This window comes from Salmo salar, chromosome 20 (assembly GCF_965601325.2).
Source record: "Salmo salar chromosome 20, fSalSal1, whole genome shotgun sequence".
Lineage (NCBI taxonomy): Eukaryota > Metazoa > Chordata > Actinopteri > Salmoniformes > Salmonidae > Salmo > Salmo salar.
Window position 1 is genome coordinate 14,098,908 of NC_138310.1, and position 62,124 is coordinate 14,161,031.

At 43.5% G+C, this 62,124-nt stretch overlaps 2 protein-coding genes across 3 annotated transcripts in view; one reads left to right on the forward strand and one right to left on the reverse strand.

The window, feature by feature from the left end:
- The window catches only part of LOC106580099 (ankyrin repeat domain-containing protein 13A), a 10,480-nt gene extending 4,934 nt beyond the window's left edge, over positions 1-5,546 (forward strand). For both annotated transcript variants that reach the window (XM_014160764.3, XM_082966208.1), the window contains exons 11-15: positions 274-431; positions 747-896; positions 1,126-1,295; positions 1,570-1,634; positions 1,750-5,546. In XM_014160764.3, coding sequence (XP_014016239.1) covers positions 274-431; positions 747-896; positions 1,126-1,295; positions 1,570-1,634; positions 1,750-1,954 — 748 coding nt within the window. In that variant the 3' untranslated portion in view covers positions 1,955-5,546. The remainder of the gene's footprint in view (positions 1-273; positions 432-746; positions 897-1,125; positions 1,296-1,569; positions 1,635-1,749) is intronic.
- Positions 5,547-30,055: 24,509 nt separating this feature from the next.
- slc6a4b (solute carrier family 6 member 4b) lies at positions 30,056-45,638 on the reverse strand. Its single transcript, XM_014161088.3, has 13 exons — positions 45,288-45,638; positions 41,859-41,993; positions 41,297-41,516; positions 40,782-40,920; positions 40,300-40,434; positions 36,964-37,067; positions 35,217-35,344; positions 34,912-35,024; positions 34,632-34,763; positions 34,282-34,381; positions 33,931-34,031; positions 32,400-32,567; positions 30,056-32,190 (listed from the first exon to the last, which is right to left on the reverse strand). Exons 1-13 carry the CDS (start codon positions 45,508-45,510, stop codon positions 32,107-32,109), a joined length of 1,782 nt encoding a protein of 593 aa, XP_014016563.1. The 5' UTR covers positions 45,511-45,638; the 3' UTR covers positions 30,056-32,106.
- Between the last annotated feature and the right edge of the window lie 16,486 nt (positions 45,639-62,124).

Here is a 62,124-nt window from a genome sequence, read left to right on the forward strand (position 1 = left end):
TTTGCAGTGTGCATAATCTACAAATCGCCATATCTACAAATCACTACTCATGATGGGATCAAGATTAGCGATTCTGCGCTTCCTCAAACTGATCCCTCAAACACGATGAGAGTGTTTTCTGGTTCATATTCATTAGGCACCAAACAGAAGAAATCGGGACTGAAACAGGAGGGACTACCGTAACTTGTCCAATAAGAAATTCTTATTTTCATTTTCCGTTGCAAACTGTTTTGCTACGGTGTACAATAATGAATACCACCCTGATGTGTTCAGGTTCAAGGGTACATTGTGGATGAGCGAGGAACACCCCCTCTCCCTGGTGGAGCAGGTCACCCCCATCATCGATCTCATGGCCCGGACCAGCACCCACTTCGCCCGGCTGCGGGATTTTGTCACCCTCAAGTTCCCTCCAGGGTTCCCTGTAAAAATAGGTACAATCACACCTCTGGAACAGCGTGACGAAATGAGAATGTTTCCACAAAATGCTTGTGCCAATCAGCTCATTCAAGCACAACTGTATCAAGCGTCTCAGAGGAGGTCTGCTGATCAAGGATCAGTCCACCCTCTCCATATAACCTTATTCCTTGTGAACTAAAAGGCAAAACGGACCCCAAATCAGCACTCCTACTCTGAGACGCTTTATACATACACATATAAGGTATCGCAATGAAAAGCCCACCATAGAGGTGTTTGCTTATAGATAATGGGATCCGTGGAGTGACCCGTCTTTGTTTCCTCTCACACAGAGATTCCCCTATTCCATGTGCTCAACGCCCGCATTTCATTTGGCAGTGTCAACAAATGCAGTACGGGCGAACCCTTGGAGACACCCCCCTCCGCTGCCACACCCGAGGTGGAGCAGGTGAGGGAGGAGGGAGGCTGCGACGAAGCTTCAGGTAGGCAGAGCACGCCCATGCCGCTGACCAGGGTGTCTAAACATTCGTCCCCGTGGGGTCTGAACAAAACAAATCGCACATTTAGTCATTTTTCAAATGTATTTCTTCAGTTGCATCTAACAGATGAACAACCAATATTAATGTTTCTATCCATATCGCTTTTGGTCGAAATGTCAATATTAACAGCCACCCAGTAACATCATTCTGTATGACTGTTCCCTCCACCCAGTTCCCCCTCTATTCCAGGTGTGCCCGTCGGTGTTCGAGGTGCCCTCACACTACCGCCACCGAGGAGTGGGTGGCAGCCGCCACACGCCAGTGTCAAATCATGACGAGGAGCTACTGCAGTATGCCATCCACCAGAGTCTGCTGGAGTCCGGTGGTGGAGCCCTGGGACAGGTCCTAGATGCCACACACACACACACACCCCTCCTACTCATCTGTTTCACTCCCTATCTGGTCCTCTTGCGCACACGGCCATCCGCCTTAGTGTTCGTCGGTCTGTTCAGGAAGCTGCAATGTTGTAAAACTTCCAGATAGAATGGATTGCGTGGAAACAATATTGTCTGACATAAGGAATAGGGAACTCTGTCCGTTACATTTATGCAAGTTTTATCTGTGACGTGCCAAGAGTTTCACCTCGCTAACTCCACCTTTTTGTTTTGTCCTCTAGGAAGTGACCTGGGGGGATGCCAATGGTGACCTCACAGACCCCATACTCAGTAGCCAGAGTGACGGGTACATCAAGTATTCATGCATATCATTATCTACACTTTTCACTTTTGTCCAAAGTGACTTCCAGTTAGCACATACATTATATTCAGACTATATCCATATCCCTCTGTTGTTCCAGAAGCATCCCAGAGGGGGTGCTGGTGGACTTGGGAGACACCACGTCGAGTCAGGCGAGCTCGGGCACCTCGGCCTCCAGCCCCGACACTGACCTCCGCATGGCCATGGAGCTGTCGGCCCAGGCCCAGGCCGAGGAGGAGAGGAGGAGGAAGGAGGAAGAGGAGGAGCTGGAGAGGATATTGCAGCTCTCGCTCACAGAGAAGTAAAAAAAGGAAAATAGGAGGGGAAAAAATTATAATTAAGGCCATGCCTTGCCATAACTGCATTAACTTTTCGTTGATCAAGAAGCAGCCACCACCACTCCCCCAATCCGCCCCCTCCCACCTTCCTCCTTCACTACAATCTGCCCTGACCCCGGAAAAACATCCATGTAACATATGTCAAACAAAACCATCTGTATTTAATACTTTAATACCTATTTTTGGTTAAAAAAGCAACAAAAAACAGATATATTGCTATATTTGTATTTCTATATAACACTTAGGCTCTGTCTTAAAAGTGTAGAAGCTGTCAAATCCTTGATTCCTCCCGTCCTTTTAAAACAGAGCCAAAGCCACTCCGCTCTCCCGAAGAGGTATCCAGGTATTCTTTGATATTATTTTGGGAAGGATTTCCATTGGAGTGTAAGGGTTCCAACAAGTGATTGTGTTTGTTGGGTGTTGCGAAGATGGGGTTAAACTTGTGACTGGTAGCTGCTTTAGTTGTGGCTCTGGATGTTTGTTGTTTTAGAGCCCTGGGTCATGTTCATTAGGCACCAAATGGAAGGGAGCAGAATGAAACCGGGAGGGGCTACCTGCACATTTTCAGTTTCCTGTTGCAAAAAGTTTTAACATGTTTTATTTTTTTATTAAGATGACCCTGGAAATGGCATTCCAGTCACACAGCCATTCGAAAGATTGAATATCTCAGGGTTCCATTGTTCTACAGTCCATCTGAAACTAGTGAAAGTGCAGTATGTTAGTTTATTGTGGACACATCGAACATGGTTTTCTGGTCATCAATATGGATTTTTTTTCTACTTTGAACAGAATATCATCAAACAATATGACTTGCTGGTGCTTCCAACCCTTTTTCTTCTTGTGCTGCAAGAATTCATGTTTTGGATTCGTGTCGTCATTGACGCAATGTTAAAATGAAAGTGAACTACATGATCATTCAAACAGGTTTTGACTTGCCCCAGATACCAGGTTTTATTCAATTGGGATAAGGGCTTGTTATGTAAGAGGGGTTGATCTTGTTGGCCATGGTCACTGGGCACCATCAAGCATCAGAACCTCAACAAAGCAATAGCAGAAGCCGCTGTGCCTACCTGTGGATGACAAAGGAGCATACACACGGTTCAGTGGTGCTCGCAAACAAAACAAGGTCGAAACATTGATTATCGTAGGCTATCCATTGTCTAACACTTTTTCCTTTCTTAAATGTCAAAGAATCTGTCCATTAGACTTCAAACTCAACAGGGTTCTAAGGACTCCTGTTAGGGCTGTCTTTTTTTATCTTGAAACTACAGAGACCTGTGAACTGGGTGACGTGTGAGATCTGCTCCATGTAGCATCATCATTTTGTACTGAAGGGAGCGATCCCTTCTAACGTTCCCAATCCCAAATGGAGCTTACCTACAGTGCCTTCAGAAAGTATTCATACCCCTTAACTTTTTCCACATTTTTAGTTACAGCCTTATTCTAAAATTGATTAAATTGTTATTTTCCCCTCATCAATCTACACACAATAACACAATGCAGGTGCTTCTACACCTGCATTGCTTGCTGTTTGGGGTTTTAGGCTGGGTTTCCGTACAGCACTTTGAGATATCAGCTGATGTAAGAAGGGCTATATAAATAAATTTGATTTGAACACATAATGACAAAGTAAAAACAGTTATTTATGAATAAAGTATTCAGACCCTTTACTCAGTACTTCGTTGAAGCACCTTTTGGCAGCGATTACAGCCTCGTGTCTTCTTGGGTATGACGCTACAAGCTTGGCACACCTGTATTTGGGAAGTTTCTCCTATTCTTCTCTGCAGATCCTCTCAAGATTTGTCAGGTTGGATGGGGAGCATTGTTGCACAGCTATTGTCAGGACTCTCCAGAGATGTTCAATCGGGCTCTGGCTGGGCCACTCAATGACATTCAGAGACTTGCCCCGAAGCCACTCCTGTGTTGTCTTGGCTGTGTGCTTAGGGTTGTTGTCCTGTTGGAAGGTGAACCTTCGCCCCCAGTCTGAGGTCCTGAGCGCTCTGGCGCAGGTTTTCATCAAGGATTTCTCTGTACTTTGTTTCGTTCATCTTTCCCTTGATCCTGACTAGTCTCCCAGTCCCTGCCGCTGAAAAACATCCCCACAGCATGATGCTGTCACCACAATGCTTCAGCATAGGGATGGTGCCACGTTTCCTCCAGACGTGACGCTTGGCATTCAGGCCAAAGAGTTCAATCTTGGTTTCATCAGACCAGAGAATCTTGTTTCTCATGGTCTGAGAGTCTTTAGGTGCCATTTAGCAAACTCCAAGCGGGCTGTCGTGTCCCTTTTACTGAGGAGTGGCTTCCGTCTGGCCACTCTACCATAACGGCCTGATTTGTGGAGTGCTGCAGAGATGGTTGTCCTTCTGGAAGGTTATCCCATCTCCACAGAGGAACTCTAGAGCTCTGTCAGAGTGACTAATCTTGGTGGTTCCAAACTTCTTCCATTGAAGAATGATGGAGGCCACTGTGTTCTTGGGGACCTTCAATGCTGCAGACATTTTTTTGGTTCCCTTCCCAGATCTGTGCCTCGACACAATCCTGTCTTGGAGCTCTGCGGACAAATTCTTTGACCTCATGGTTTGGTTTTTGCTCTGACATGCACTGTCAACTGTGGGACCTTATATAGACGTGTGTGCCTTTCCAAATCATGTCCAATCAATTGAATTTACCACAGGTGGACTTCAATCAAGTTGTAGAAATATCTCAAGGATGATCAATGGAAACAGGATGCTTGAGTCTCATACCAAAGGGTCTGAATACTTTTATGTAAATAAGGTATTTCTAATTTCAAAAAATCTGTTTTTGCTTTGTCATGATGGGGTATTGTGTGTAGATTGCTGAGTTTTTTTGTTGTATTTAATCCATTTTAGAATAAGGCTGTAACGTAACAAAATGTGGGAAAAGTCAAGGGGTCTGAATACTTTCTGAAGGCACTGTATGCTCTTGTGCAGACCTGAGAAGATTTGATAGGTGTACGCGATATGGTAATGCATTTAACTTGCCCTCTGATGGGCTAGGGGAATAAGAAAATAAAAAAATCGTATTGCCAATTATATCTCCACAAGTGCGTAGTAGGGTGTATATTCCATTTGGGCTTGGGCCACAGACATGATTTGGTTGGGAGGATCAGTGTTCTACTGTTACCCAGGCCAGACCTACTAAAGACGGCAGAGAACATTTGAAATGTCTCATCTTTAAAGTTGTGATCAAGGGGCTTAAAAAAATGTTTCCCGTCCAGTGGTGTTGCTGGATATAATGAATTAACCAATGTAGTTAATTACACTGATAACCAACAGCACTTTGGACATGTTACTGATGCGTCTTTTCGTCTGTTTTCTGGGGGCTAGAGCTCAAAACGGCTAATGGTCAAGTTGCCAAGCAGAACATTCTCTAAAGTACCAGAGTTCACTTTGATTAGATTTCTGGGGAACAGTCATTTTACTGCTTTATTTGCTGGCAGGTAAGCTTTTTTTTTTAAGAATTCAAGAAAGCATTTGTTAACTGTGATGTTGGTTTCAAATTGTTTTCTTTCTTAAATAAATGCACTTTATTTCAATTTGGGTGAACTATGGCTTATTCTTTTACAAGTAGCTGTTTCCTAGCCTGCTTCTTTCTAAGAATAACAGCAGATGGCGCAAACCCATTCCTTTTTCTGATCATAACACAATCCTTAATTTGTTTTTCAGACACAAATCTGTCCTGATCATTGACCGTTGAATGACCCCTGAATTGCTGTATATTTCAGATTTTACCATTTTTACAGCACTGGATTAATTGGTCACACCAATGCCCTTTGCATTGTTTCATCAATAATCATTGGCATATATGGTTAGATTATCACATAGATCTATGAATGGATGGTATGTTTTGTTAGGCTAAATATAGTCACCGCCTTCATTCAAATCCTGACATCTGCTCTGTGCGTACCACACTGACCAATTAGAGCATCTGAACTGTTTACCGTAATCCAATTGGATGCTATGAGAATATTATGGTGGATATACACGGGCACCATATTGTGTAAGAGGAATCAACTCTGAAAATGGAATCTCAAATTCTATTAGCCCTCTCCATGAACTGAGAGCGATTATTCATAATCAGATACCTGTCATCTTTCCAAATGTCACATTTAAAAAAAAAAAAAAAAAAATTAGACACAAAATGAGCAACAGGGAAATGGTTTTGGTGTCTTCAACTATTTCTATTCATTATTGATTTTATTACAATTTGACATTTTAGTCGAGGGATCTGGTTTGAGGTAGGTTTTCATTTTAGATGCTTGTAGTAATGCTGTCACCTTGTGTTATTGATCTTTTCTAATCTTGACAGCATGTGAGTGAATACCAATTGTGAATCTCTTTGAAAGCAACAGCTACGTCATGGTGCCATACATGTTTTAAGCACCATGCAACCAGTCTCACTTCAATGTCTCCTGTAACACTTTTTAAAAAGGAAAAACAGGAAACCACAAAATATATAGGCATTTGAACACTAACAAGGTGATTACACACTGATGTAGCTTCCAAATGGTGAATAAGTACTGTGGAAAACTGCACAATTTACCTTGTTTACCTTTTTGGCAGCTATGAGAAGTCCTTTTTTCAATTATCCATTTACCGTAATTTCCGGACTATTAAGCGCAACTGAATATAAGCCGCACCCACTGAATTAAAAAAAATATATATATTATTTTGAACATAAATAAGCCGCACATGTCTATAAGCCGCAGGTGCCTACCGGTATATTGAAACAAATGAACTTTACACAGGCTTTAACGAAACACGGCTTGTAACAAAAATAAATAGGCTTTAACGAAACACGGCTTGTAATAAAATTAGCAGTAAGCTTTAGTCGTCTTTTTGCACTGAGTCAATTCCTCACGCTGCTGTTTCCAACGTCTTATCATCGACTCATTAAGACCAAGCTCCCGTGCAGCAGCTCTATTTCCTTTTCCAACAGCCAGATCAATCGCCTTCAACTTGACAGCTGCATCATATGCATTTCTCCGTGTCTTTGCCATGATGAGGGTGACAAAATGACTACCATAATCAGAATGATGGAAGTTTGAGAGCGCTCGATTTAATCTAAACGGTAAACAAAAAAGTTGTTTGACCTTAACCTGTTCGGCAATTTCATTGGTCTAATGAAAGCTTCATGCCGCCAAAAAACTGAGCACGTCACAGAATGTGTTTTTTTGGAGAAAACAAAATTTGAAAGCGGGAAAAATCCATATATTAGCCGCGTCATTGTTTAAGCCGCGAGGTTCAAAGCCTGGGAAAAAAGTTGCGGCTTATAGTCTGGAATTTACGGTAAGTGTATTTTCTAGCCAACTGTTACCTGATTTAAGGTATGCGTGCTAACTTGTCTAACTAACAATGATGATCAATGAGAAGCGGTCCCATTTTGTAAGATACCTTAATGCTCTGTCACAGCTTGGTGTTTGGGGTTCTTTTTCACATGCATTAATTCTTTAACTCTCAAGCCACCAGATGGCCCATCTCTAATATGCTTCTCTACTGCTCCAAGTTATCATTATTCTCCCAATTGGGAAATTGGTTGTGCAGTCGGGGTTCAAAAAACCCTTTTTTTTTTAAAAACCGTGACGACCATCGATATACACACATGAAACAATGAGATGGATAAAAAAGGAGTAATCATTGTGCAAAGATGCAGCAATAGATAGACATTTCATGGGCAGATTCAGAAAGTGAATGGCCTGTAGGATAAAAGAGTTATTGTATATGTTGCTATTGAGTTTGAGAAGTCTATCATGACCTGAAGGGAGAAGTGCAAAATGGTCAAGGAGGTGGTGACCAGGACAGTCTGATACCGTTAGTTCTCCTCACCATTCGCTTTCTGAACATCACTGAACTGTGCCTGTTGCATCCCGATGACCTCGCTGGCCACCTTAACCACCCTGTACAACCTATTTCTGTTGCAAACATTAAGATTGTCCAAACCAGGCCACCATCGAGAACATCAATACGGATTCAATAAAACTCCTGTAAAACAGTGTCATCATTGTCTTGCTGACGTTAAGAGTTAATCTTTCAATTTTTTATATATATTTTTTTTACAGATGGCATCTGTGTTCTCCTCAAACATCAACTTGTCCAGCACTGTTCCCAGGTACTTGTAGGTACTGACCAGCTCAAAATCATGTCCCATGACCATAGTGGGTGTGGGGTTCAGTGGCTGCCTTCAAGAGTCAATGGCCATACCTTTAGTTTTGGAGACATTCAGTTGGAGGAAGCAGTTCTCACACCATGACACAGTCATCTACCACAGGCCCATGCCCAGACTCTCCATCCTGTAGTAGACTGATGAGTGGTGGGTTTCGGCTCTCCAGGTGCTTGTAGAGGAAGTTGAGTAGGGTTAGAGTGACGTCCTCCATCCCTCGCTTGGCCCTGTAAGCAAACTACAGGGAGTCCAGGGAAAACTCAACCTGACGCAGTACATCCTTCTTGATTAACTTCTCAAAATGATTTAATCACCAAGGATGTCAGTGCCACTAAAGTCATTTATCACCTTGGGGAATTTGCTTTTTGCCACAGGAACAACAGTAGCATGCTTCCAGATTTTTAGGCACCTTCTGCAGCTCAAGTCATGTGCAGAGTTGTTCTGCACATGACTTAAGTACCTGTCCACCAATGTTGTTTGGTCCTGCGCTCTTTTTAACTTTGGTCTGTCTGAATCGGCTGGTGACACTGGATGCTAAATTCCATTTTGGGAGTAGCAATTGTCCTCATACGCATCTCAGTAATTCCTCCACTAAAGTTCTGATTGTCAGATCTGAGATAAAACCATTTAGCTCATCAGCCAGTCCTTTGTTTGAGTTAAAACCATCAACCTGTATCATCTTGTTTCCCTTGTCTTGTAGCCCAACCACAGTTCTCATTCCATTCCAGGCAGCCCTCAGATTGTTGCTACTACACAATAAGCCCTTCAAGGGATAAGTAGTACAAATTTTGCTAGGATTGCTGTATTTTCACAGAAGGAGATGTAACTGCAGTTCATCTATATTGGCGCTATAGAGACTCAGAGTCTGGGATTAAAAAGTTTAAACCCAGAATATAGTAAATATGCAAAATATAATTATAAAGATGACCTAATGTAGAGGAATAAAGTTCAGACAACTTTTAGATTTCTAAATATATATCCCTGGGAAGGTTAGTATTTGAATCAAATCCAATCTCCATCTGGTGGTTTGAATAGAGGGCCAACAATGGGGGCATGTGTTGATCCCTCCCTCGGGCTCTTGGCACATGCCCAAATTGCTTGGGACATGAGCAGAACTCCTACTCTGAGAAGCTTTATGAATATGGGCCTGGGTCCAGTTTTCCACCACTTTAACATGAAAGAAGGGACCAGATCCAACAAAGCACTCTGTTTCCATGACTTTGGATTAAGGGGATGAGTTCACTCAACCACCTTAACCTGTTTTTTAATGAATGTAAGAACGAATGTAAATCTGATGCTCATTGATGAGTGGTGCACATGTGAAAAGAGGCTTAGTTGAATGGCATGCCCCCAAAAATTACTGTTTGTCTGTTGCCCTCTCATTCACATTTACACTGATGCTTCAGTCCATGTCTCAAACCTGAATAACTGTTAACATTTTTAAACATTTATAAGCAGTTAATAAGCATTTAAAATATGTAAAGCATTTAGAGTGGATTATTGAAGAGTTATAATACACTGAACAAAAATATAAACGCAGCATGTAAAGTGTTGGTCCCATGTTTCATGACCTGAATAAAAGATCCCAGAAATGTTCCATGTGTACAAAAAGCTTATTTCTCTCACATTTTGTGCACAAATTTGTTTACATCCCTGTTAGTGAGCATTTCTCATTTGCCAAGATAATCCATCCACCTGATAGGTGCGGCATATCAAGAAGCTGATTAAACAGCATGATCATTACACAGGTGCACCTTCTGCTCTAAAATGTGCAGATTTGTCACACAACACGATGTCACCGATGTCTAAAGTCTTGATGTAGCGTGCAATAGGCATGCTTACTGCAGGAATGTCCACCAGAGCTGTTGCCAGAGAATGGAATGTACATTTTTCTACCATAAGCCGCCTCCAACATTGTTTAAAAGAATTTGGCAGTACGTCCAACCAGCCTCACAACCGCAGACCACTTGTAACCACGCCAGCCCAGGACCTCCACATCTGGCTTCTTCACCTGCGGGATCGTATGAGACCAGCCACCCGGACAGCTGATGAAATTGTGGGTTTGAACAACCAAAGAATTTCTGCACAAACTGTCAGAAACCATCTCAGGGAAGATCATCTGCGTGCTCATCGTCCTCACCAGGGTCTTGACCTGACTGCAGTTCTGCGTTGTAACTGACTTCATCGGGCAAATGCTTGCCTTCGATGGCCACTGGCACGCTGAAGAAGTGTGCTCTTCATGGATGAATCCCAGTTTCAACTGTACTGGGCAAATGGCAAACAGCGTGTATGGTGTTGTGTGGGCGTGAAACAACTGACGCCGGAGACAAGAAGCAGGTACGGGGAGTTGACATTTAATTAGGAACAGACAAAGAGCAAGACAGAAACAGTGTCAGCCCACGGATATACAATGACAAATGATAATCAATGCGGCAGCGGGGAACAGAGCTGGGGAACTGACAAATATAGGGGAGGTAATAAACAGGTGATTGAGTCCAATAATCGCTGATGCGCGTGACAGGGGGAAGGCAGGTGTGCGTAATGATGGTGGCAGGAGTGTGCAATGCTGGGGAGCCTGGCGCCCTCGAGCTCCAGGGGGAAAGAGCGGGAGCAGGTGTGACAGTACCCCCCCCCCCCACGGGCGCCACCCGGTGTCCCTCCTGGGCGAGCCTGGCGCTGGACAAGCCGGCTGGGCGTGAGAGCCTGGCGAGCCGGCTGAGGCATAGGAGCCTGACGATCCGGCTGAGGTCTGAAGGCCTGTCGATCCAGCTGAGGCGGGGGAGCCCGATGATCCGGCGGAGGCGTAGCAGCCTGACAAGCCGGCTGGGCGTAAAAACCTGACGATCCAGCTGAGGCCTGACGTGGGATGTGCGCCTTCCGAGCCAACCGGTGCACGAAACCTCTCGAGCCAGCTAGGGTGTGTCAGCCCGATGAGCTGGCTTAGGCACCCCCAGTTCAATCAGTGTTGTGCCCCGGACCCGACGTCACCACCATCCGGAACGTCAGCACTCCCAGATGCTTTGTATGATGGCTGCTGCATTCTGTAATGACCGACGCCAGAAATGAGAAACGGGTACTGGGAGTTGACATTTAATTAGGAACAGTCAAAGAGCAAGACAGAAACAGCGTCAGCCCACGGATACACAATGACAAACGACAATCAATGCAGCAACGGGGAACAGAGCTGGGGAACTGACAAATATAGGGGAGGTAATAAACAGGTGATTGAGTCCAGGTGAGTCCAATAATCGCTGATGCGCGTGACGGGGGGAAGGCAGGTGTGCGTAATGATGGTGGTAGGTGTGCGCAATGCTGGGGAGCCTGGCATCCTCGATCGCCAGGGGGGAAGAGCGGGAGCAGGCGTGACAGTGCGAGCGGTTTGCTGATCTCAACGTTGTGAACAGAGTGCCACATGGTGGGGTTATGGTATGGGCAGGCATAAGCTACGGACAACGAACAATTGCATTTATCAATGGCAATTGGAATGCACTAAAATACCGTGATGAGATCGTGAGGCCCGTTGTCATGCCATTCATCCGCCATTATCACCTCATGTTTCAGCATGATAATGCACGGCCCGATGTCGCAAGGATCTGTACACAATTCCTGGAAGTTGAAAATGTCCCAGTTCTTCCATGGCCTGCATACTCACCAGACATGTCACCCATTGAGCATGTTTGGGATGCTCTGGATCGAAGTGTATGACAGCGTGTTCCAGTTCCCGCCAATATCCAGCAACTTCGCACAGCCATTGAAGAGAAGTGGTACAACATTCCACAGGCCACAATCAACAGCCTGATGAAGGGGATGTGTCGCGCTGCATGAGTCAAATGGTAGTTACATCAGATACTGACTGGTTTTCTGATCCACGCCCTACCTTTTTTTTAAGGTATCTGTGACTAACAGATGCATATCTGTATTCCCAGTCATGTGAAATCCATAGATTAAGGCCTAATGAATATATTTCAATTGACTGATTTCCTTATATGAACTGTAACTCAGTCAAATCTTTAAAATTGTTACATGTTGAGTTTATACTTTTGTTCAGTGTAGATAAAGTGTTACCCAATTATTTGGGTCATTTACACACAGCATGCCTGGAGAAATGTGAGTCTTTAAGTAAAGGAAGCTAATGTTTATGTCACTCAACACCCACACACAGTATTTAATTCACTTAATGAATTTTGCCAAAATAAAAACCAAAATAAACAATGACTTATGTTTGTTTCCCTTTTAACAGCAGAACCTACAGTACCTTCAGAAAGTATCCATACCCCTTGACTTACTACACATTTGTTGTGTTACAGCCTGAATTCAAAATGGATTCAATATTTTTTTCTGTCACCCATCTACACACAATACCCCATAATGAGAAACTGAAAATATATTTTTAGAAATGTTAGCTAATTTATTGAAAATTAAATACAGAAATATCTAATTTACTTAAGTATTCACACCATTTTGCTACGACACTCCAAATTGAGTTCAGGGGCATCCAATTTTCTTTGATCATCCTTGAGATGTCACTACAACTTGATTGGAGTCCACCTGTGGCCAATTCTATTGTTTGGACATTTGTATTTGTATGTATTATGGATCTGCTGCCTTACTCTTCCTGGGGTCCAGCAAAATTAAGTCAGTTATACATTTTAAAACATAACAATACATTCTCATAACAGATTTCACAACACATTAAGTGTCATGTCTCTCTTGGTCGAGGATCCAAGACCTCAGATCAGCTTGGCAAATGGCTGACAGATAGCCAGACCCCCTCTCTCTCACAGGAGAGGGGGGCTGGGCCGGTTGTATGACATCTCACGCCAATCGTAAATCTTATGCAGCAAAGAACCCTCTCCTGCTCTTCAGTACCAACCAAAGGAATGCCTTTGTCCCCCAGGAAACTTTTGCCACCAAAACTATAACGTCCAAAAAAGTGAATATTGGAACAATATTTCTAAGATAGGAATGTTAAGAATGGTTAGTGGGGATGTAAAGAATGGGTGTCATGCCATATTGCTTTTCATTGTGTGATGTTATTAAAAAAACTTAACCCTTTGGCTGTTAAGTTTCCATCCATTATGATGTTAATACAATACGAATAATGATTAACCTATTTTTGTTAAGATAGGAATGTGATTTTAGTTTTCTAACGAGATCAAAGTTTTCATGTCCCTTGCACATTAACTAAGCCACACCCGAATGAAGTCAGAAGAACGTGTCAGTGTGATGGAACCGCTCTTTTCGACCAGAGTGTTTAAAAGGACTCGTTAAGAATTAACATGTGGACCAAAAGACATGAGACCATGGTCCACACGTTGAAATGGTTCGAAACTTTGAACTGAGACCAGCAGATGTGAAGCCGTGGCCACACGTTGAAATGGTTGGAAACTGAAACTCAACACGGGGTGAAGAAACACTCACTAAACCAAAACATTGAGTCTGCAGCTGTGCATGTAAAGGGATCTAGAACTTTGACTAAAGACACAAGGTGGGAAGGAAGAAAATCCCATCTCAGACAATCACAGAGTATCTGTTCTATTTGAACACTCCACAATAAGACCAAAACTAAGAAGGACATTGTGACCTCTGGTGGACAACCAGAGCCTTACACCCATCGAGCCATTCCCCATTGAAGGATCGATTGGTTTCAATAGAGAGACGACAGATAAAGACAGCTACACGTAAATACATTGCATTTCTTACCAAACGACGGCTCGTGTGCAAGGTATATGGTTACTGTGAGCGTAGTTACCAAATGTACGATAAATGTCCCCGCCCCCTTCTCCCTATCTCTCTATTTTCCCCACCCCCTTTTACATCTTTGTGTAATAAGCCATCATATCTTGTCAGTCCACTAGGGACTTTTGTCTCATGTACAGTAGAAGTTGGAAGTTTACATACACCTTAGTCAAATACATTTAAACTAAGTTTTTCACAATTCCTGATATTTAATCCTAGTAAAAATTCCCTGTCTTAGGTCAGTTAGGATCACCATTTTATTTTAAGAATGTGAAATGTCAGAATAATAGTAGAGAGAATGATTTATTTCAGCATTTATTTCTTTCATCACATTCCCAGTGGGTCAGAAGTTTACATACACTCAATTAGTATTTAGTAGCATTGCCTTTAAATTGTTTAACTTGGGTCAAACGGTTCGGGTAGCCTTCCACAAGCTTCCCACAATAAGTTGGGTGAATTTTGGCCCATTCTTCCTGACAGAGCTGGTGTAACTGAGTCAGGTTTGTAGGCCTCCTTGCTCGCACACGCTTTTTCAGTTCTGCCCACACATTTTCTATGGGATTAAGGTCAGGGCTTTGTAAAGGCCACTCAAATACCTTGACTTTGTTGTCCTTAAGCCATTTTGCCATAATTTTGGAAGTATGCTTGGGGTCATTGTCCATTTGGAAGACCCATTTGCGACCAAGCTTTAACTTCCTGACTGATGTCTAGAGATGTTGCTTCAATATATCCACATATTTGTCCTTCGTCATGATGCCATCTATTTTTTGAATTGCACCAGTCCCTCCTGCAGCAAAGCACCCCCACAACATGATGCTGCCACCCCCGTGCTTCACGGTTGGAATGGTGTTCTTCGGCTTGCAAGCCTCCCCCTTTTTCCTCCAAACATAACGATGGTCATTATGGCCAAACAGTTCTATTTTTGTTTAATCAGACCAGAGGACATTTCTCCAAAAAGTACGATCTTTGTCCCCATGGGCAGTTGCAAACCGTAGTCTGGCTATTTTATGGCGGTTTTGGATCAGTGGCTTCTTCCTTGCTGAGCGGCCTTTCAGGTTATTTCGATATAGGACTTGATTTACTCTGGATATAGATACTTTTGTACCTGTTTCCTCCAGCATCTTAACAAGGTCCTTTGCTGTTGTTCTGGAATTGATTTGCACTTTTCGCACCAAAGTACGTTCATCTCTAGAAGACAGAACGAGTCACCTTCCTGAGCGGTATGACGGCTGCGTGGTCCCATGGTGTTTATACTTGTGTACTATTGTTTGTACAGATGAACGTGGTACCTTCTTGCATTTGGAAATTGCTCCCAAGGATGAACCAGACATGTGGAGGTCTACCTTTTTTTCTGAGGTCTTGGCTGATTTCTTTTGATTTTCCCATGATGTCACACAAAGAGGCACCTAGTTTGAAGGTAGGCCTTGAAATACATCCACAGGTACACCTCCAATTGGCTCAAATGATGTCAACTAGCCTATCAGAATCTTCTGAAGCCATGACATCATTTTCTGTAATTTTTCAAGCTGTTAATTGAAAGGATTGTTGTCCCGCTAGCGGGACAACTTCCGGTGAAACTGGAGGGCCCGCAATTCAAATAAATAATCATAAACACTGTGGATTTTAAACATTTAGGTACATATAAGTGTCTTATATCGTCTGAAAGCTTAAATTCTTGTTAATATAACTGCACTGTCCGATTTACAGTAGCTATTACAGCAAAAACATGCCATGTGATTGTTTGAGGACGGCACCCCGCATTAAAATATTTTTCCACTGGCACAGGTTTCATACATTCACATATAACGATTAAATATTCACTTACTTTTAGAAAATCTTCCTCTGATTTGTCATTCTAAGGGTCCCAGCTATAACATGAACGTCGTTTTGTTAGATAAAATCCTTCTTTATATCCCAAAAAGTCTGTTTAGTTGGCGCCATCGATTTGAGTAATCCACTCGTTCAACTTGCAGAGAAAGGAATCCGAAAATCATACCCCTAAACTTTGTTTCAACAAGTCAAAATACGTTTCTATTTACTCCTCAGATACCCTAAAATGTAATCAAACTAAAATATTTATTTCAGAAAGAAGTATGTTCAATAGGAAACCGATTTTAGCAGGTGCGTAATGTCTTCATGGCGCGCGCAAACACAAATTTCCAAGACTGTGACCGTCTACTAAACTGTTATTTCTTATTCGTTTTTGAAGTTACAAGCCTGAAACCTTGAACATAGACTGCTGACACCCTGTGGAAGCCATAGGAATTGCATCCAGGGAGATCATTTTCAATATGACCTTTCTCTTGCATATCTAAGAGGATGGTCTCTCAAAAAAAATGTAATTCCGGTTGGTTTGTCTTTGGATTTTATCCTACCATATCTATTGTGTTATATTCTCCTACATTATTTTAACATTTCTACAAACTTCAAAGTGTTTTCTTTCCAAAGGTACCAATTATATGCATATCCTGGCTTCAGGGCCTGAGCTACAGGCAGTTTACTTTGGGCACGTCATGCAGGCAGGAAGTGGAGAAAAAAGGCGCCTAGCCCTAAGGCACAGTCAACTTAGTGTATTGAAACTTCTGACCCACTGGAATTGTGATCCAGTGAATTGTAAGTCAAATCATCTGTCTGTAAACAATTGTAGGAAAAATGACTTGTGTCATGCACAAAGTAGATGTCCTTACCGACTTGCCAAAACTCTAGCTTGTTAACAAGAAATTTGTGGAGTGGTTGAAAAACGAGTTTTAATGACTCCAACCTTAGTGTATGTAAACTTCCAACTGTAAGTGTGTGTGTGTATTCTGTGTTTATATTTATTTAGTTAGTAAATAAATAATTAAATCAATTTGTGAAGAACTGAATAATCAGAAAAGGCTGGTGTTCTTGCAGATTCAAGAAGTCTGATGTTCAGAATGAGACTGATACGAGGTAATGATTAATAAGTGACTGTTATTGATATATCTTATATATATCATCTTTAGTTTAATTCGGGAGATGGTAACTCGTTAAACAACTTATTCCGTGGTGCCACAAATCTAGGCCCCCACAATCTTTTTATCATCAATTTCTCTCAATCAATCATCAGTCATTTATGTAAGTGCTGCGCTTGTTGAATGTCCTTCCCTATAAGCATGCTTAAAGTCTGTTGTCAATATGTTTACTGTAAAATAGCATTGTATCTGGTCAAGGCACACCTGTCGATTTAAGGTCCCACAGTTGACAGTACATGTCAGAGCTGAAAATATACCATGAAGTCCAAAGAACTGTCCGTAGATCTCTGAGATAGAATTGTGATGAGGCATATATCCTCGGAAGGGTATAAACACTTTTGTGTTAAAAGTTTCTGAGAACACAGCGGTCTCCATCATAGGGAAATTGAAAAAATATGGAACTACCCAGACTCTGCCTAGAGCTGGCCATCTGACCAAACTGAGCAACTGGGCAAGAAGGACCTTTGTTAGTGTCATGCCCTGATCTGTTTTACCTGTCTTGTGCTTGTCTCCACCCCCCACCAGGTGTCTCCCATTTGTCCCCATTATCCCCTGTGTATTTATACCAGTGTTTTCTGTTTGTCTGTTGCCAGTTCGTCTTGTCCCGTCAAGTGTTACCAGGGTGTTTTCCCGTTTGAGTCTTTCTAGTTGCTGTTTTCTAGTCTTCCCGGTTCTGACCATTCTGCCTGGCCTGACCTGACCCCGTTCTGTACCTCTTTGACTCTGCCCTGGATTACTGACCTCTGCCTGCCCTCGACCTGTCCCCTCATAAATATTATGAGAACTGTACAATCCGCCTCCTGTGTCTGCATCTGGGTCATATCCTGAGTCCTCATAGTCCTGGAGGTGACCAAGAACCCAATTGCTCTCTACAGTAATTCAACAATCTTGGCTTTATGGGATAGTGGCCAGACAAAAGCCACTCTTGAGAAAAAGGCACATGACATCACGCCTGGAGTTTGCAAAAAGGCATGTGAAAGACTGAGATCAAAAGGCAAAAGATTCTGTGGTCTGATGAGTCAAAAATGTAAGTCTGGCCTGAATGCAAAATGCTATATCTGGAGAAAACCAGGTACAGCTCATCACCCGTCTAACACCACCCCTAACGTGAAGCATGGTGCTGGCAGCATCATGCTATGGGGATGTTTTTCAGAGGCAGGGACTGGGAGATTGGTAAGGATAGAGGGAACAATGTATGGAGCCAAATACAGGCAAATCCTTGATGAGAACCTGCTTCAGAATACAAAACGATCTTAGACTGGGGTGTAGATTTACATTCCAACAGGACAATGACCCCAAGCATACAGCTAAAGCAATGCTGGAATGGCTTCAGAATAGCAATGTGAAAGTCCTTGAGTAGCCCAGGCAAAACTCAGACTTGAATCTTATTGGAAATCTGTGGAAAGACTTCTTGATTGCTGTTCAATGCTGCTCCCCATCTAATTTAACAGAGTTTAACAGAAAATCTGCAAGGAAGAATGGAAGAAAATCCCTAATCCAGATGTGCAAAGCTTATACAGACATAGCCAAGATGACTCACAGCTGTAATCGCCGCCAAAGGTGCTTCTACAAAGCATTGACTCAGGGATGTGAATACTTATGTAAATTAGATTTCTGTATTTATTTTCCACTAAATTGGCAAAAATGTCTAAAAACATGTTTTCACTTTGTGATCATGGGGTATTGTGTGCAGATGGGTGCGGGGGAAAAATCATATCCATTTTGAATTCAGGCTGTAACAATAAAATGTGGAATAAGTCAAGGGGTATGAATACTTTCTGAAGGTGCAACTAATCATCCAATATCTCAGGGTAACTAAGCAAATATCTTCAAATAAATACAACAATGTTATGAAATAAAAGATAAATAACATGAACAATTATTTAACAGCAGCAGGAATATTACATCACATAAAAAATATATATAAAATCGTATCAAATAATATGGTCTAACCGAGACACACAATCCAGTGGTATGAACTTTATTAGGCTAAACAAAACCAAAAAATTCAAATGAATAAAAGGTTTATACAAATGATGGACCCTGTCCCTTATATCTTATATTTCAGTTTATCACATCACATGCTGACTAGACCGGGCATGCGTGTGCGTCCTCGTTCGCATGTTGATTTTGTCCATCCACACCAGGTGCTATCAGGACACACAGGTTGAAATATGACCAAGTTCTATTTTAGTGCCTGAATACGCTTGTTGACTCACGTGAGCAGTTTGGATAAATCGATTGAACAACATGTAAATGGCTTTCGCAACGCTCACTCACGCAACGCGGGTGGTGTGGTCAGCATGTCAGACAGATACAGAAGTCTATGCGTATGGCTTTTTGATTGTTGAATCCCTTGGTTGTTGTTTCCCCTGGATCCAGTCGGACAGGAGTACCTCCTGTCCGACTGGACATGACGTTGCTGCACTGCTTCACCAATGATGCAATGGTTTATATACACAAACTGCCATGACAATCGTCACCACCAGGGAATTTGTGTGACCGGACCTTCTCATATAGTACTTGAGTACCCCTGGGCAACAGTAACCCGCATAAAAACCTTACCCAAATGTTGATTCTGTAGGACCACAAAAGGACCGAACCCTGCAGGATTTTGATATTCCTGCAGAATATGGCAATTCCTGTACGACCAAGTAAATTCTAGGTCGAATCCTGCAGGACCGAACCCTGCGAGATTTTGATATTCCTGCAGGATATCGCAATTCCTGCAGGACCAAGTACATTTCTGCAGGAATCATGTAGGAACAAAACCTGCAGGATATGGCAATTTCAAGTTAACTATAAGATTTGAGATACAGTATGTTGTGATAACAGAGAAAATAGACTTTCAAAATATAGTGCAATATCAGACATTTCAACTCAGCAAATGAGAAATGTAATAAATGACAATGTCCACATGCAATAAATATAGTGTGTCATGCCGTGTGTGTAGGTGGCAGGGAAGTCAGGCACAGGAGAATCAAACCTGGTATAAATGGAATAGTTTAATAACGTAAAACAAAACCTCCAAAACCAAAGTATATAATAAAATAAACATGGGTACAAGAACCCGTCGCGCACCAATCGAATATCACGAGCATAACAACAAACAATCTCTGACAAGGACATGAGGGGAAATAGAGGGTTAAATACACAACATGTAATGAATGGGATTGGAACCAGGTGTGTAGGAAGACAAGACAAAACCAATGGAAAATGAAAAATGGATCAATGTTGGCTAGAAGGCCGGTGCCGTCGACCGCCGAGCACCGCCCGAACAAGGAGAGGCATCGACTTCGGCAGAAGTCATGACAGTACCCCCCCCGATGTGCGGCTCCAGCAGCGCGTTGACACCGGCCTCGGGGACGACCCGGAGGACGAGGAGCAGGGCGATCCGGATGGAGACGGTGGAACTCTCGCAGCAGGGAAGGATCTAACACGTCCTCCACCGGAACCCAGTATCTCTCCTCCAGACTGTACCTCTCCCAGTCCACGAGGTACTGAAGGCCCCTCACCTCGAATCCAGAATGGATCGAACGGAGTACGCCGGGGCCCCTTCGATGTCCAGAGGGTGTGGAGGAACCTCCCGCACCTCAGCCTCCTGGAGCGGGCCAGCCACCACCGGCCTGAGGAGAGACACATGGAACGAGGGGTTAATGCAGTAATTGGGGGAAGCTGTAACCTATAACATACCTCGTTCACTCTCCTCAGGACTTTAAACGGCCCCACAAACCGCGGACCCAGCTTCTGGCAGGGCAGGCGGAGGGGCAGGTTTCAGGTCGAGAGCCAAATCCTGTCACCCGGTGCGAACACTCACTGCGGTGACGGTCTGCGCCAACTTTCTGGTGCAGTACGGCGCGCTGAAGGTGGACGTGGGCAGTGTCCCATGTTTCCTCCACGCGCCGGAACCAGTCGTCCACCGCAGGAGCCTCGGGCTGATACCCCAATACATACTGAAAGGGAGAAAGGTTAGTGGAGGAGTGGCAGAGCGAGTTCTGGGCCATCTCTGCCCAGGGCACGAACGCCGCCCACTCCCCCGGCCGGTCCTGGCAATAAGACCTCAGAAACCTACCCACATCCTGGTTAACTCTCTCCACCTGCCCGTTACTCTCGGGGTGAAAACCTGAGGTAAGGCTGACCGAGACCCCCAGACGTTCCATGAACGCCTTCCAGACCCTTGACGTGAACTGGGGACCCCGATCAGACACTATATCCTCAGGCACCCTGTAGTGCCGGAAGACGTGTGTAAACAGGGCCTCAGCAGTTTGTAGGGCCGTAGGGAGACCGGGCAAAGGGAGGAGATGACAAGACTTAGAAAAACGATCCACAACGACAAGGATCGTGGTGTTACCCTTTGAAGGTGGAAGATCGGTTAGGAAATCCACCGACAGGTGCGACCATGGTCGTTGTGGAACGGGTAAGGGTTGTAACTGACCTCTGGGCAGATGTCTAGGAGTCTTGCACTGGGCGCACACTGAGCAGGAGGAAACAAACCCTCACATCCTTAGCTAAAGTGGGCCACCAGTACCTCCCACTAAGACAGCACACCGTCTGATCAATCCCAGGATGACCAGAGGGTGACGTGTGGGCCCAATAGATCAGTCGGTCGCGGACAGCAGACGGAACGTACAGACGCCCAGCTGGACACTGAGGGGGAACGGGCTCTGCACATGACGCCCACTCAATGTCCGCGTCCAGCTCCCACACTACCGGCGCCACCAAACAAGAGGCTGGGAGTATGGGAGTGGGATCCATGGACCGCTCCTCTGTGTCATACAGCCGGGACAGTGCATCTGCCTGAACGTTCTGGGAGCCTGGTCTGTTAGAGAGGGTAAACACAAAACAGGTGAAAAACATGGCCCACCTTGCCTGACGAGGATTCATTCTCCTCGCCGCCCAGATGTACTCCAGATTGCGGTGGTCAGTCCAGATGAGAAAGGGGTGTTTAGCCCCCTCAAGCCAATGTCTCCACGCCTTCAAAGCCTTGACGACAGCCAACAGCTCCCGGTTCCCCACATCATAGTTTCGCTCCGCCGGGCTGAGCTTCTTAGAGAAGAGGCATAGGGGTGGAACTTCGGTGGCGTACCCAAGCGCTGAGAGAGCACAGTTCCTATCCCAGCCTCGGACGCGTCCACCTCCACTATGAACGCCAAAGAGGGATCCGGATGAGCCAACACAGGAGCCGAGGTAAACAGAGCCTTCAGGTGCCTAAAAGCCCCGTCCGCCTCAGCCGACCACTGCAAGCGCACCGGGCCCCCCTTCAGCAGTGAGGTAATGGGAGCAGCTAACTGACCAAAACCCCGGATAAACATCCAGTAGTAGTTGGCAAACCCTAAGAATCGCTGCACCTCCTTAACCGTGGTGGGAGTCGGCCAATTACGCACGGCTGCAATGCGGGCACTCTACCATCTCCACTCCTGACGTAGAAATGCAATGCCCTAGGAAGGAGACGGACTGTTGGAAGAACAGGCATTTCTCAGCCTTGACGTATAGGTCATGCGCCAACAGGCGACCAAGCACTCTGCGCACCAGGGACACATGCTCGGCGCGTGTAGCGGAGTATATCAGAATGTCATCGATATACACCACTACCCCCTGCCTGCCCATGCAGGTCCCTGAAAATCTCGTCTACAAAGGATTGGAAGACTGATGGAGCATTCATCAACCCGTACGGCATGACGAGGTACTCATAATGCCCTGAGGTGGTACTAAATGCCGTTTTCCACTCGTCTCCCTCTCGGATACGCACCAGGTTGTACTACGCACTCTTGAGATCCAGTTTGGTGAAGAAGCGCACCCCGCGCATTGACTCAATCACCGTGGTGATAAGAGGTAGCGGGTAACTGTACCTCACCGTGATTTGATTGAGACCTCTATAATCAATGCACGGGCGCAGACCTCCATCCTTCTTCTTCACAAAAAAGAAACTCGAGGAGACGGGTGAAGTGGAGGACCGAATGTACCCCTGACGCAGGGATTCGGAGACATATATCTCCATAGCCACCGTCTCCGCTTGCGACAGGGGATACACATGACTCCTGGGAAGTGCAGCGTCTACCATAAGATTTATCGCACAATCCCCCCGTCGATGGGGTGGTAATTGAGTCGTCTTCTTTTTACAGAAGGCGAGAGCCAAATCGGCATATTCTGGTCTGGACTCGCCACCGTAGTAGCACCAACGGAAACCCCTAAACACCTACCTGAGCACTCTCGCGACCACCCCGTGAGAGCCCTCTGTGGCCAAGAAACAGTGGGGTTATGACAAGCTAACCAGGGTAGGCCCAGCACCACGGGATACGCAGGAGAGTCAATAAGGAAAAGACTAATCTTTTCCGTGTGACCCCCCTGCGTCACCATACTCAAAGGAGCGGTGGCCTCCCTGATAAACCCTGACCCTAATGGCCGACTATCCAAGGCGTGAACGGGGAAAGGCACATCCACGGGTACAATGGGGGTCCCTAAACTATGAGCCAACACTTTATCAATGAAATTCCCAGCCACGCCTGAATCTACTAGCGCCTTATGCTGGGAACGCAGGGAAAATTCAGGAAAAGTGACAGACACAAATATATGTGCAACAGAGGGCTCTGGGTGAGAATGGTGCTGGCTCACCTGGGGTGACGCCAGAGCGCCCTGCCTGTTGCCTCGATTCCCAGAGGAACCAACATGGCACCGACCAGCAGTGTGACCTCTGCGGCCACAGATGGTGCACAAGCGGGAACCTCCTCCGGTCTCCCTGCGCACCGCCCCTCCCAGCTCATGGGTATCGGAGAAGGGGTGCGGGAAGATGGAACCACCAGACCCCGATCTGGACGTATGCGAGCAGCCAGCAGGTTGTCCAGCCGGATGGACAGATCCACCAGCTGGTCAAAGGTGAGGGTGGTGTCTCTACAGGCCAGCTCCCGATGGGCGTCCTCGCGCAGACTGCAATGGTAATGGTCGATCAGGGCCCTGTGGTTCCATCCCGCGCCGGCAGCCAGGGTCCTAAACTTCAGGGCAAACTCCTGGGCGCTCCTCGTCTCCTGCCTCAGATGGTAGAGACTCTCACCCACCGTTCTGCCCTCGGGTGGGTGGTCAAAGACTGCCCGGAAACGGCGGGTGAACTCCTCAAAATGGTCCAACGCCGCATCTCCCTCTCCACACACGGCGATGGCCCACTCCAGGCCTTTCCCCATGAGGCACGAGACGAGGGCGAAACCCTTCTCACGGTCCGATGGAGCTGGCCAGATAAAGTTACAACACTCCGTATGCTCCTGGACGCGCTCCTCCACCTCCATGTCCGGGGTACCTTCTCCTGCTGACTTCATATTTTGATTCTGTCATGCCGTGTGTGTAGGTGGCAGGGAAGTCAGGCGCAGGAGAATCAAACTTGGTATAAATGGAGTAGTTTAATAACGTAAAACAAAACCTCCAAAACCAAAGTACATAATAAAATTAATGTGGGTACAAGAACCCATCGCGCACCAATCGAATATCACGAGCATAACAACGAACAATCTCTGACAAGGACATGAGGGGAAACAGAGGGTTAAATACACAACATGTAATGAATGGGATTGGAACCAGGTGTGTAGGAAGACAAGACAAAACCAATGGAAAATGAAAAATGGATCAATGATGGCTAGAAGACCGGTGACGTCAACCGCCGAGCACCACCCGAACAAGGAGAGGCATCGTCTTCGGCAGAAGTCGTGACATAGTGTGCTATTTTTATTTGATAGATACCAACACAATTGATAATGGTTTCAGTAGGCCGACAGTTCAGTCAATGTAATAATGCATTTATATTTGGGTGTTCCCGAGTGGCGCAGCAATCTACGGCACTGCATCTCAGTGCTAGAGGCGTCACTACAGACACTACAGATTCCAGGCTGTATCACAACTGGTTGTGATTGGGAGACCCATAGGGCGGCGCACAATTAGCCCAGCGTCTTCCGGGTTAGGATTTGGCCAGTGTAGGCCGTCATTGTAAATAACAATTTGTTCTAAACTGACTTGCCTAGTTAAATAAAGGTTCAATTCAAAATATAAATATCATGCTGCCAGTTTAAGAAACACCTTCATTCATTCATACTCTGAATGAATAAATATAATGTAAAGAAAGTTGTATACAGTTAACTATTATTTTTTTCACATTTGTTGGCAAGTTTGTAGCCCCTTAACATTTCTTCAACAAACCTTTTGCTAGCTTGGTTTGATTCGGTGCTGAATGTAGTAGTGAGTATTCTCGGGATGTGTTGGTAGATGGTGAACACTTCCACTATTTGTCCTGGTACACCTTGAGTGCCATGAAAGAGTTTACAAGTCTCCCATTACTACTTTCAAAGATGAATGCATTTTGAGCCCACAAATGTCCCCAGATTCAGACAGATGTACAGTACCAGTCAACAGTTTGGACACACCTACTCATTCAAGGGTTTTTCTTTGTTTTTTACTATTTTCTACATTGTAGAATAATAGTGAAGATATCAAAACTATGAAATAACACATATGGAATCATAGAGTAAACAAAATATATTCTTAAAAGTAGCCACCTTTAATGATAGCTTTGCATTCTCTCAACCAGCTTCAGCCAATAATGCTTTTCCAACAGTCTTGAAGGAGTTCCCACATATGCTGAGCACTTGCTGGCTGTTTTTCCTTCAGTCTTCGGTCCAAATAATCCCAAACCATCTCAATTGGGTTGAGGTCGGGTGATTGTGGAGACCAGGTCATCTGATGCAGCACTCCATCACTCTCCTTCTTGGTCAAATATCCCTTACACAGCCTAGAGGTGTGTTAGGTCACTGTCCTGTTGAAAAACAAATGATAGTCCTATTAAGCTCAAACCAAATGGTATGGCGTATCGCTGCAGAATGCTGTTTTAGCCATGCTGGTTAAGTGTGCCTTGAACTCTAAATAAATCACAGACAGTGTCACCAGGAAAGCACCATCACACCTCCTCACACATGAATCACACATGCAGAGATCATCCATTCACCTACTCTGCGTCTCACAAAGACACGGCGGTTGGAACCAAAAATCCCAAATTAGGACTCATCAGACCAAAGGACAGACTTCCACTGGTCTAATGTCCATTGTTCATGTTTCTTGGCCCAAGCAAGTCTCTTCTTCTTATTGGTGTCCTTTAGTAGTGGTTTCTTTGCAGCAATTTGACCATGAAGGCCTGATTCACCCAGTCTCTTGAAAAGTTGATCTTAAGATTTGTCTGTTACTTTAACTCTGTGAACCGTTTATTTGGGCTGCAATTTCTCAGGCTGGTAACTCTAATGAACGTATCTTCTGCAGCAGAGGTAACTCTGGGTATTCGTTTCCTGTGGCGGTCCTCATGAGAGCTAGTTTCATCATAGCACTTGATGGTTTTTGCGACTGCACTTGAAGAAATGTAAAAGTTCTTGAAATTTTCCGCATTGACTGACCTGTAATGATGGACTGTCATTTCTCTTTGCTTATTTGAGCTGTTCTTGCCATAATATGGACGTGGTCTTTTTCCAAATAGGGCTATCTTCTGTATTCCACCCCTGCCTTGTCACAAAACAACTGATTGGCTCAAATGGATTAAGTAGGAAAGAAAATCCACAAATTAACTTTTAACAAAGCACACATGTTAATTGAAATGCATTCCAGGTGACTACCTCATGAAGCTGGTTGAGAGAATGCCAAGAGTGTGCAAAGCTGTCATCAAGGCAAAGGGTGGCTACATTGAAGAATCAGGTTCAAGTCCTCGTTCTGGCTGGGCTACTGAAGGACATTCAGAGACTTGTCCTGAAGCCACTCCTGCGCTGTCTTGTGTTCTTAGGGTCATTGTCCTGTTGGAAGGTGAACCTTCGCCCCAGTCTGTGGTCCTAAGCACTCTGGAGCCGGTTTTCATCAAGGATCTTTCTGTACTGTGCTCCGTTTATCTTTCCCTCAATCCTGACTAGTCTCCCAGTCCCTGCCTCTGAAAAACCTCTCCACAGCATGATGCTACCACCACCATGCTTTACCGTAGGGATGGTGCCAGGTTTCCACCAGACGTGACGCTTGACATTCAGGCCAAAGAGTTCAACCTCGGCCTCATCAGACCAGAGAATCTTGTTTTTCATGGTCTGAGAGTCTTTAGGTGCCTTTTGGCAAACTCCAAGTGGGCTGTCATGTGCCTTTTACTGAGGAATGGCTTCCGTCTGGCCACTCTACCATAAAGGCCTGATTGGTGGAGTGGTGCAGAGATGGTTGTCCTTCTGGAAGGTTCTCCCATCTCCACAGATGAACTCTGGAGCTCGATGGTCACTCCGATGTCAGACTGACCATCGGGTTCTTGGTCACCTCCCTGTATTTAATCCATTTTAGAATAAGGCTATAACGTAACAAAGTGTGGAAAATGTCAAGAGGTGTGAATCCTTTCCGAATGTACTGTATTTAAACCCTGGATTGCTGATGCCATGTAAGGCCAATGAGAGGCTTTGAAGCTACCAGTCGGCCATATTGGCACTCCCCAGAAGAAGCAGTCAGAAACACATTATTTTCTGCATTTTTCCAGGTTGGCAGTGCTATATGTCAAGGACTGTCCGATGCGCATCCACTTTCAACCGAGAACCCTCTGCCTGGGACCTAATTCATAAATTCAACTATGGAGAGTTTATACTTTATAGTTTACAATTGCACTTCATAATAGTACATCATTTTGGTTTATTTGAACTAACGATAGCTAGCTACCAAGTGGTTGGACCAGTTTTCTCAAGTGAACGATGTGTAACGTCAGGTTTTGCCTGCTAGCCAACCAACAACATCAATGCCGCTATCAAGCCAATCTGCTAAGCTTACCTGAATGAAATATATGAAACTGATCATGACTAGATTTAATCTCATTTTACTGAGATTGGTTAGTCAACATGCAATAATATCTGTATACGGTCAATCACTAAAACAAATGATTTGCATTAAAAACAAATGACATGTATTTAAGTTTTTTTTGTTGTAGTGGGGACAGTGACAGAACTTTAAATTAAAAAAAAATATTATTATTATTATTATTACATTTTTTATGTTTAGCTCACATAGTAAAAGTGTGCATTACGGTGTCTGTACTAGAATAAGTGTTGCAAAAATAAATGTAGACATTAAGAAATGCATTTCTATACCTCCCAAATTAGTTTATACAGTGGTGGGGGAGTGCCAAAATGGAGGCACGGTGGCTTCAAAACACAGTATTTCAGTTGAAGGGCCTATCTATCACTCAGTATCATCTAGTTTGGTGATTCTACTATTTTTTGCTTCATTGTGATTTTACATTAGATACTGAATAGGAAATTGTGTACAGTTGGGTGATCCTATCGGATAGAATAGCCGTAAAGAAAATGCAAGTTATTTGTACTATACTGTATAACTTCTCAAGACTAGCCTATTCTGGGTTTCTCTTTGTATGTTGCTCTCCTTTCTCTTATATTATGAATTCTATAGCCTACTAAACATCCGTTAAAGAAAGAAAACAATTCAGTTATTATAGATCATGTAAGTGTGGGCTTCCGTCATTACATTCCCTACATTGATTCATGTCAAAGAACCAATGGGGTGATGTCATAAAGGTCAAGATGCTTGGGGTTACAGACTCTAACATAATAATGCGAATGACTGATGTATTTGGATTTGACCACTTCATCTGTTGCAACAAGTAAAGCAGATGTACCATTACAAACACTCTTTTCTGCTCTTAATGATGAGCCCCAGAAGCGAAATGTGTTCTGGAGAGTGTCTCTACCACATAGGGCTGGAAATGAAATTGGAGGCTTCCTGGCCCCATAAATCATCACTGCAACAAGGAACCTGTCGGAAACAGTAAAGAAGCACTCTGGAACTAGACTTCTCCACCAGTGCAGCCATGCTGCGTGATTTTGTGGCAGGGGTAAGATATTGTTCAGGGACAAACGAGTTGGTGAGTTGATGTTATATTTTCCAAGGACCTGGGTGATTGTGGCAATTATACATTATGCTCTCTCTCTCTCTCTCTCTCTCTCTCTCTCTCTCTCTCTCTCTCTCTCTCTCTCTCTCTCTCTCTCTCTCTCTCTCGCTCTCTCTCTCTCTCTGTGTTGTTCACTGTTGCTTTCGAGGTTTGACCGATGATGAGAAGGCATGCACTCAGGCTCTGGACTAGATTATCCATTTGCAAGCAATCACTCTGTTTTTGTTTTTAATGTTGTTATTTTTCTATCTTTGGAACATGAACTTAGATCCCAGGTTAACATTGTATCTCTCTTCTTCCCTAAAAACCAGATGGTCCATCTACTCTGTACTTGCGCTTCATATTGATTGACAGCCTTGAAATGAACCTTGACAGATTACATATTGGGTAGCCTAGAGGTTAGAGAGGCTGGTCGCTAGTTCAGATCTCAAGAGTGATTTCCCTGATCTTAAACTGACAAGAGACAACGTATACTCCCTGTGTGTCTGATTTTAGTCTGACATTGTGTCAAGCTGTGTAGATCCTCTGGTTACAGTGTGGTCCCTACATTTCTCTGGTGTTTCTTCTTCACACAGTGAAGTTTGCCGAGCTGTTCATTTCTGATGGTAATAAAAGAGCAGCCATTGAGCCAGCGCTCCTTTCATGTGTCTCTTCTGCAGGTCTGTTTGAGAGACAACTCTACCGCAATGGCCCACACAAAGGAGCTTTGATGTGTGTCACTCAGCTCCCCTCTGTAGAAATACCCAAATGAGCAATTGTCAAATCCCATTGATATTCTCTTCCTCTCATACCAGAGGTCCTTGACGTGATCAAGCCTTGCTTAGCAGGGTTGTGTGTGGGGGACTATGGGTTAGGCGGTGGGGGGGGGGGGGGTTCTGTTTAATAAAACATTTCATTAAAACCATTTGAAGCGATTCTATTACCTTGCATTTTGATCGTTTCTGGATATTGCAAATCAGGCTGTTAATTAGAATCTCTCATTGAGGTCTACAGCGACAGCTACCACAATGACATGAGAGGGACAGCTATCAATAATGGACATCCCTACTTCGGCACACGTTCGGCTCTGCACATTTATTTACATTTACTGTTTCAGTCAAGTTGAACAGCAGCAAGCAATCACATCAGTGGCAAATGTGGTTAGTTGAAATGTGGCACGTTAAGATGGTTTTGTTGTTCTAAAAATGAATCGTTAGCTCAAGAAGGACAAAAACGTAAAGATGTAATACACATGTTTATATATTTAGTATCTTTTTAAACTTCTCATTACATGTATACGAGAAAGTTGCCGTCACATCCTACAAACACAGGGACCTGCTTCCTTTTTTATTTAGAAAGGTAAGACTGAAATCACAAAACATTCCAAATATTATATAGCATCATTAAAACGACTCGTCACATTATTCTCTGGAGATAAATGAAACAAAGGTAGAGAGTAAATGGAAATGTGTTACAATCCCTGATAGGCTTTGATTTGGGATTGAGTAACAGTTCAAACAGTCTTATCACATAGAGAAAATAAAACCTTTTTTTTGTTTGTCTGGAGAGGCATAATATCAATACAGAGTTTATAATGCTTTGACGTATCTACAATATTTAGGCAGATTTAAGGCAGAATACACCGGAAGTTGTTTATCCCAACAACAAACACTTAGGAGAAAATAAGTTAACAATTTATTTTGTAGTCCCATTGTAACTGGAATATACCAAGAAACTGCTAAAAATGGGTACCAACCAATCATGTATATAAACCCTGGATTGCTGATGCTATGTATTGGCCATTGAGAGGCTTTGAAGCCACCGGTCAGCCATATTGGTACTCCCCAGTAGGAGCAGTCCTTCATAGGAATGAATGGAATTCGACAGTTTTTCAATTCAATGTTTAACTGACAAAATTACATGTATTTATGTATTTTTTGTTGTAGTGGGGATAGTAACTAAAAATGATACGTTAAGGGAAATGTATGAATTTTTTAAACATTATGTTTAGCTCACATAATATAATTTCAAAGAATGCATTAAGGTGGGTAATAGAATAAATGTTGCAAAAACGAATGTAGACATTAAGAAATGCATTTCTATAGCTTTTAGAATATTTTTTTCTCAACAGTGGTGGAGTGCCAAGATGGAGGCACAGTGGCTTCAACACAGCGCCCACAACTAGACATCTAGTGTATATCTAAATAATTGGTACCAACTGGTTCAAAACAATTGGTAAACACCCAGGATACCAATTACGTAACAATAATTATGTAATTACCATTATACCTTCATTTCCAAGAAAATTACAGGTAAATAGCGGACTATGAAATAAAGCAGAACCTAAAAAGAAAGACTTTTAGCAGCGTATTTGGTCTCATCCGCTAACTGCATTCTTTGAGGTAATCCTTTTAACTTGCATGTTGGTGAGCAACTATTGTCGGTTAAAATCTGTTCAAAAAACCTTTAAGACATTAACCATTTGTCAGCCACATAGTGTAACTTTTTACTTATCACACAGAACAAATGACATTATCTGCTATACTTTGTACGAAAGCCAGTTATTAATAAAGGTTTTCTGGTAATTAATCTTATCTTCAACACACAAGATACTTTTCTTCAAAAATCTCCACTGCATGTAATATTTTGGGATTTTAATTAGACAATTTCCAAAGCTGATTCTCACTGTGGTTGCTTAAAAGGGTACATTATTAAAAAAAAAAAACATGCAAGGGTAATTTAATGTGACTGGGTCATGTTTTTTTAACTGTTAATAATGTAGCAGAAAGAAGTAGGGGTGGCAGGTAGCCTAGTGGTTACAGCATTGGGCTGCTAACCGGAAGGTTGCTGGATCGAATCCCCGAGCTGACAAGGTAAAAATCTGTTCTTCTGTCCCAGTACACGGCAGTTAACCCACTGTTCCCTGGTAGGTTGTCATTGTAAATAAGAATTTGTTCTTAACTGACTTGCCAGGTTAAATGAATAAACAAGTAATTGGTGAGAAGTGACTGCATTGTGTCTTATCTTAATAGCTGTAGAAGTCTGTCTTGTGATCAGACCTACATTTTTCTGTCCAAAATAAACTGTATACTGACAGTATTTGAAGGATGCGTTCACACCGAATATTAATTCATTGTGTTTATTGTACTTACTGAGCTACAAAAAAAAAAAAAAGATTTGTTGAACACTCCATGAGATTGATCTGTATCTGCTGAGTTGGTTCTCATTCAGGAGCCTATTGGTAGAACATTATGTGCCTGGCTGGGTTCTTGGCAACGTAGGTGCTTCTATGGAACAGGACTCATGTTGAGGGAGTCTGTGTGGATCTCTGGCATAATGGTCCTCTCAGGTCTCAGACACACGGCTAGGCGCTGGGAACAACAACAGGTAGAGAGACCAGAGATGGAGTAACAAGAGATAACAACAAGCGTGTAGGATTCATTAAACCATTTGCCATACAGTCATCACATATTGAAATATATGAACTATGTGCTTCTTTTTAGGAAAATAAGTCACACTGACCACACACTACACATCCATTTCTTGTCAATAGCCAACACAGTACATGAGTCCATCAGACCTGTTTCAGTGATCCGGGGGTCCACACCAGTTTGTAGACCATATAGATAGGGATCCACATAAAGGAGGAGGCCCCGATGACGTAGCCCACCGTGATGCTCCAGTCTGGGTACTTGTAGTCAAAGAGTTGGAGGGGGGGTGGCTTAAGCAGGGAGCTCACTATTATATACTGTGAAAGGAGAGAGACAAGTCTCAAAAGTCATGCTCATATTTTTCTCAATTAGAATTCACATATGTGACAATGGCATTAGATGCCTGTGTGCCTCAACAAAAAAAAAGCAGTAAAGCCATTTCAATACATAAAAATGTATATATTTATTTTACGAGGTTATCACAGACCAACGAGGGAGATGAGAGCAGAAACAATTTAGCCCATACAAAAAAGGGGGAATAATAAAGAAGTTAGCTCTGGGAAAATGACTGCTCTTTCAGCAGCGGAAGGCTAAGAGAGATTAAAGGAGATGTATGCAAAGTGGAGGCAGGGATATTACGTTATGCAGGTGAATAAAGTTGACATTTAGGATTGTAGAATATGAACAGGAGAAAAAAATATGAGACTTTGAGGCTGGAGGGAGCTGAGTGTGCTTTACTTCCAGACTGAAGAATTGAAGGTAGAGGAGGATGCTATGCTGACAAATATGGTTGGCAACACTTTACTTTAAAGTCTGCACGTATAATGCATTATGGTGGTATTATAATACATTGTAATACTTGTCATGAACATTCATGACCCTCTTATAATGTCTTATAATCATATCATAATGAGCCTGATTGAATAACAGCCATTTTGAGTCAGTTGAAATGTTGAAACTTAGAGACAATGGCATTTTACAAACTGTATATTAAGCCACTATAAAGGATGATACATGGTTATTACAAGGGACAAAGCGTTATACCTGCAGGCTTTAAGCAAAATATTACCACACAATCTCTAGCAAAGTCCAAATGAAGTGTTAGAAAGTCTGATCCTACACTGACCATCCACCCACGTCATTTAACCTGCCGTGTCCAATGATCCGGACAGGGCAGGTTACCAGAAAGGGCCATGAGGAGGATTTGAAGTTTGCGATATACGAGAGGTTTAAAAATTTTTTTTTTTTGCCAACTATCATTACGCACACCTGCTCCCCATCGTTATGCACACCTGGACTTCATCATTACCTTGGTTACGTACCCTTTCTTTAGCCCTCAGTAGCCCCAGTCTTCAGGCAGTATTGGTTCTGTTCGCGTTCAGTACGGTTCTCCTGTTTTGTTTATCTGCTTATTCTCATTACTAAACTCACCTTCTGCACCTGCTTCCTGACTCCTAGCGTATACGTTACAGAAGCTCTGTGACAGGGAGCTGTAGGTCAATCAGATTGAGTCCCCTGATGTGCGTCAGATTTGTGAACTAGTGCATGACCAACACTGCTAAATCAGTTTTAATTGTCTATAATGAGAGTATGATAACAAAGCTACCTTTTAGGTGGATTCGACAATATATTCCGTCATTTCAAATTTTATCGGTTGGTTTCCCCTCCGGTTCTGCTTACCGCTAGAAATGCAGGACTGATGGCCACCCAGCACACCTTCCAGAATAATCCAGGAGAATAGCCTAACATGGATTTAATGTCATTGCTGAATCTCGTGATACCTGGAAGCAATACAAATTGAAAAGAGAGCACTCAACAACACTATGATAAGAACTATTGAAACAGTTTGTTGTCATGTGAAACCTGAAAAATGTATTTTTGTCAATATAATTCAGGAGTCAGTAGGATGCATAATGCATTACTTCTGCTTTTACAACTACAATAAAAAATAAATGATGATTTCTGTCTCATGCAAGACTACTGGGAGTATAGGAAGCGTGAGATGTAACGTCACTAAATCACCATTCTTACCATAGAACCAGGAAACGGCGATGGCCTCAAGAAAACCAACAGCAATGATGGAGGAACCCACCCCAAATTCCTCCAGCAGTTTCACCACATAGGCCCCGCCCTGAGAGAAACACATGCCTGTCACTTATGTGGTGAAAGGTTCCTTCTGGACAAGTTGATCAAACTAATATAGATTGTTAATTTAGCATTTGTAATTTTAAACGTCATTTTCTGATTAATTCTGTGCCATCTTATAACGACTACTGTTGCATCAGGAGCTTCCAGATCCCTCATGTGCCCTTTTTTTTGTTTACCGTTGCAAAGTTTGTGTCTTCAAAGTGCTTATACATTCTTATTTACGTGTTACCTACATTGGTAAGGGTGCTGAGGGAGCCCAAAAAGCACACAACAACCAAGCCCAGTACAAACAGCTCCCTTCTGTTCGCCAGGTAATCAGGGTATTCATCCATCACAGCAGTAATGATAGCCTCCAGTCCTCCAAACTGAGACAGAGACAAGAGAGGGCCACGTCAATGAGTGTGATTACATATGACCTAAGGACATCACTTAGTTCAGAGATAATCTGACACATCAAGTTAAAGGCAAGTCTCCTTCTTTTGATGAGACACTTCAACCCAAGTTCTGTCATACCGTGCTGTCGAGCCCAAGAGTGATCATCATCACGAAGAAGATGATGGCGAAGAATGTTGACCCTGTCATGTTGGCTATGGCCTCTGGATAGGTGATGAAGAGTAGGCTTGGACCTGGGGATGAGGTGTTCGGGGGTAAATCCCATATTGATAACAATCTAAAGGCTACAATTTCCTACTGTTGCACTAGATATAGAAATACATTCCTGTTGAACATGTACAGTCAGTTACTTAATAAAACTTAATAAAACAGACAAATACACTTAAAACAGGTATTCGGGGAAAAAACAGGTTTTGGCCACTGACCTTTGTCTCTGGCTACATCCTCCACATTCACATTTCTCTTCTCTGCCATGTACCCCAGAACAGTGAAGATCACAAAACCAGACATGAAGCTGGTAAGGCAGTTCACCAGGCTGGTCACTATGGCGTCACTACGGCATCACAACATAGAGACAAACACAGCGCCTGTCTGATCATCTCAAGTATTGTAATTCATTCGTATATATCTTTCTCTGGTTCGGTTGGGAACAGTGGTTACATTGGGATTTTGTGAATGGAGCAACATGGATTACCTTTGTAAGACATGTTCTTGACTGAGCTCACTTGCTAGCAAAGCAAACACAAACAGTGAGTGGACCATTGAGGTATACAGTCATCTAAATGCCATTTCTATGTATATGTAGTGGGGCATTCACTTTCGTTTCATTAGGATAACCCTGTCAGCAAGAGTAAGTCCATTCAGATTCTGTGGGATTCATCAAGTTCTCTGAGAAGCAGCGGTGCCACTGTTTCCTCACGTGCGCCACTGTTACTGTACTAATCACATTAACCATGCACGTTACAGCTGCCTTACAGGGAGCATACAATTCAATTTCTTCAGGAGAGCTCCGTGATCCTTTCATCTCCCACTACGCTGGATTCACCACTCCCTTCTCATAATTGTAATTACATTGTCTTAAAGAGTTGCTGTGGGACATCCGTTTGAGCTCATCTATTCGACACATCATAAATAAATCCCCTAGATTGGCCGGTGTTTCCTCCTCCTCGACGACACAGGGCTGATGCGAATAAAAGTGAGGGCTATAGTTATAGGCTGCCAGAGACGCATGTTTTTGTCACTGGATATCAATGCACGACGGCCTTTTATGAGAGAGATTGGAAACGCTACCATAGAAATCCAGCCAAACTCTATACTCCTACATCACTGGTGTATGGGACATTCAGGAGGAGCAGCCTCCTTTTCCATCCTGGACACACTTACCTCCTCTGAGTCATTCTAGTTTGAATTTTTTACTTGTTTGGAAGTGAATGATGCGGTTGACAGTTTCATTAGCTCTCAAAGGTGTGTGGCTCAGTTGGTAGTGTGTGGCGCTAGCAATGCCAGGTTTGTGGGTTTGATTCCTGCTGGGGCAACCCATATGAAAATGGATGCACATACATTTGGATGCAAGCTTAGGATACAAGCGTCTACTAAATGGCAAATGTGAATACAGGCAGATACACTGAGTGTACAAAACATTAGGAACACCTTCCTAATATTGAGTAGCACCCCCTTTTGCCCTCTGAACACATTTGTCGGGGCATGGACTCTACAAGGTGTCGAAAGCGTTCCATAGGGATGCTGGCCCACGTTGACTCCAATGCTTCCCACAGTTGTGTCAAATTGGCTGGATGTCCTTTGGGTGGTGGACCATTCTTGAAACACACGGGAAACTCAGCAGCGTTGCAGTTCTTCACACTCAAACCGGCACCTACTACCATACCCCGTTTAAAGTCACTTAAATCTTTTGTCTTGCCCATTCACCCATTGAATGGCACACATACACAATCAATGTCTCAATTGTCTCAAGGCTTAAAAATCCTTCTTTAACCTGTCTTGTCCCCTTCCAGTACAAGGATCGAAGGGGATTTAACAGATGACATCAATAAGGGATTATAGCTTTCACCTGGATTCACCTGGTCAGTCTATGTCATGGAAAGTGTATGTCATGTTTTGTACACTTAGTGTATATTTATTATTATTTACGGGAGTTTTAGAATCAGCTCTTACCGATAACAGTTGTTTGTGAAGGGGTTGTAGCTGGAGAGGGCGAGGAGCACCCCAAAGCCCGGCCCCAAGGAGAAGAAGATCTGAGCCGCAGCATCTACCCACACCTACAAAACACATGGATGTGAATTACACACAAATGACCGAACCTGAGGGATTTACCTGCAATCTCAGAACATCAGATTCAGTGCTTTGACTTGTATAGCATCCCTGTATATCTCACCAGTATAAAGACCTGTGTCAAGCTACTGAAAGGCGAACTGTTCCTGTCTGTCAGCCAGCCAGTGTGTCTGTCTCACAATCCTCCGCTATTGTGGCGCTTTAAATGTAATGCTAATTCATTTCTCATGTTCAAATTTCTCTATTGGACAGCTGATTCCCTCCATGCATCCAAATCATATCATATCATATCTGTGCACCGTGTTTCCTGTTTAATACAAATGTATATAATAAGTGACAGGTAACGCTTGAAATGAAAGTCTGCACATGTAATAATGTATAGTTAGTGTGCTTGCTGAAGGCAAGACCACTCTAGATTTCTCATATAGTCATTACTATTATTCCACTCCCTCTTGTACTTAAACCACATAAGCTATTAACACTAAACCAACTTTAGAATGTGCAGACAGACCATCTTCAGGTTGCTTGAGAAAATATTTATGATGCTATTTATAGTTTTTGTACTACAACCATATTTGCATGAAACTCAATGCAAGTCAATGGCCGTAGACTTGATTATTCGACTTAGATTATTTGCATTCAGAGTTTTTATTTTATTTATACTTTTTTAAACTATAACGATTTCAAATGGGCAATGTTCACATTGGCGTCAATGGCTACCATGATAGGTAGATTTTCACAGTGCCACTGCTTTCTAACAATTCAATCTAGAAACTCCAAACCAAGTTTAGGATGATGGAAACACTTCATAGATTCAAACATGCTTTCATTCCTACATCCTTTAATCAGTTGACATGCCCTTAAATGTGCATATTAGAGCAAACACCGCAACTCTGTAACCGTATAAACAAGTGGTTCCCAAAAATGTTTGGTTACTGTACCACCAACTGAATTTTGCTCTGCCCGGAGTACCCCTGAAGTACCTCCTCATTTGCATTTTACCAGTAGGCCTATGGGCTCATCAGTCTTATCAAGTACCCCCTGTGGATAGGCCAAGTCCTTGTACCCCTGGTTGGGAACCACTGGTATAAACTATCAAAGCGAAACAACTTTCAAATGTGCAGATTGCCCCAACAAAGTTGACTTAAAAAAAAAACCGTTTTGATAGTATCTATACTTTTTGTACTACAACAATATTTAATTGAGCTCCCAATGCATTTCAATGGTAATAAAAGGGCCATAGAATTACATGGGGAACATTTGTCTATGGTACTTCTCTTGAACCATTTAAGCTGTCAATTCCAAACCAATGCTGAAATGTGCAGACTGACTCAACATAGATTGCTTGCGTACAGGTTTGTGATACTATTTATACTTTTTGAACTATAACCATTTAAAATGTGCATAAATGAACATGAGTTTAAACGACAACTATAGGAACACAGAGGTACCTAGCCATTCAAAATGGTCCTGCTCCTTGGCCAATAAAGCTACAGCACCAACTTTAACATTCAGGCTATCCTGCTTTCAAATTCTCTTCAACATGTATACATTGTAATCATTCGAATTAGCATAAATTAGCATAACACTTAACGGATTCAATGACAACCATAAGAACACTGTGGTAGACATTGTACATGCTACTGTTCTTAAATCATTTCAGCTGCAAACATTAAAACAACTTTAACATTTTCAAAACTTTAGAAATGATCATTTAAATTAGCCTACATTTGCATAAAATAACCCACCAGCTGTAATAGTAACTCTTGAACCGTTCAAGCCAGAGACACCAAACCAACTTTTACATGTTCAGACTATCCTGTCCTATTTCAAGACAAGCTAGCAAGCACACACATTTTCTTTGGGAAATGTACTTTCTAGTTATTTCCATGTGCCTTTATAATGTCTACACACGTTTGGCTCTTTTGTCAGGATAATAAGACATTATAAAGGGGTCATTCATGCTGATGTCAAATTTTGCAATGCATTGCACATCATAATGCTTTATCCTTGCAGCGTAAGCACAAATTATAGGGTGTTCATTGAATAGCCAAAATTGTCATATTTTCCAATGGATTACTGTGACCTGTTGTGTCCAATGACATTTCTGCTAAATGATAGCCTCATACAAATCCTATTTCACAGCTGTACTGAGAGAGATCTGAAGAGAAGCATGCACTTGTAAAGGGAGAGGAGGGCGAAAGAGAGAGAGTGTATGTGTGCGTGAGAGAGAATGAGTGGGGGGGCTTTGTTAATGGAAAAAATCTAAACCAACTACGCATCTCATTATCGCGTGGCTTATTTAAGCATCTCATCTCATCCATATTCCCTTGAACCAAAGCGCTCACTCATACTGAGCCAACAACACAGCACTGTACCATCAGAGAGTAGAATGCAAGAAAGCAAAGTTAAAGGACATTATGGTAGAGGAACTTTCCACGGGTTGGCAGAAAGCGTATGTTTACAGTTTTCAGCGATTCAGTATTTTCAACCTAACTTCCGTTTCCCCTGAAAAACAGAGGTGGGGACTCCGCTCAGGCGTCTTTTAACACCTTCTATGTTATGGTAGAGGTAGAGTCAGACTGTTCTCAATATACTGGTTGCAATGACATCAGGCTGACATCTTTTGTGACGTCATGTTCAGGTTGTTTGAACAGCTTTATAGCCACCAGAAAAAGACCTCCCCATAACCAGAAAACCAGTGTACAGATGCATTCTTTTTGGGGGCGCATATCACAGCAGAGCACAGCATGCTGTACTTGCACGGGGGAAAAATATTTGACCGCATTCAATTTACCCTTCAATAACCCGTGCAAAAATATGGGCCGGGGCTTAGCGAAAGGTCAAATTGAAATAACAAATGCCACATCCTCTTCATCGCTAGGGACATTACATTTTTTTTGTATAGGATTGACTGTGTTGGATCACTGCTGTGCACTGCCTTTCTTTCACAGATTTTGACACAGGAGAGTGCAAAATGCTGTGATGTGACACACGCAAAAAAAATGACTGCATCCAAATAACAACATTATAACATCCTATAGCAAATTTTGCCCGATCACTGTAATAAACAAATTGTCATTTGAAATGGTACGAAAATGATCAGACAACACTGTGAAATTCCTCACCCTATTTTAGTGTTTCCCGCTCCAAACAGATGATCATATGGAATTGATGTGATAATGGACAAGTGTTCTGTGTTTCTTCTCTATAACTCACACTGGTCTCGAAGAGTTTCTCCCATTTTGGCTTTAGGTAGAAGACCACTCCCTTCCATGCACCTGGTAGGGTGGCACCACGGATCAACAGGATGAAGAGCACCACATATGGCAAGGTGGCCGTCACCCACACTACCTGGCACGGGAAGGGCAAAGCAGCGAGAGAGAGAGAGAGAGAGAGAGAGAGAGAGAGAGAGAGAGAGAGAGAGAGAGAGATGGGGGACAGATGAGAAGGGAAGATAAATGGAGATTACAGACAAGTAAATCACACTGGACATTGCATTGTAATGACCCTAGTCTTGATAAGCCCATTGTGAACACCACCAACTGAAATATTTCTCTGTGGCTAGTGCGTTAGCCTTGGGGTCGGATGACCCGGAACCGTACTAACCACAGCCGTTTTGCTACAATTTACAACAATGATCCGGAAATTATCCCCACACACTGATACGGTTTCCTGGAAGAGTGGCTTAGACATGCTACCTTCCCTGATGTCTTCACTCCCTTCCAGAGACTGAAGTAAACGATAGTGAAGATGAGAAAGAGGCAGAGCATCAGCTGCCAGCGAACACCCCCCACGTTACGCAGCCCATCAGACTTGTGGATCTCCAGGACGTTCCTCCTGTATAGGAAAAATACATTAGTACTGTGTTTGCATTTACTTACCTTTACCTGTAGGCTTACCTACATCGCTAAAACTAATGGTGCCTTGTGGTTCGATATAGATCCATTTTTAGGGCTATATATGAAGAGAGACATTTTTGTTTCGATAGATAGAGCACCATTTTTTGTTGTCTATCAGCTTTACATAATCACAGCATGTTTCAGCACTTGTGAGCAAGTGTTTAATTGAAACATTTAAATGAGAATACAATGAAAATGTATTTTGAAACATTTGAATGCGATGAAACGATTACAAAGATGTCAAACAATTGACGTGGCTATTCAAGGTCACGGTAACGTATTCCCTGTGCTGTCCGCCACTTACATGGACTTACGTGTAAAATTCCTCAGCAGGTGACCTGGAGTAGTTGTTCCAGGTCACGTTGTCTTTCAGGAAGTAGTTGGTGCAGTTTTCAGTGTTCCAGGCATTGTCACAGTTGGTCCAGGGCAGGACGCTGGCGAAGGACGAGTAGAAGTAGAAAAGTGCCCAGGCGATGATGGTGTTGTAGTAGAAGGAGACGTACAGCGCGATGACACAGATCGCATACCCAATGCCTGAAACCATGGACAGATGGATCAGTGAGATCAGAGATTAGAGACATGTGCCTCTATGCAACATGATGCCATTTTGAAATGACCAATTACTATGTCGTTTTAGGCATTTAGTGTAAGTTTCATATGCTGAGGACTGTACTGTACTTTACCTTTCAATTGGCCCACTTTCCAAACGATTCCATAGCTACCTTGTTCTTATCAATAAACTGTTGAATTGTCAACAGCAAGGGCTATGTGAACGGGAGAAGAAGATGTGTAGTATGCAAGTAATGTAAAGACGTGCACTGGTGTGGGGTCAGTGAGATGTGAGGTGGGTTGTTTTGTAAATGATGCCAGTCCTACCTTTGAAGATGGGGCATATGTGTTTCCATATGGATATGGCGCCAGTTCTGTGGAACTGTCCCAGGGCCAGTTCCATGTAAAATAGTGGCACCCCTCCAAAGATGGCCATGACAATGTAGGGGATGAGGAAAGCCCCTGTCCAGAGATGTAAAGAGGGAAAATCACAGGTCTGACTCATAACTATATGGAGATCACATTGGGTTGATGAAGATGTAGGCCTAACCTCCTCCTCGGGCTATTGCCACATCACAAGTGTCAGACGTGCAAGATGTGAGATGTATTAGGAAGGACAGTCACTTTACAAATTGTTACTTTACTGCTTAGTAGTTTAATATGTAAGGAAATCGGGTAACACGTTACTTATAGAATCCATTTCATGCATTGTGATGAAGTTGTAATGCATTGTAAGACATGCAGTAATAATGCATGTAAGACTTTTAAGTCATGTATGACCCGTTTGTAATGTATTGTAACCATTTCATAATGATCTGGACTAAATAACAGCCAGTTTAAGACAGTTGAAATGCTACGCATAGAGAGACAGAACATGTTATTTATAAGCCTTGCTATAACACATTAAAAGGCTCATACAGTATTATCAACTCATAATAAGCTGGGGATGAAAATTTTTATTTGGTCTTACTGCTATTAACCCATACTAATGCATTGAATAACAGATTCACTACATGGAACAACAGATAGTCCCCACAAAAAATCAAAAGGAAGTTTGTTCTGAAGTGTCTGTCCTATAAGAAATATCTGGAAACATAATTATTCTATTTTTTTTTTTTTACATGTAATTAAACCCCTTATTTTTGGCTCGAAACAGTCTCCATATATACTTCAATTCATTTTTTCAACTGGTACAGGGGACCTTCAGACGAGTCTTGTGAGGCCTGTGGGCGTCCTAGAGCAAAAATAAAAGGAGAACACAGTCGCGTTCGTGAGAGTCTCATCTTTCCATAGAGGGGTTAAACCGTTTGGCCAAACCGTTCGGACGCTACAGACGATTTTGTGAGAAGACTGATTTTCGGGATGTCTCATGGTCTGATCTGCCACCTTTCACTGCAGATGCGGAAGTGCGACATCGGCGGATATCTCTCGCTTAAACGGACAGCTTTTTATGGGGACGCGGACATCGATTTAAGGGTTTTTTAAACAGGTTATAAAACATTATACCTGGATGCTTTAAGTTAAGTGTTTATCTTTAACGAAGCAATCAGCAGTTGAAACGATAACAAAGTGTTGTCCCCGCCTCTGTTTTGGCAAAAAGCTGAGGGATAGGGATGGAGAGATCTAACCACTGTAAAATGTATAAACACAGCTATGGATGCAAGGACTGACCATTCATGATATCAAAATGATAGTTTTAACCATGTTTTAAGGATAAATAGTGTTTCTTTACATTTACTTTGTTTCCAAACATTGGAGTAACACATGCTTATATTTTGGGTTCTGATGGGGTACGACAGTCAACCAAGCTATCATGGGGCATTTATAAGTTATTCTTCAAGAATTAATGGGTACATAACATGAATTTATAAGTCCAAAAAATGGATGTAGCAACTGCAGATTGTCCCTTTAAATACACTTTGACTACTTTTTGCACAAATGTATGTGTATTTATGTATTCAATGTTTTGGCGACAGTTTTTTTTTTTTTATTGAAATGAATTACATTCATATCATCCAAAGATTCGGAAAGTCTTTGCTTTTTAAATCAGATCATCTGTCAAATGATTGCTACACTCTTAGAAAAAAAGGTGCTATCTAGAACCTAAAAGGGTTCTTCGGCTGTCCCCATAGGAGAATCCTTTCAAGAACCATTTTTGGTTCCAGGTAGAACCCTTTCCACACAGTGTTCTACATGGAGGATAAAAAAGGGTTCTACCTCAAACCAAAAAGGGTTCTACTGTGGCGATAGCCAAAGAACCCTTTTGGAACGCTTTTTTCTTAGAGTGTAGGGTTTTCTGTATATCCCTACACATTTTAGAACTTAAAACAATTTTTTTTTTCAGAACAGAAGTTACATGCAAATGGATACATGGTCTTGCCTACTTTTAGACAGTGGTGGAAAAAGTACCCAATTGTCATATTTGAGTAAAAGTAAAGATACCTTAATAGAAAATGACTCAAGAAAAAGTGAAAGCCACCGAGTAAAATACTACTTGTGTAAAGTCTGAAAGTATTTGGTTTTAAATATACTTAAGTATCAAAAGTACGTGTAATTGCTCAAATATACTTGAGTATCAAAAGTAAAAGTAAATGTATAAATAATTTCATATTCCTTATATTAAGCAAACCAGAAGGCACCATTTTCTTGTTTTTTTAAAATGTACAGATGTCCAGGGGCACACTGCAACATTCAGACATCATTTACAAAGGAGCCATGTGTGTTTAGTGAGTCCACCAGATCAGAGGCAGTAGGGATCCCCAGGGATGTTCTTTTGATAAGTGTGTGAATTGGACCATTTTCCTGTCCTGCTAAGCACTCAAAATGTAATGACTACTTTTGGCTGTCAGGGAAAATATCTGGAGGAAAAGTACATTATTTTCTTTAGGAATGCAGTGAAGTAAAAGTAAAAATTGTCAAAAATATCAATAGTAAAGTAGAGTACAGATACTCAAAAAAACGACTTAAGTAGTACTTTAAAGTATTTTTTATTTAAGTACTCTACACAACTGCAGTTGTGCCACTGTAAGGTGCATAAAATTACTGCAACAAGTGAAGTATTCCCTCTAGTCAAACCACAAACGGTAGCCTTCTACACGTGAGGTGTAAACACAACGGTAATTACAGATGTAATACAAAAAAATATATGTTTTCATGCAACCAAATACAATATTGAGAGACTTTTTAATTCGTTTATAGCCTATAATCTCGATAGGCTAGACATTTTCCACTTTCCATTTCCCATAATACTGATCAGATTAGAGGCAGGCCTATGTTTTGTAGGCTCATTCAGTACCGCGTCCGACGTCGTTTGGGACATTTTAAACTAGTCCATTATCGAACGCTGTCTTTTCGAAGTCATCTTGGCAGATGAGCTTTCCTAATAGTCTAGGTTATAAACAGGAAAACCTATGCTATACATAGTACAATACTTTATTTACTTTTATGCTTAACTAAAATGTTTTACTTCAGTGGGTTTCAGTGAGTTCATTGGAATGGGTTGCAGGCTCTCGAGCATGTGAAGCTAATTTCAGCACCATGGACAGCAGGAGGTATAGCCTTCCCAAGTGCGCGCATGAGAGACACTATCGTTGTCAAATCCTTCATTCCAAACTTATGCTATCTAAAGAATAATATGAAAAAAATGATATTCAGCCATATCTAACATTAAGAAAGATAAGACCACATAAATGAAAGTAAGGTCATAGATTAGCCAACTAAAATAGAAAGCAAATAATTAAAGAATTGAACTCTTACCGCCTCCATTTTGGTAACAAATGTATGGAAATCTCCAAACGTTTCCTAAGTCTACCGCGAAGCCAATGACCGATAAAAGAAAATCCATCTTTTTGCTCCATTTGTCTCTTGAGTTCGTCTGTGTGATCACAGGTACCGGCACTGGGTTGTTGTTGTAACCGGTGTTTGAGGGGCCCTGTGCGCTCAGGCTTCCCGTTGGGGTCGCTGTGTCTTGGCGGGTCATGGTTGGCGGACTATCAAAAGCCAGTCTGCCGTCTGAGCAGGTAAGTTTGAAAAAACTGACAAGCTTCAGAGGCACAGAAGATTCTCATATTATGGGCGATGACAGGTCAGAGTGGGAGGTGTAGGAGGGACTGCACATTGCTACTTGATAGAGTTGTCAATCACTAGGCTCATGGAGTAGAACTCCCTCTGCACACATTAATATCAACAAAATGAGCTCCACTCCAACCGCGACGAGTTTTTGGTTCCCTAAATTTGGCTACAATTGTAGAAACCCTGGCCTCTATTAACCCACATTTTAGAAACTATTATTTAACAACACTAGCCTACAGGCTTTTCAAGAGATCTACTACTTGGTTGAATTTATGTATTGTTTAGGTTCCCTGTAGCCCAATTTCATTATTAGACTACTATATGTGTCTTGATGTATCTTGTCAGAATACATTTTTGAATTCATTTGAGAATTCATATGAGTATTTAGTATTAAAGAATGCTGTGGATCTAAATGGTAACTTGTGATGGAGGGGAGGAGGAATTAAGCTACTCAAATTCACTGTATGCAAATGTTATAGTCCACCACATCTTTAAAGAGGTCTTGACTTTATGGCACCATGGTAGCATGCAGAATCATGCCTACAAGTCCCAATCTTGACAGTATGACACAACTTTTTAAAGCTCTTGTCGGTGTTGAATCCACACCTGACAATGCAAAGTCCCATGACAAAAGATTGGTAAAAGACGGCTGAAGAAAGGTGTGTGTGTGTGTGTTGGTGTGTGTGTGTGTGTGTGTGTGTGTGTGTGTGTGAATGAAATACACGTGAACCCTGACCATTTTGAACTCTTTAAGTACATAAAGTCTCGAGGCGTCTTGGCTCCCTGAGTCCAGGGTAATGCTTTTGGTGAGGAGACAACAGCACAGACCAGAAGCTCTGTGGCTTAACTGGACTCGTTAGTGAAACCTAATTAAATGACCTTGTAATTGAATCCACCACTTTTAGCACTGGCCGATTTCAAAAGTCCTACAGAGTCATAACCAAATATACAGACTGTCATAATCTTGCAGGTCAATGAGTGGAGAGTGCACCAAATGAAGTTAGTTTGGAAAATGGATATGACAATGTGATTGGATGAGCAACATTCAACACCATCATGAACTTGTCACTTAAAGCCAAATGGTGGTTGCTGCTGCCTGGCCTGTCTAAAGTTTCCTCCTCTAACGTGCAGAGTCATACAGTAGGCTACTTATTCTATACTCTTGTTTTATACTGTTAAGACAAATCATTTAATTGAAAACGTTAGTAAATCGTTTTTAGAGGACAATATACAATAATAATCCCAAGGCTACATGATATTTGCAGTAGGCCTACTGTGAGTGTCAAAAGAGTTGGTCCTCCCTTTGCTGCTATAACAGCCTCCACTCTTCTGGGAAGTCTTTCCACTAGATGTTGGAACATTGCTGCGGAGACTTGCTTCCATTCAGCCAAAATAGCATTATTAAGGTTGGGTACTGATGTTGGGCGATTAGGCCTGGCTCGCAGTCGGCGTTCCAATTCATCCCAAAGGTGTTTGATGGGGTTGAGGTCAGAGCTTTGTGCAGGCCAGTCAAGTTTTTCCACACCGATCTCGACAAACCCTTTCTGTATGGACCTCACTTTGTGCACAGGGGCATGGTCATGCTGAAACAGGAAAGGGCCTTCCCCAAACTGTTGGCTCAAAGTTGGAAGCACAGAATCGTCTAGAATGTCTATGTATGCTGTAGCATTAACGCTTCAAACACACCGACAGCGTCATTGCGCAAAATAATATGCAGCATCATCTGGATCTGTATACAACAAAAGTTCAACATTCACCTTCTGCTACCATTTCTGTCAAGCCATCTACCCATACAGTTTGACGCATACGTTCGATAAATCCAACATATGCACCACACCGAACACACTACAACTGCCTCTGCAACGCAATGCTTCAAGGCATTAATGTAATTCTAGTGTACCAAAATGCAATAACGCTGTCGGTGTGATTGAAGCGTAAGATTTCCCTTCACTGGAACTAAGGGGCCTAGCCCTAACCATGAAAAACAGCCATAAACCACTATTGCTCCTCCACCAAACTTTACAGTTGGCACTATGCATTGGGGCAGGTAGCGTTCTCATGGCATCTGTTAAACCCAGATTCGTCCATCGGACTGCCAGATGGGGAAGCGTGATTCATCACTCCAGAGAAAGCGTTTCCACTGCTCCAGAGTCCAATGGCGGCAAGCTTTACAGCACTCGACGCTTCAGCACTCTGCGGTCCTGTTCTGTGAGCTTGTGTGGCCTACCACTTCACGGCTGAGCCATTGTTGCTCCTAGACGTTTCCACTTCACAATAACAGCACTTACACTTACAGTTGACCGGAGCAGATCTAGCAGGGCAGAAATTTGACAAACTGATTTGTTGGAAAGATGGAATCCTATGATGGTGCCATGTTGAAAGCCACTGAGCTCTTCAGTAAGGCCATTCTACTGCCAATGTTTGTCTATGGAGATTGCATGGTGGTGTGCTCAATTTTATACACCTGTCAGCAACGGGTGTGGCTGAAATAGCCGAATCCACTAATTTGGAAGGGTGTCCACATACATTTGTATATACAGTGAATCTCATGATGAGGACCTTTTCACCAGCTCCTATAGCTCAAACCTTATATTGCAAACATCAACCCACTGCTAAAGCTGTGACAGGAGACTGAGGATAGGGTGAACAGCCAGTCAGGGGGAAACGCCATGTCTGCTCAGGCAAAGACTGGGGGGCCCTGAAGGCCAAACCACCACAGCCACAAATCCCTCACTATATGGCACTGGCAATCTTCTACATACAAGCCTGTCAATCTGCGTTGGCACAAAAGGGCAAAAGAACATCGGACTGACAGGGCCTCCCTGCACATGCCCTGGTGTCCATTAGAGACTGTCGACTCTGATCACACACGGACGTGTGCAAGATGGCGGCCTTGCACTCATATCTCAGGGGAGCTGTCACTGACATCTCCGCGCCCACAGTCCGAGCGATATGGATATGCACCGTTGTTGTTTTTTTCTCATCATTTTTTTTGCACGTGTTGTTACTGGTCTTGTTCTTCTTTTGTGTCCCCATCCTCATTTCTTTCTCCTCTGCACCTGAAGCGCAGATTTCTTTTGGGGAACATTCTCCTGTGAACACATCCATTCTGACTCAAAAGAATACCCTGTGTCTTGTTATCACTCTGAGTGGAGATTTCCAGCCATCTACTGGTGCTGTAGTCAACCTGGGCTTCCAGTGGATTACAGACAGGTGATGGCATCATTTGGCAAAGTCATTCCTATGAGTTTTAAGGGAATTAGGCACCAAACAGAAGAAAATGGACATTGCAAAACATTTTGTTGTTGTTGTGTGTGTGCCTGAATTGTGTGCCTGAATGAATACAACAACCCTGTTGTGCTTTTTGTATTGCGCTGGCGTGAGCGCTGTGATGATGTGAAGACCGATGGGCCTGCCATCCATGAGTAAGTGGATAGAAAGTGGGTACAAAGTGTAGTCAGGCAGAAGTCCTGGCATGGAATTAAACTCACTACATTATCTAAAATAACAGTAATGAGTGAGTCATCCCAGGAAGGGAATCCCAGTGTTAAAGGTACAATGCAGAGTTTGTGCTGTCGGTCGACCATGAGCAATCACAATAACAACATGATAATATCTCTCATTATCATAACATTCATCAGAAGTCAGTGGAAGAAGAGCACTGCCCAAATCCTTTTAAACTTCACATAGCGACGGGGGACGGGGGTATTAAATGGCACTGAGGAAATATATTACAATAAAAATAATATTACTAGGCTACAAAGAGGTATTAAATGGCACCGCCAGCATATCTACTTTGACAGAAGGCCTTCAATGACAATTCGATTTGTGGAATGAGAATGTAGGAGTATTGCTATTTCACACTCTCAGTTTCCTAGTTATCTAATAACGACATCCATAGGAGATGGCATAGAGTGTCAGGCTCACCAGAGACGAGGGTTACAAAATCTCAGACAGTATCACTTTTCCTCGGGTTTATTTCAGCTGACCACTTTATGACCCTCTTCAAAACGAGTATGTGAACATGTCTACCTGTCATGCTGTAAAGCATGCGTCTGCTCGTTGGTATTTTGACAGGCATCAAGAAAGTAAAAACCCCAAGCTTCAGTGGGAGTGCGGGGGGAATCAAACATCCTCAGAGGGCAGAAGGGCAATGAGAGAGAAGGATGGTCAAGGCCCACAGCATAGGAATAAGAGGCCGGTGTCTGGCCCTGCTAAGCAATGTCCACTTCCTACTCTGTCATCCTGCATTACCTGTCTGCCCTTTCACCACCTGATCTAGCTGACAGGTTGGCCCCCCTGGGCCCCCCATCTGCAGCCAGGGGCCAGAGGGAACCCAAGCTGCTCACACTCCAATGGGCTGCACCAACAAGGGTTTGGTCAAGTCCACACCCAGCACATCTACTGTACTACCTGTCCTCATCGTTAGGCAAGCCCAAACATAGAGTTTCACTTACCATGATGTCAGTAAATTATATATGATGCCACCAAACGAAAGAAACTGCTGTAAAGTAGTGGTGGCATCTAAAATAATGCAGAAGGAAACAATTGTGATTACTTTAGAATTACTTTTGCATTAATTACAGTACATGCACTCGGGATTTGCATCCATTTTGGTCTAGAAAAAAGCTCACTTTGGCGCCTGAAGAAATCATTTCTAATGACACTATCACCATCTAATGGACAATTTGAACCTTGCAAATGATTTCTTAAAAATGTAAATACAACGTCTCTGGATTTCACTAATCAAACTGTTCCAAATTACGTAAACTAGCTAATTGTTTTAGAAAAAACCACATTTCCCATAGTGCAAAGACAATGCTGCAGCTAGATCATGTAGCCTACAAAAGCAGCTGATCTTAAGTAAATGCAGAATAATTCATGATTTTAGGATTTCTGATCGAATTTCAGCGGGGGTATTAAATGGCACGAGGCTGAGAAGAGTAATTATAATAATAATAATATTACAGGCTAGGAAGAGGCATTAAATGGCACTTCCAGCGAAGCTACTTTGACAAGAGCCCTTCAATGGCTATTCGATTTGTGGAATGAGAATGTAGGAGTATTGCTATTTCACACTCTCAGTTTCCTAGTTATCTAATAACGACATCCATAGGAGATGGCATAGAGTGTCAGGCTCACCAGAGACGAGGGTTACAAAATCTCAGACAGTATCACTTTTCCTCGGGTTTATTTCAGCTGACCACTTTATGACCCTCTTCAAAACGAGTATGTGAACATGTCTACCTGTCATGCTGTAAAGCATGCGTCTGCTCGTTGGTATTTTGACTGGCATCAGAGAGTAAGGAAGGGCAATGAGAGAAAATGATGGTTTGGGCCCACAGTGTAGGAGTAGGAGGCCGGTGTCTGGCCCTGCTAAGCAATGTCCACTTCCTCCTCTGTCATCCTGCATTACCTGTCTGCCCTTTCACCACCTGATCTAGCTGACAGGTTGGCCCCCCTGGGCCCCCCATCTGCAGCCAGGGGCCAGAGGGAACCCAAGCTGCTCACACTCCAATGGGCTGCACCAACAAGGGTTTGGTCAAGTCCACACCCAGCACATCTACTGTACTACCTGTCCTCATCCTTAGACAAGCCCAAACATAGAGTTTCACTTACCATGATGTCAGAAAATTATATATGATGCCACCAAACGGAAGAAAATGCTGTAAATTGTTGGTGGCACCTAAAATGATGCAGAAGGAAACAATTGTGATTACTTTAGAATGGCTTTTGCATTAATTACAGTACATGCACTCAGGATTTGCATCTACAGTATTTTGGTCTAGAAAAAAGTTCCCTTTGGCAGAAATAATTTCTAATGAAACTATCACCATCTAATGGACAATGTAAACCTTGCAAGTCTCAGGATTTCACCAATCAAAAGTTTCCAATTTTGTTTTAGAAAAAACACATTGTCCTTTGTGTACAGACAATGCTGTTGTCACGTCCTGACCCTTGTAAGATGTCATTTTCTATAGTAGAGTTGGTCAGGGCGTGACAGGGGGTGTTTTTGGGTGGTTTTCTTGTTATCTGTTTCTATGTTGTTTTTCTAGGTTTCTATTTCTATGTTGGGGTTGTTGGGATGATCTCCAATTAGAGGCAGCCGGTTCTCGTTGTATCTAATTGGAGATCATATTTATGTAAGGGGTTTTTCCATTTGTGTTTGTGGGTTGTTCATTTTTGAGTCGTGTTATTTTCTCTGCGTCACGGTTTGTTGTTTTGTTGTTCCAAGTATTTTGGTGTATTGCAAACGTTTCACGGAATAAATAAATATGTGGAACTACAACCATGCTGCGCGTTGGTCTGATCTTTTGAACAGCCGTGACAGAACAACCCACCACAAAAGGACCAAGCAGCGTGGTAGGGATCAGCTGAAGGAATGGACTTGGGAGGAGATTTTGGATGGGAAAGGACCCTGGAGGCAGGCTGGGGAGTATCGTCGCCCAAGGGAGGAAATTGAAGCAGCAAAAAGGGAGCGACGATACAACGAGGCGCTATATCCACCAAGAGGCAAAGTTGAGAGGCAGCCCCCCAAAACATTTTTTTTGGGGGGGGCATACGGGGAGTTTGGCAATGTCAGAGGGGAGACCTGAGCCAACTTCCCGTGCTTACCGTGGAGAGCTGTGGAGTGAACCGGAGCCAGTCAGAGAGTCGAGCGCGGAGTTCGACGCAAGATTCCGGAGAGAGGTGCTGACGTTAAGAGCGCTACGGAGCGGGCGTGCTGAGGAGCGAGTGGATGAACGAGCACTGGGTTATGATGTGATGCGCACTATATCGCCCATACGCACTCACAGCCCGGTGTGCTCGGTGCAAGCTCCTCACCGGTGTCGGGCTAAGATGGGCATTCAGCCAGGAAGGAGTAGGCCTGCTCAGCATGCCTGGTCTCCAGTTCGCCTCCATAGCCCAGTACGTCCTGTGCCTCCTTCCCGCATTCGCCCTGAAGTGCGTGTTACCAGTCTGGTGCCACCTAGGCCAGTTCCACGCATCAGCCCTCCAGTGCGCATGCCCAGTCTGGAGTGTCCTGTTCCTGCTCCCTGCACTCGTCCTGAGGTGCGTGTTACCAGTCTGGCGCCACCTAGGCCAGTCCCACGCATCAGACCTCCAGTGTGCATGCCCAGTCCGGAGTGTCTTGTTCCTGCTCCCTGCACTCGTCCTGAGGTGCGTGTTACCAGTCTGGCGCCACCCATGCCAGTCCCACACATCAGGATTCCAGTGCACATTCCCCGTCCAGCGCTTCCGGCAACAGTTCCCCGTCCAGAGCTTCCGGCGACAGTTCCCCGTCCAGAGCTTCCGGCGACGTTTTTCAGTCCGGAACCTACTGAGACGGCCTACAGTCCGGAACCTACTGAGACGGCCTACAGTCCGGAACCTACTGAGACGGCCTACAGTCCGGAACCTCCAACGACGCTCCTCGGTCCGGAGCCTCCAGCGACGGTCTGCAGCCCGGAGCCTTCAGCGGCGGTCTGCAGCCCGGAGCCTCCAGCGGCGGTCTGCAGCCCGGAGCCTCCAGCGGCGGTCTGCAGCCCAGAGCCTCCAGCGGCGGTCTGCAGCCCAGATCCTCCAGCGGCGGCCTGCAGCACAGAGCTTCCGGTAATGATCTACAGTCCAATTCCTCCGATAACGATCCACGGTCCGGTGTTACAGAAGCGGAGGGATCTGTAGGCGGAACGGGGGTTATGCCCTGAACCGGAGCCACCTCCACTGCTGGAGGATCGGAGGGATAGTAAGGTTCTGGGTTTAGCACTAGAGCCGCCATAGACATTTGTCACCCTCCCTACCCTCCCTTTGTGTTTTATGGTTGTTTTGTTGGGTTTATTTTGTTTGCATTCGGAGTCTGCACCTTTGGGGGGGGGGGGTACTGTCACGTCCTGACCCTTGTAAGATGTCATTTTCTATAGTAGAGTTGGTCATGGCGTGACAGGGGGTGTTTTTGGGTGGTTTTCTTGTTATCTGTTTCTATGTTGTTTTTCTAGGTTTCTATTTCTATGTTGGGGTTGCTGGGATGATCTCCAATTAGAGGCAGCCAGTTCTCGTTGTCTCTAATTGGAGATCATATTTATGTTGGGGGTTTTTCCATTTGTGTTTGTGGGTTGTTCATTTGAGTAGTGTTATTTTCTCTGCATCATGGTTTGTTGTTTTGTTGTTACAAGTATTTTGGTGTATTGCATTACGTTTCACGGATAAATAAATATGTGGAACTGCAACCATGCTGCATTTTGGTCCGATCCTTTGAACAACCGTGACAGCTGTAGCCTACAAAAGCAGTTGATCTTAAGTAAATGCAGAATGAATCATGTTTTAGGGAATCAATCCATATACTGTAGGCTTATCTGCAGCAAAACATCACAAACAAACGTCAACACGTTTCGGCATGGTGTCAGCCTTCATCAGAGCATGAAATGATTGTTTTTCATTTCAATGTGTTAGATTTACATTACATTTACATAGTCATTTAACAGACGCTTTTATCCAGAGTGATTTACAGTTAGAACATTCATCTTAAGATGGCTAGGTGAGACAACGACATATCACAGTCATAGTATGTTTTTTTTTCTCAATAAAGAAGTTATCAGCAAGTTAGTTCTAATAGGAAAAGACAAGGGCAATTATCAGTTTTTTTTGACTGAGAGGTAGGCTTTCAGATGTTTTCTGAAGATGGGCATGGACTCCGCTGTCCTAGCATCAGGGGGAAGCTGGTTCCAACATTGGGGGGCCAGGACTGAGAAGAGCTTTGATTGGTCTGAGCGGGAGCTGACCTCCAGTGTGGGTAGGATAGCCAAGAGATCAGAGGTAGAATGGAGTGCTCGGGTTGGGGTGTATGGTTTGAGCATAGCCTGACGATAGGGAGGGGCAGTTCGCCTTGCTGCTCCCTAGGCAAGCACCATAGTGTTGTAGTGGATGCAAACGTTCGACTGGAAGCCAGTGGAGTGTGCTGATGATCAAGGTGACATGGGAGCACTTGGGAAGGTTGAACACCAGTCGCACTGCGACATTCAGGACATGTTGCAAGGGTTTGATGCCACAAGCGGGGAGCCAAAATAAATTTGCAGTAGTCCAGATGGGAGATGACAGGTGCATGGATGAGGACCTTTGAGGACAGCTTCCTGTGTGAGGAAAGGACGTACTCTACGGAGGTTGTTGAGCAGGTATTCCCAAACTGGGTTACGCGTAATGCCGTCAGGGGTACGCCAACTAAAAATGTGATTCGCACAAAAAAAAGGTATTTCATTATTTTCATTTTTTTCTTCACATTTTCAAACAGCCCATTTATATTTTCCAACGGGGCTATATATTTGGGTGAGGTTTTTTTCTCGCCTGAGTAGCCTCGTTTCACTGCCAAAAATAAAATGAAACCATCTAGTGTTAAAATAACAGCACAATGTCAAATATAGGTAGCCTAGTCAAATAATTAACATCCAATCACATTAACTGTTACTCTCTCACAGGAATTCCACTAACGGGCCCTATGAAGCCAAACGTAGCTGCTTCTCATTCCGTTTGCTCGAAAATTAATTAATGGTTAAAAAAAGTAAGGCATAGAGACATATACCAGCTCTACTGGTAGTACTGCTACTGCCAGCAGTACTACACCTGCACCTGTTGATGATACAAGTTGTTCTGCTTCCATGAGCACATCCAATGCTAGCATCAGTAATTCTACATTTGTTGTTAGCCCAGCTAGCATGGACATTGACAGTTGTGAATCTGATGCAGCCGAAGAGCTACTGCCCCCTTAACCGGGATAGCACTGAACAACAGACCGGGACGTTGGACCATCGAAGAGGCGCAAATGTGATGGGAACTACATTGATTTGGGGTTCACTTATATTGGGAGTAGTACCTTTCCTCAGGCACAGTGTGTTATATGTGCAAAAGTACTATCTCACAACTCGATGATTCCTTCACTCTTGCGCAGACATTTAGAAACAAAACATGCCAATTTGAAAAGATAAGGCACATTACTTTTTTGAGCGAGAATTAAGACGACTTTCGAGTAGTAAGACATGTATAAAAGCAACAGATACCATTAATAATAAGGGGCTAGGAGCATCTTATATGGTGAGCTACTGAGTGGCTAGGACAGGCAAGCCACATACTATTGTGGAGGATTTAATTCTTCCCGCTGCCGCGGATATGGCTGGGACAATGCTGGGGGAAAAGGCCCAAAAAAACTATACAGACAATGACTTCATCAAACAACACTGTTTCACAACGTATCAGTGACATGGCAGGAGATGTTTTGAAACAATTACTGCTTCGCATACAAGCCAGTGAATTCTATGCGTTACAGCTGGATGAGTCAACAGACGTGGCGGGCCTGGCACAGCTCCTGGTATATGTCCGTTACATTTATGAGGGGTCAATTAAGGAAGACATCCTCTTCTGCAAACCACTGGAAACCAGGACAACAGGAGAGGACATTTTTTATGTACTGGACAGCTTTGTGATGGCAAATGGACTTTGGTGGTCAAGATGTGTTGGTATCTGTACTGATTGTGCAAAAGCCATGACATGAAGATATAGTGGAGTGTTAAGAAGTTACACATGCAAGAAGTTTCTCCCGACGCTACTTGGGTACACTGCAGCATCCACCGAGAGGCTCTTGCTGCCAAGGGAATGCCTGACAGCTTGAAAGACGTTTTGGACACTACAGTGAAAATGGTTAACTTTGTTAAATGCAAGGCCCCTGAACTCTCGTGTATTTCCAGCATTATGCAATTATTAGCAGTTGATGTTATTCTTTAATAACACAGACCCCAAAACAAATCAGGGGGAGGAAAATAGGTTTATTCAAATAGGACAAATCATGCTTGGAAGTAGATGGTCATTCTCCCCTGTCCTCAGTGATGCTCTCCGGTGATTATCTCCTGAGACTCTCTCCTGTGGTTCTCTCCACAGAACAAAGGAACAGCATGTAGTTTTATAACCCAGCCCTAGCCTGTGGTTGACCAGTTATAATTCCTTGCAATAAAACCAGGCCAATGGTCAAATAACAAGTATAATATTTCACACTAAATATATAGACAAATTCCTCCGATGTCTCTGCATTAATCCCCTATTACAGAAAAAACACTATTTCCATTGAACGTTAGCACTCTATTGACTCTCGTCCTCTTGACCTCTTGTACTCTGCGTTGTGTATTTATCTTCGACGTATTCTTACACTCTCCCCTAGACCATTTAAAAGATAAATATACTTAAGAAAACATGAAAAAAACATGAAAAAATAGACATAAAAAACATTAGCAATAAGCATAAAATCATTCACAATAAAACACCTTGCATTTCTGTAAAACACAAATGGCATATTCTACTTGCTGTTGCAATAACAAATAGATTTCAAACAAAGTTAAAGAAAATAAGTATTAACAGGGGTAATGATGATGTCCCTTACGATTCCTACCATATCCTGTATTAGGAGGGAAAAAATATTATCTACAAGACAATAATTTTCAATTGTCCTATTGGAAAGGTAATCATTCACCAAGTCCTTTAAAAGTGATCAGCTCTTCCACACTGGTATCAGTCCCACATAGATAACTATTAGAAAAGATCTGACAGCCTGCCGGCAGTGAGGAATTCACTTCACCGGTGATCTTGTGTCGTTTCAGGTACAGTCCTTGAATCGAAGGATATTGTTTCAGCTTCAGACTGTAGATTCTCACAACCTGTAATGAAGGGAAACAAAAAAGTGAAAGTAACATGTCCTGGTTTCAAGAGAAATTGCTCTTTCGCATAGATTTCCCTAAGTAAGCATGTCCCGATTTTCATGAAAAAGTTGGACATTTCACCTAGATATCACTAATATGATGACTGCGGTATACAATATAGAAGCTTATCAGGTTCTGATCATCTTACTATGCCTCTTTACCCGAGATTGGCCCCCAATTGCTAATCAATCAGTTCTTTATTCTCCAGGCTCCACTTTGTCATCAAAATGGACAACCTTGCAATGAGTGACATGTATCCATTGTGAATATCCCTGGACTTTTACTGCTGACCTCGTTAATGAGCAAAACTTGATAAGAACGTTCCCATTTTGACCCTAATGTGTCTGTTACATCTTTTTTTTTTACCATCACCCAATGTCCTGGTACTACGTCATGTCCCCCCTCGGGAGTAATTCCCCACACCTCTTTAACTTGTCTTTCTGCTTCCCCTACTGCATTAGAGAGTTGTATGCAATAGTTAAGCATTGTGTCACTCATAAAGTGAACGTCTGCTTTTCTCAAATCTAACGTACCTGGTAGTGACATGGGTCAACCTGTGACGACCTCAAACGGACTCAACCCGGTGTTTTTGTTATGTGTTGCCCGTATACTACATAATACCGTAGTCAATGCATCAGGCCATGCCATCCCTTCTTGATGCATCATTCAGACTCTCAGCCTAACAGTCAGTCAAGACTGGTGGGCTGACCGTCCCATTATTGCAATAACTAAACAATATTAAATAAAGATGATTGTTTGAAGAAATGACCAAGTCTCTCTCAGTACTGAATTTCCACGACAGTTTTCCTCCACAGCTTCCATCAAACTCTGCTGCTGAGCCGGAGAGAGCTTCTTAAATTTCTGCATCAGCATTGTGTTATTGGGGCTGTTGTCATGATTCCATTTTCCCTTAGGCGGAAAATGGCTACTTCTGGCCACTTGGGGAGAGATAACCAAATGTGTTCAAACCTGGTGTTTGTCATTATTGCGGCTACTTCTGGCCACTTCTCATTAAATCATGTTTTTTCCCCCGACATTCTCGTTGCCAGTGACCAGAAATCCCGCAATAATGACAAACACCAGGTTTCTCTTCTGCTGAACGAATAATGTTGTTGGTTTCACTCGGAACCTGTACAACTCTGATAACAGCCGGTTTATTATGTTGATTGATGTCTCTGTCCAGTCGTGACAATCTGTCGAGGATGTCGCCGTCATTTTGTCTCTCCCAGTCATTAGTTGTGGAAACAAAAGTTTTTCACAAATCATCATGCATGGATTGCATCAGCTGATGAGTAATTGCCCCATTTTTGTAGAACTTGAGTGTATCTTCATCTTCCATGTCAGGTAACCCACTGTGTCTAACCACCTCTGCTCTGAACCTTTTGTCACGGCTGTTATAAGGAGCGGACCAAGATGCAGCGTTTTCGTAGTTCCACATTTTTATTGACCGTGAAACTAAATGCCATACATAAATAAACTTGAATTACAAAAGCAACAAACCGTGACGCAGAGAGGGAAAAAACACACTACTCAAAATATAATCACCCACAAGGACCGGTGGGACAAACATCAACTTAAGTATGGCCTCCAATTAGAGACAACGACAACCAGCTACCTCTAATTGGAGGTCATGCCAAACAACAACCCACATAGAAATACAACAACTAGAACCTGAACATAGACATACAAAACAGATCAACACCCCCTGTCACGCCGTGACCACTCTACCATAGAAAATAACAACTTACTATGGTCAGGACGTGACAGTACCACCCCCCCAAAGGTGCAGACTCCGAATGCAAACGAAACAATAACAACAACAAAAAACACAAAAACAACCCCAAACCTAAAGGGAGGGAAGGGAGGGTGGCCACCGTCAACGACGGTTCCTGTGCTACACCCCCCCTTCGCCAATCCTCCCACTACGGAGGTGGCTCTGGCTCTGGGCGTAGCTCCCGTTCTGCGCTGCCGACCCCCGCTGGAGGCTCTGGGCTGTAGACCGTTGCTGAAGACTCTGGGCTGCAGACCACCACTGAAAGCTCTTGGCTGCAGACCACCGCTGACGGCTCTGGGCTGCAGACCACCGCTGAAGGCTCTGGGCTGCAGACCACCGCTGAAGGCTCTGGGCTGCAGACCACCGCTGAAGGCTCTGGGCTGCAGACCACCGCGGGCCGGGCGCGCCCCGCGGGCCGGCGCGCCCCGCGGGCCGGGCGCGCCCCGCTGAAGGCCGGGTGCGCCCCGCTGGGCCGGCTGCAGACCACCGCTGAAGGCTCTTGGCTGCAGACCACCGCTGAAGGCTCTTGGCTGCAGACCACCGCTGAAGGCTCTGGGTTGCAGACCACCGCTGAAGGCTCTGGGTTGCAGACCACCACTGAAAGCTCTTGGCTGCAGACCACCGCTGAGGGCTGAGTGCTCACAGCAGGCACCGGCTGTACCGGGTTATGGATGCGCACTGAAGGGAGAGTGCGTGGAGCAGGAATCGGTCTCACCGGACTGGGAAGACGCACTAATGGCAGAGTGCTCACAGCAGGCACTGGCTGTACCGGGTTATGGAGGCGCACTGGAAGGCGAGTGCGGGGAGCAGGAACAGGACGTACTGGACTGGGCAGGCGCACTGGAGGCCTGATGCGTGGGACTGGCATAGGAGGTGCCAGACTAGTAACACGCACCTCAGGGCGAGTGTGGGGAGCAGGAACAGGACGTACTGGGCTGGGCAGGCGCACTGGAGGCCTGATGTATGGGACTGGCTTTGGAGGCGCCAGACTAGTAACGCGCACCTCAGGGCAAGTGCGGGGAGCAGGAACAGGATGTACTGGGCTGGGCAGGCACACTGGAGGTCTAGAGCTTATGGCTGGCACAACCCGTCTTGGCTGAATGCCAACTCTAGCACGGCACCTGTGAGGAGCTTGCACCGAGCGCACCGGGCTGTTGATACGCACTGGCGACACAGTGCGTATCTCAGCATAATATGGTTCTTGCTCGATCACTCGCTCCCCACAGTAAGCACGGGGAGTTGGCTCAGGTCTCCAACCAACTTGGCAACACTCCCCGTGTGCCCCCCCCAAAAAACTTTTGGGGGCTGCCTCTAGCACTTGCCTGTCCGTTGGTATCGTGCCTCCACCTGCTTCCCCGGCAGGCTGTTGTATCGCTCCAATGCCTGTTCCCAAGTCCAGTCTATCCTTTCCTCCAACTCCTCCAGCGACCAGGATGCCATCTCCTCCCAGGCACGCTGCTTAATCCAATCCTCCTGCTGCTCCCTTCCACGCTGCTTGGTGCTTCGGTGGTGGGTGATTCTGTCACGGCTGTTATAAGGAGCGGACCAAGATGCAGCGTTTTTGTAGTTCCACATTTTTATTTAAACGTGAAACTGAAATGCACTAACCAAACACTGAAGGGAAAAACAACAAACCGTGACGCAGTAGGAACATACACACTCACAAAAGATAATCACCCACAAGGACAGGTGGGACAAACATCAACTTAAGTATGGCCTCCAATTAAAGACAACGACAACCAGCTGCCTCTAATTGGAGGTCATGCCAAACAACAACCCACATAGAAATACAACCACTAGAACCTGAACATAGACATACAAAAACAGATCAACACCCCCTGTCATGCCCTGACCACTCTACCATAGAAAATAACAACTTACTATGGTCAGGACATGACACCTTTCTTCAAATTCAACAAATGGTTCTTTCGGTTTTTGAACACATTTGGTTATCTCTCCCCAATTGGTGGTTTCTTTGGTCAGACCCTTAAGGAAAACATGTATGGCTCTCCATCCATCGGCCACATCTTGCTCTTCACCACCCACAGCTCTATAAACCTTTTCTTCAAGTACACCATGTTCACAGTTGTTCAAAACAAAGTAACTGTAACCCATCATAAGGATGTAGATTGTAGGGTCTCTTGTAACGCTTCAAATGGTCCCATCTTTTCATACCCACTTCTCAGGGATGTTTCAAAGTTTTCGATCATTCATCCAACTGCTTAGGAGATGCTGATTTATGTGTGATTACTGTCACTGGGGGTTTGTCTTGACCACCTTTTACAGCCAGTGTTTTGGTTGGCCTAAGACATCGTTCATCACCGCTGTCAGTATCTGTTGACTCAAAGCCAGGCAGTGCTGACCAGATGCTTGAAAACCAATCATCCTTGCGCAACTCAGCCTGAGGGTGGATTGAAGGAACAAATGATCCTCCACATGTTGGAGCCAAGTCTGGTTTTACGACCATTGCCTGTAATTGTTGAATCTCTTCTTTCAAGGTTTTGATTTGTCCACCAAGAGCTTTCAAACTTTCTTTATCTCTCTGCAATGTTCTATCATGATTCTCCAGAAAGAATTTCTCATCCCTTTTTCTTACTTCGGATAATACAGTTAAAGACCATCGTGTCTTCGTCAAGGAATTAGACATTCTCTGTATTTTTCCCAAGCTTTTTGTATATCAGACAGATTCCATATTCCATCTTTGTCAACAATGACGGAATATTATTTATTATCTCTTGCCTACACTTCTCTACTTTTAAATGGTTCTTCATATCACTAGACAGTGAATTTTAAATATTTTTCATGCTCACATCCGGAGGAGCTGTTCCGCCCTTTTCCAGAGTGGTTTTCTCACTTAACAATGGCATTATATTAACTTCAAAAGTTCTATAATTTATATCTCTATGTTCAGATATTTATTTAACCTCAAAATATATCCTATTTTTTGAGGACTCAAACCTCTTCTAGAACACAAATTGTTTCTGTAGGGCCTGGCTACCCAGAAAACTTGTGTTCACTTCAAAAAGCTTGTTGA

Coding starts and splice junctions, on each gene's coding strand:
- slc6a4b (XM_014161088.3), bottom strand. CDS start 45,510: ATGACCCGCCAAGACACAGCGACCCCAACGGGAAGCCTGAGCGCACAG. Junction 41,517..41,858: donor CATATGCCCCATCTTCAAAG/GTAGGACTGGCA, acceptor CCATGGTTTCAG/GCATTGGGTATGCGATCTGT. Junction 32,191..32,399: donor CCCCCGGATCACTGAAACAG/GTCTGATGGACT, acceptor TGTTGTTCCCAG/CGCCTAGCCGTGTGTCTGAG.